Here is a 72,089-nt window from a genome sequence, read left to right as displayed (position 1 = left end):
GTTAGGTCTCAGATTTTCCCTCATCTGGTTCGTACTTTCGCATTTTTCGCATTCTTGTTGGCCCGATCCTGGGATGTTTCTGGTTTGAATCACGTAGTAATGTGTTACCACACTGAAACAGTCATTAAAAGCATGTTCCGATTCGTATTTTAGAGGATAACGCTGGTTATGTCAGGGTTAGTTCTGGTATTTGCAATCATCATGCTCATACTTTCGCATTTTTCTCATCCTTGTTGGCCAGATCCTGGCATTTCTCTGGTTTGGATCACGTAGTAATGCGGTACCACACCGAAACAGTCAATTAAACCTGGTTGCGATTAATATTTTAGAGGATAACGCCGGTTATGTCTGGGTTAGTTCTGGTGTTTGCCCTCATCTGGCTCGTACTTTCGCATGTTTCGCATACTTTTTGGCCAGATCCTGGCCTTTTTCTGGTTTGGATCACGTAGTGATGTGGTACCACACTGAAGCAGTCATTAAAAACATGTTCTGATTCGTGTTTTAGAGGATAACGCTGTTTATGTCAGGCATAGTTCTGGTATTTGCAATCATCTAGCTCATAATTTCGCATTTTTCGGATACTTGCTGGCCAGATCCTGGACTTTCTCTGGTTTGGATCACGTAGTAATGCGGTACCACACCGAAACAGTCAATTAAACCTGGTTGCGATTAATATTTTAGAGGATAACGCCGGTTATGTCTCGGTTAGGTCTGGGATTTGCCCTCATCTGGATCGTACTTTCGCATTTTTCGCATACTTGTTGGCCAGATCCTGCGTTTTCTCTGGTTTGGATCCCGCAGTAATGTGGTTCCACAACGAAACAGTCAATTAAACCTTGTTGCGATTAATATTTTAGAGGATAACGCCGGTTATGTCTCGGTTAGGTCTGGGATTTGCCCTCATCCGGATCGTACTTTCGCATTTTTCGCATACTTGTTAGCCAGATCCTGGCCTCTTTCTGGTTTGGATAACGTAGTAATGAGGTTCCACACCGAAACAGTCAATTAAACTGGTTGCGATCAATATTTTAGAGGATAACGCCGGTTATGACTCGGCTAGGTCTGGGATTTGTCCTCATCTGACTCGTACTTTCACATTTTTCGCATACTTGTTGGCCAGATCCTGGCCTTTCTCTGGTTTGGATCACGAAGTAATGCGGTACCACACCGAAACAGTCAATTAAACCTGGTTGCGATTAATATTTTAGGGGATAACGCCGGTTACGTCTGGGTTAGTTCTGGTATTTGCAATCATCTGGCTCATGCTTTAGCATTTTTCGCATACTTGTTGGCCAGATCCTGGGTTTTGTCTGGTTTCGATCCCGTAGTAATGTGGTTCCACAACGAAACAGTCAATTAAACCTGGTTCAGATTAATATTTTAGAGGATAACGCCGGTTATGTCTCGGTTAGGTCTGGGATTTGCCCACATCTGGCTCGTACTTTCGCTTTTTTCGCATTCTTGTTGGCCTGATCCTGGCCTCTTTCTGGTTTGGATCCCGTAGTAATGCGGTACAACACCGAAACAGTCAATTAAACCTGGTTGCGATTAATATTTTAGAGGATAACGCGGGTTATGTCTCGGTTAGGTCTGGTATTTGCCCTCATCTGGCTGGGACTTTCGCATTTTTCGCATACTTGTTGGCCAGACCCTGGCCCTTTTCTGGTTTGGATCACGTAGTAATGTGGTACCACACTGAAACAGTCAATAGAAGCTGGTTCCGATATGTATTTTAGAGGATAACGCTGGTTATGTTGGGTTAGTTCTGGTATTTGCTATCATCTGGCACATACTTTCGCTTTTTTCGCATACTTGTTGGCCAGATCCTGGGCTTTTTCTGGTTTGGATCACGTAGTAATGCGGTACCACACCGAAACAGTCAATTAAATCTGGTTGCGATTAATATTTTAGAGGATAATGCCGGTAATGTCTGGGCTAGGTCTGGTATTTGCCCTCATCTGGCTCGTACTTTCGCATTTTTCGCATACTTGTTGGCCAGATCTTGGACTTTTTCTGGTTTGGATCACGTAGTAATGCGTCACCACACCGAAACAGTCAATTAAACCTGGTTGCGATTAATATTTTAGAGGATAACGCTGGTTATGCCTGGGATAGTTCTGGTATTTGCAATCATCTGGCTCATACTTTCGCGTTTTTCTCATAGTTGTTGGCCAGATCCTGGGTTTTTTCTGGTTTGGATCCCGTAGTAATGTGGTGCCACACGGAAACAGTCAATTAAACCCGGTTGCGATTAATATTTTAGAGGATAACGCAGGTTATGTCTGTGTTAAGTCTGGTATTTGCCCTCCCCTGGCTCATACTATCGCATTTTTCGAATACTTGTCGGCCAGATCCTGAGTTTTTTCTGGTTTGGATCCCGTAGTAATGTGGTTCCACACCGAAACAGTCAATTAAACCTGGTTGCGATTAATATTTTAGAGGATAACGCCGGTTATGTCTCGGTTAGGTCTGGTATTTGCCCTCAACTGGCTCGTACTTTCGCAGTTTTCGCATACTTGTTGGCCACATACTGGCCTTCTTCTGGATTGGACCGCGTAGTGAAGTGGTACCACACTGAAACTGTCAATAAAAGCTGGTTGCGAATAATACTGTAGAGGATAACGCGGGTTATGCCTGTGTTAGTTCTGGTATTTGCAACCATCTGGCTCATACTTTCGCGTTTTTCTCATAGTTGTTGGCCAGATTCTGGGTTTTTTCTGGTTTGGATCCCGTAGTAATGTGGTTCCACACCGAAACAGTCAATTAAACTGGTTGCGATTAATATTTTAGAGGATAACGCCGGTTATGTCTCGGGTAGGTCTGGGATTTGTCCTTATCTGGCTCGTACTTTCGCGTTTTTCGCATACTTGTTGGCCAGATCCTGGGTTTTGTCTGGTTTGGATCACGTAGTAATGTGGTACCACACTGAAACAGTCAATAGAAGCTGGCTCCGATTTGTATTTTAGAGGATAACGCTGGTTATGTCTCGGGTAGGTCTGGGATTTGTCCTCATCTGGCTCGTACTTTCGCGTTTTTCGCATACTTGTTGGCCAGATCCTGGCCTTTTTCTGGTTTGGATCCCGTAGTAATGCGGTACAACACCGAAACAGTCAATTAAACCTGGTTGCGATTAATATTTTAGAGGATAACGCTGGGTGTGTCTCGGTTAGGTCTAGGATTTGCCCCCATCTGGCTCGTACTTTCGCGTCTTTCTCATAGTTGTTGGCCAGATCCTGGGTTTTTTCTGGTTTGGATCCCGTAGTAATGTGGTTCCACACCGAAACAGTCAATTGAACCTGGTTGCGATTAATATTTTAGAGGATAACGCGGGTTATGTCTCGGTTAGGTCTGGTATTTGCCCTCATCTGGCTGGGACTTTCGCATTTTTCGCATACTTGTTGGCCAGACCCTGGCCCTTTTCTGGTTTGGATCACGTAGTAATGTGGTACCACACTGAAACAGTCAATAGAAGCTGGTTCCGATATGTATTTTAGAGGATAACGCTGGTTATGTCTGGGTTAGTTCTGGTATTTGCTATCATCTGGCACATACTTTCGCTTTTTTCGCATACTTGTTGGCCAGATCCTGGGCTTTTTCTGGTTTGGATCACGTAGTAATGCGGTACCACACCGAAACAGTCAATTAAATCTGGTTGCGATTAATATTTTAGAGGATAATGCCGGTAATGTCTGGGCTAGGTCTGGTATTTGCCCTCATCTGGCTCGTACTTTCGCATTTTTCGCATACTTGTTGGCCAGATCTTGGACTTTTTCTGGTTTGGATCACGTAGTAATGCGTCACCACACCGAAACAGTCAATTAAACCTGGTTGCGATTAATATTTTAGAGGATAACGCCGGTTATGTCTCGGTTAGGTCTGGGATTTGCCCTCATCTGGCTCGTACTTTGGCATTTTTCGCATACTTGTTGGCCAGATCCTGGGCTTTTTCTGGTTTGGATCGCGTAGTAGTGCGTTACCACACCGAAACAGTCAATTAAACCTGGTTGCGATTAATATTTTAGAGGATAACGCTGGTTATGTCAGGGTTAGTTCTGGTATTTGCAACCATCTGGCTCAAACTTTCGCATTTTTCGCATACCTGTTGGCCAGATCCTGGGTTTTCTCTGTTTTGGATCCCGTAGTAATGTGGTACCACAACGAAACAGTCAATTAAACCTGGTTGAGATTAATATTTTAGCGGATAACGCCGGATATGTCTGGGTTAGGTCTGGTATTTGCCCTCATCTGGCTCATACCTTCGCATTTTTCGCATACTTCTTGGCCATATCCTGTTTTTTTTTCTGTTTTGGATCCCGTAGTAATGAGGGTCCACACCGAAACAGTCAATTAAACCTGGTTGCGAATAATATTTTAGAGGATAACGCTGCTTATGCCTGGGATAGTTCTGGTATTTGCAATCATCTGGCTCATACTGTCGCGTTTTTCTCATAGTAGTAGGCCAGATCCTGGCCATTTTCTGGTTTGGATCACGTAGTAATGTGTTACCACACTGAAACAGTCATTAAAAGCATGTTCCGATTCGTATTTTAGAGGATAACGCTGGTTATGTCAGAGTTAGTTCTGGTATTTGCAATCATCATGCTCATACTTTCGCATTTTTCTCATAGTTGTTGGCCAGATCCTCGGTTTTTTCTGGTTTGGATCCCGTAGTGATGCGGTACCACACCGAAACAGTCAATTAAATCTGGTTGCGATTAATATTTTAGAGGATAATGCCGGTAATGTCTCGGTTAGGTCTGGTATTTGCCCTCATCTGGCGCGTACTTTCGCATTTTTCGCATTCTTGTTGGCCAGATCCTGGCCTTTTTCTGGCTTGGATCACGTAGTAATGCGGTACCACACCGAAACAGTCAATTAAACCTGGTTGCGAAAAATATTCTAGAGGATAACGCCGGTTATGTCTCGGTTAGGTCTGGGATTTGCCCTCATCTGGATCGTACTTTCGCATTTTTCGCATACGTGTTGGCCAGATCCTGCGTTTTTTCTGGTTTGGATCCCGCAGTAATGTGGTTCCACAACGAAACAGTCAATTAAACCTGGTTGCGATTAATATTTTAGAGGATAACGCCGGTTATGTCTCGGTTAGGTCTGGGAATTGCCCTCATCTGGATCGTACTTTCGCGTTTTTCGCATACTTGTTAGCCAGATCCTGGCCTCTTTCTGGTTTGGATCATCGTAGCAATGCGGTACCACACCGAAACAGTCAATTATACCTGGTTGCGATTAATATTTTAGGGGATAACGCCGGTTTTGTCTGGGTTAGGTCTGGTACTTGCCCTCATCTGGCTCGAACTTTCGCATTTTTCTCATACTTGTTGGCCAGATCCTGGGCTTTATCTGGTTTGGATCACGTAGAAATGAGGTTCCACACCGAAACAGTCAATTAAACTGGTTGCGATCAATATTTTAGAGGATAACGCCGGTTATGTCTCGGGTAGGTCTGGGATTTGTCCTCATCTGGCTCGTACTTTCACGTTTTCCGCATACTTGTTGGCCAGATCCTGGGCTTTTTCCGGTTTGGATCACGTAGCAATGTGGTACCACACTGGAACAGTCAATTAAACCTGGTTGCGATTAATAATTTAGAGGATAACGCCGGTTATGGCTCGGGTAGGTCTGGGATTTGCCCATATCTGGCTCGTACTTTCGCTTTTTTCGCATTCTTGTTAGCCTGATCCTGGCCTCTTTCTGGTTTGGATCACGCAGTAATGCGGTACAACACCGAAACAGTCAATTAAACCTGGTTGCGATTAATATTTTAGAGGATAACGCTGGTTATGTCTCGGTTAGGTCTGGGATTTGCCCCCATCTGGCTCGTACTTTCGCGTTTTTCTCATAGTTGTTGGCCAGATCCTGGGTTTTTTCTGGTTTGGATCCCGTAGTAATGAGGGTCCACACCGAAACAGTCAATTAAACCTGGTTGCGAATAATATTTTAGAGGATAACGCTGCTTATGCCTGGGATAGTTCTGGTATTTGCAATCATCTGGCTCATACTGTCGCGTTTTTCTCATAGTAGTAGGCCAGATCCTGGCCATTTTCTGGTTTGGATCACGTAGTAATGTGTTACCACACTGAAACAGTCATTAAAAGCATGTTCCGATTCGTATTTTAGAGGATAACGCTGGTTATGTCAGAGTTAGTTCTGGTATTTGCAATCATCATGCTCATACTTTCGCATTTTTCTCATAGTTGTTGGCCAGATCCTCGGTTTTTTCTGGTTTGGATCCCGTAGTGATGCGGTACCACACCGAAACAGTCAATTAAATCTGGTTGCGATTAATATTTTAGAGGATAATGCCGGTAATGTCTCGGTTAGGTCTGGTATTTGCCCTCATCTGGCGCGTACTTTCGCATTTTTCGCATTCTTGTTGGCCAGATCCTGGCCTTTTTCTGGCTTGGATCACGTAGTAATGCGGTACCACACCGAAACAGTCAATTAAACCTGGTTGCGAAAAATATTCTAGAGGATAACGCCGGTTATGTCTCGGTTAGGTCTGGGATTTGCCCTCATCTGGATCGTACTTTCGCATTTTTCGCATACGTGTTGGCCAGATCCTGCGTTTTTTCTGGTTTGGATCCCGCAGTAATGTGGTTCCACAACGAAACAGTCAATTAAACCTGGTTGCGATTAATATTTTAGAGGATAACGCCGGTTATGTCTCGGTTAGGTCTGGGAATTGCCCTCATCTGGATCGTACTTTCGCGTTTTTCGCATACTTGTTAGCCAGATCCTGGCCTCTTTCTGGTTTGGATCATCGTAGCAATGCGGTACCACACCGAAACAGTCAATTATACCTGGTTGCGATTAATATTTTAGGGGATAACGCCGGTTTTGTCTGGGTTAGGTCTGGTACTTGCCCTCATCTGGCTCGAACTTTCGCATTTTTCTCATACTTGTTGGCCAGATCCTGGGCTTTATCTGGTTTGGATCACGTAGAAATGAGGTTCCACACCGAAACAGTCAATTAAACTGGTTGCGATCAATATTTTAGAGGATAACGCCGGTTATGTCTCGGGTAGGTCTGGGATTTGTCCTCATCTGGCTCGTACTTTCACGTTTTCCGCATACTTGTTGGCCAGATCCTGGGCTTTTTCCGGTTTGGATCACGTAGCAATGTGGTACCACACTGGAACAGTCAATTAAACCTGGTTGCGATTAATAATTTAGAGGATAACGCCGGTTATGGCTCGGGTAGGTCTGGGATTTGCCCATATCTGGCTCGTACTTTCGCTTTTTTCGCATTCTTGTTAGCCTGATCCTGGCCTCTTTCTGGTTTGGATCACGCAGTAATGCGGTACAACACCGAAACAGTCAATTAAACCTGGTTGCGATTAATATTTTAGAGGATAACGCTGGTTATGTCTCGGTTAGGTCTGGGATTTGCCCCCATCTGGCTCGTACTTTCGCGTTTTTCTCATAGTTGTTGGCCAGATCCTGGGTTTTTTCTGGTTTGGATCCCGTAGTAATGTGGTTCCACACCGGAACAGTCAATTGAACCTGGTTGCGATTAATATTTTAGAGGATAACGCCGGTTATGTCTCGGTTAGGTGTGGTATTTGCCCTCATCTGGCTGGGACTTTCGCATTTTTCGCATACTTCTTGGCCAGACCCTGGCCCTTTTCTGGTTTGGATCACGTAGTAATGTGGTACCACACTGAAACACTCAATAGAAGCTGGTTCCGATATGTATTTTAGAGGATAACGCTGGTTATGTCTGGGTTAGTTCTGGTATTTGCTATCATCTGGCACATACTTTCGCTTTTTTCGCACACTTGTTGGCCAGATCCTGGGCTTTTTCTGGTTTGGATCACGTAGTAATGCGGTACCACACCGAAACAGTCAATTAAATCTGGTTGCGATTAATATTTTAGAGGATAATGCCGGTGATGTCTGGGCTAGGTCTGGTATTTGCCCTCATCTGGCTCGTACTTTCGCATTTTTCGCATACTTGTTGGCCAGATCTTGGACTTTTTCTGGTTTGGATCACGTAGTAATGCGTCACCACACCGAAACAGTCAATTAAACCTGGTTGCGATTAATATTTTAGGGGATAACGCCGGTTATGTCTCGGTTAGGTCTGGGATTTGCCCTCATCTGGCTCGTACTTTCGCATTTTTCGCATACTTGTTGGCCAGATCCTGGGCTTTTTCTGGTTTGGATCGCGTAGTAGTGCGTTACCACACCGAAACAGTCAATTAAACCTGGTTGCGATTAATATTTTAGATGATAACGCCGGTTATGTCTCGGTTAGGTCTGGGATTTGCTCTTATCTGGCTCGTACTTTCGCATTTTTCTCATCCTTGTTGGCCAGATCCTGGCCTTTCTCTGGTTTGGATCACGTAGTAATGCGGTACCACACCGAAACAGTCAATTAAACCTGGTTGCGATTAATATTTTAGAGGATAACGCTGGTTATGTCTGGGTTAGTTCTGGTATTTGCAACCATCTGGCTCATACTTTCGCATTTTTCGCATACCTGTTGGCCAGATCCTGGGTTTTCTCTGTTTTGGATCCCGTAGCAATGTGGTACCACAACGAAACAGTCAATTAAACCTGGTTGAGATTAATATTTTAGCGGATAACGCCGGTTATGTCTGGGTTAGGTCTGGTATTTGCCCTCATCTGGCTCATACCTTCGCATTTTTCGCATACTTGTTGGCCATATCCTGGGTTTTTTTCTGGTTTGGATCCCGTAGTAATGTGGTTCCACACCGAAACAGTCAATAGAAGCTGGTTCCGATAAGTATTTTAGAGGATAACGCTGGTTATGTTTGGGTTAGTTCTGGTATTTGCTATCATCTGGCACATACTTCCGCGTTTTTCGCATACTTGTTGGCCAGATCCTGTGCTTTTTCTGTTTTGGATCCCGTAGTAGTGAGGTTCCACCCCGGAACAGTCAATTAAACTGGATGCGATTAATATTTTGGAGGATAACGCCGGTTATGTCTCGGGTAGGTCTGGGATTTGTTCTCATCTGACTCGTACTTTCACGTTTCTCGCATTCTTGTTGGCCCGATCCTGGGATTTTTCTGGTTTGGATCTCGTAGTAATGTGTTACCACACTGAAACAGTCATTAAAAGCATGTTCCGATAAGTATTTTAGAGGATAACGCTGGTTATGTCAGGCATAGTTCTGGTACTTTTTTTTTTTTTTTTTTTTTTTTGTCGTGGGGAAAATCTTCGAAAGACTCCCTCCCACCTCCTTGGGGAGAGGTGGGAGGGGTGTGTGGGATTCCCCGCGCCCGTACAACGACAGGCGCGGGACCTACCCACTAAAAACCCCACGGTGACCCTTCGGCACGCTTTGGGAGGATACCGGGAATCGCTCGAAGCATTCTTCCGGTATCCTCCCCGTGCCCGCGCTTTCGCGCCCATCCCCCGGGGGGACAATCGGTCCCCCCAGTAGACACACTGCCTCATAGCGGCGGGACGGGGCCACTCCATCCCGCCGCTATCCGTCCCGGGGCCGCGTTTAGTGGCGGCTGCGAGCCCCAACTCGCAACCGCCCGCGACCCCGTTTCCACCCCTCGGCAGCCGGGCGTTCATGGCCGCACCAGACCACCGAGGGTGCCTCCCCTTGCGTCGGACCGGTAGGGGGAGGCACTCCTACCCCCAACCGGTCCGACCCGGCGCCGCCTGGCGGGAGGAGGGTCCCCTCAGGACCCCCCTCCCAGCCTAGGTCATCCGCCACGCCGAGGCGGCCGCCCGCGACGCCTCGCGACCGGGCGACGACCTCGGGCCACCGCACGAGCGCGAGCATCAGCGCGCCGCTGGAGCTCGCGCTCCCTCCCCGCGGCCTCCTTCTGCAACATTACGTTCTCGCAGAAGGAGGCCACGGCCCTCCACTTCTCCTCGCTGCCGAGCATGGCGCGCACCACGCCCGGCAGCGAGACATCCCGCCCGACGACGCCGACCAGGACACGGCGCTCCCCCTCCCACGCGGGGCATACCTCCAGGGTATGATCCGCCGTGTCCTGCTCAGCGTCGCAGTGGCAGCAACGCGCCGTCGGCTCCTTCCCTATCCGGCTCAGGTATCTTCCGAAGCTGCCATGCCCGGAAAATACCTGTGCCAGCCGGTAGGTGAGGCTGCCATGGCCTCTGTCCAGCCACTCCTTCAGGAGTGGCCGAACAGCCCCGACAGTCCGGTGCCCCGCGGTTGGCAGAGCCAGCCGCTCCTGCCACGCGAGCAACACGGACTGCCGGGCCTGGCGCCTCAAATCGCCCCAAGCAGGTTCCTGCCCGCCCGGGACCGCCCCCACCCCCGCGCGACGGTCCACGCGGTGCCGGTACATCACCGCGTGCGACCGCGCGAGCAGGTCCATGGGCGGCATCCCCGCTAGAACCGTCGCCGCCTCATGTGACATGGTCCGATACCCGCGGACGACCCTGAGCGCCATGCGCCTCTGCACCCGACGCAGCATAGTCATGCTGCGCCGGGAGGCAGCCAGGTCGTCCGCCCAGACGGGGGCCCCGTATAGGGCCACCGACTGGACCATTGCCACATAGAGGCGACGAACTCGGCCCGCCGGGCCCCCCAGGTTGGGCAGGATCCGGCCCAGAGCCGCAACCATCCTTTCCAACCGGGGGACCAGGCAGCGGAAATGCTTCTCGAAACGCCAGTGGCTATCGAGGATCAGCCCTAGATACCTGATCTGGGGCTTTTTTTTTTTTTTTTTTTTTTTTTTTTGTCGTGGGGAAAATCTTCGAAAGACTCCCTCCCACCTCCTTGGGGAGAGGTGGGAGGCGTGTGTGGGATTCCCCGCGCCCGTACAACGACAGGCGCGGGACCTACCCACTAAAAACCCCACGGTGACCCTTCGGCACGCTTTGGGAGGATACCGGGAATCGCTCGAAGCATTCTTCCGGTATCCTCCCCGTGCCCGCGCTTTCGCGCCCATCCCCCGGGGGGACAATCGGTCCCCCCAGTAGACACACTGCCTCATAGCGGCGGGACGGGGCCACTCCATCCCGCCGCTATCCGTCCCGGGGCCGCGTTTAGTGGCGGCTGCGAGCCCCAACTCGCAACCGCCCGCGACCCCGTTTCCATCCCTCGGCGGCCGGGCGTTCATGGCCGCACCAGACCGCCGAGGGTGCCTCCCCTTGCGTCGGACCGGTAGGGGAAGGCACTCCTACCCCCAACCGGTCCGACCCGGCGCCGCCTGGCGGGAGGAGGGTCCCCTCGGGACCCCCCTCCCAGCCTAGGTCATCCGCCACGCCGAGGCGGCCGCCCGCGACGCCTCGCGACCGGGCGACGACCTCGGGCCACCGCACGAGCGCGCGCTTCAGCACGCCGCTGAAGCTCGCGCTCCCTCCCCGCGGCCTCCTTCTGCAACATTACGTTCTCGCAGAAGGAGGCCACGGCCCTCCACTTCTCCTCGCTGCCGAGCATGGCGCGCACCACGCCCGGCAGCGAGACATCCCGCCCGACGACGCCGACCAGGACACGGCGCTCCCCCTCCCACGCGGGGCATACCTCCAGGGTATGATCCGCCGTGTCCTGCTCAGCGTCGCAGTGGCAGCAACGCGCCGTCGGCTCCTTCCCTATTCGGCACAGGTATCTTCCGAAGCTGCCATGCCCGGAAAATACCTGTGCCATCCGGTAGGTGAGGCTGCCATGGCCTCTGTCCAGCCACTCCTTCAGGAGTGGCCGAACCGCCCCGACAGTCCGGTGCCCCGCGGTTGGCAGAGCCATCCGCTCCTGCCACGCGAGCAACACGGACTGCCGGGCCTGGCGCTTCAAATCGCCCCAAGCAGGTTCCTGCCCGCCCGGGACCGCCCCCACCCCCGCGCGACGGTCGACGCGGTGCCGGTACATCACCGCGTGCGACCGCGCGAGCAGGTCCATGGGCGGCATCCCCGCTAGAACCGTCGCCGCCTCATGTGACATGGTCCGATACCCGCGGACGACCCTGAGCGCCATGCGCCTCTGCACCCGACGCAGCATAGTCATGCTGCGCCGGGAGGCAGCCAGGTCGTCCGCCCAGACGGGGGCCCCGTATAGGGCCACCGACTGGACCATTGCCACATAGAGGCGACGAACTCGGCCCGCCGGGCCCCCCAGGTTGGGCAGGATCCGGCCCAGAGCCGCAACCATCCTTTCCAACCGGGGGACCAGGCAGCGGAAATGCTTCTCGAAACGCCAGTGGCTATCGAGGATCAGCCCCAGATACCTGATCTGGGGCTTCACCTCGATGTCAGCCCCACCCACCCGAATCAGAGGGGGTGGCGGATCCTGCCGAGGTGAATGAAACGCAATCACCTCGGTCTTATGGACCGCCACCGTCATCCCCATCCCCCTGATCCGGTCGACGACGCGTTGCGACCCCTCCTCCGCGCGACGCATGGCCCTCCCCCAGTGCGCCCCGACGGCCAGCACCAGTGTGTCATCCGCATAACACACCGCGCTGACGCCGTCGGGGAGGCCGGCCCGCAACACCGAGTCGTACGCGATGTTCCACAGGAGTGGCCCGAGGACCGACCCCTGCGGAACACCGCAGTACACCTCCCTCCGCATATCACCATCCCGGCCCGGATACTCGATCCACCTGCCGCGGAGATAATCCCCGACGACCGCCCTGAGACAAGGGGGGACTCGATGATATTCGAGTCCCCTCCTTATCTCTTCCCAGGGGAGGGTGTTAAAGGCATTGGCAATATCCAAGGATATTGCCAATGCCACCCCTCCCCGGGAGACGGCCGCCTCCGAGAGGGCCCTCACACGACCTATCGCGTCGATAGTCGATCGGCCCCCCCGGAAACCGAACTGGCAGTCGGCCAGACCGGGATCACCCCGCGACAGGTGCTCGACGAGGCGGGCAGCAATCACACGCTCGAAGAGCTTGCCCACCTCGTCGAGGAGACAAATGGGCCGGTATGCGGAGGGAGACTCCGCGGGCCGACCCTCCTTCCGGAGGAGGACCATCCTCGCCACCTTCCAACTGGGGGGGAATCGCCCGTCCCTCAGGCAGCGGTCGAACAACCGCCTGAGGTCGGCCCCAAGGACGCCCTGGGTCAAGACCCAAACCCGGCCGGGCACACCATCCGGACCCGGGGCCGTGTTACGAACCCCGAGCCGTCTGATGGCCGCTGCCAGCTCCTCCTGCGTGACCCCCAGCTCGGCCGTCCACTCCACTGGGACAGCCGCCGCCGCCGGAGGACGCGGTCCCCTCTCCCCAATTGGGAAGAGTGTATTGACCACGTCCTCCAGCAGCCGGGGGTCAAGACCCTCGGTGACGGGGGGCGCCCACGGGCGGAGCTTATTCAGCACCACCTTATATGGGCGCCCCCATGGATCGTCATCAAGGGTCTGGAGGAGCTCCTTCCATGCCTGGGTCTTGGCCCGTTTGATGGCGACCTGCAGAGCAACCCGCGCCACGCGGTATGCTCCATACAGGTCATCAGCTGTCCTCGCTCGCGCCACGCCGTCGCCTGTACGTTGACGACGGCGCGCGCGGGTGTACTGGCGTCGGGCGCGGACAGTCGCGACTCGCAACTCCGCGATCGCGTCCGACCACCAGTACACCGCCCGGCGAGGAGAAGCCCGCCCGACCCGAGGCATCGCCGCGTCGCAAATACCCGCGACCAATGCTCCGAGCCGGGCGACCTCCTCCTCTATGCTCGGCAACTCGGCCGCTCCCTGCGGCCAAGTTGCAGCGAGGGCAGCTGCCATCAGGGCGTCCTTGTCCAGGCGCCGAAGCGCCCAGCGGCGTGGTGGGGTGCCACGCAGGCGGCCGTGTCGGGATGCACTCGCGGCGGCAGAGACCTCCATCCGGATGTACCGGTGATCGGAGAGTGTCTCTGCCCCCGCGACCACGTGCCAACCCGACACCATGCGCACGGCGTTGGGGGTCGCGAATCCAACATCCACGATGGACCCCCCATATCGCCGCACGCATGTGTGCTCCGACCCCCGGTTCAATACCCGGAGGTCGAGCCCCGCCGCCCAATCGCCCAGGATCCCGCCGCGAACGGAGGTCCTGGGGGATCCCCAAGCCACCGACTTGGCATTAAAATCCCCCAGGACCAGCACCGGCCGGGCCGCGTAGCGCTGCACGCATGCCGCGACCTCGGCCAAGTACAGCTCGAACGCAGCGTGACCGCTACGGGGCGAAATGTAGCACCCCACCACAGCGACTCCCCCCCAGTCCACGGCGACGAATCCCCGACCGCGCTCCAACAAGGAGAACGGTGGGGACCCGTCGCCCCCTCCCCATACCGTCGCCACCAAGCCGTCCGCGTCGCCCACCCAATGAGGGTGATCAGGGACGCGGTACGGCTCGGCGGCGACCGCCAGGCCAACCCCCCACTCCGCGAGGACTTGGGACATCAAGTCCTGTGCCGCGCGGCAGTGGTTGAGGTTGGCCTGGAGGAGGAGGCGGGGCGGCATTAATTAATGGCCGCGCCAGCCTCCTCCCGGCCGTCCGTCCCCGTAGCACCGTCCACCTCCATGGAGGACGATGCCACCGCCCTCGGCACCGGAGCCGGTGCAGCCCGCCTCTTCCTCTCCTTCCGGGAGGGGGGGGAGCACTTCTTGCTCCCCACCCTGTGATCGGCTGGCCTCCCCATGTCCGCACACAGCGGGCAGTGGGGGGCCGCCGAGCACTGGCTCGCACGGTGCTCTTTGGCACCGCAGCGGTAACACTGACCGCTGCGGTCCACCGGCGAGGTGCACCACTGCCTCACGTGCCCCAATTCGAGGCAGCGGTGACACTGGAGCGGGCGCGGCGCGAGGATTTCCACTCGCGCCGAAACCCACCCCACCAACACCCTCCCGGATTCCGCCACCTTACGGGCGGCGGAGAGGGGGCACCGGGCCCACACCGACCCGAGGCCGGAGGGCGACCTGCGGATCTCTCCGATCCGCAGGTCCTCCACAGGACAGTCCCCCGCCCTCGCAAGGGCACGGGACACATCCTGTGCGCTGACCGAGTCGTCCAGCCCACAAATGCGCATCTCCGTGCGCTTCGTGGGCCGGGCGACCCGGACACCTCGCTCGCCCAGCTGCTCCCGGAGCCTCTGGGCGAGACGATCCGCCTTCGCGCCGCCTTCTGCACCGGGGATCTCCAGCAAGAGACCCCCGGTCACGGCCCTCTTCGCCCTCACGGAGGCGATGCCCAGCTCTTCCAGGGAGATATTCTCCCTGGCGAGCCGCATCGCCTCCGCGAGGGTCAGGTCGCCCCCCTGCGCAACAGTCAGCGTCACCGCTGCCGTTTTTGGGGGACGACCTGGTCGTGCCTTCCCGACCTTCGCGGCCTTTACCTTGGCCGCCGGCGGCGGAGGCGGAGGCTGCGGTTGCGAGGCCTTCCTCGCCGCCCGCTTCGCCTTCCGCCCCACCACCTCACTCCACGCCACCCCCCCTTGGGAGGGTGCTGTGGAGGACGCGACCACCGCGACCACGGGTACACCACCCCCCTTGGGGGTCGCGACCCGGGGCCCTGGTGCCGCAACGCTGGGCGGAGCCTTCACTCCGCCCTTCTTTGCCTTCCCCGACTGTACCGGAACAGGTCGGGGAGGCACCGCCTTCCTGCTGACCGCTCTTCCGGCGAGGAGCTCCTCCCGGAAGGCAGCCAGCTTGCCATCAATCATGTCCCCAATCCTCCTCAGAAGATCGTCTTCTGAGGAGGACGGGGACTTCTTCACGGGCGGAGTGCGGGTGGAGGGGCCCGCGGTGCCCCGCACCACTGCCGCCGCACCCCGTTTAGTTACCTCCGCCGAGGGACGCGGCGGTGGAGGGGGAGGGAGGATGGGAGGGAGGGCCGCGCTGTTCCACAGCGCCTCTGCCCTCCTCCTCCCCTGTCGCTCCTCCTCCAACAGGAGCTGCAGACGGGCGTTCCGCCCTCTGAGCTCCCGCGCCGCCTCCCTCATTTCCTCCGCCGCGGCCTTCAGGGCCTCCGCGCCACCGCTTTTCTGCCCCTTAAAGGTGCAGGCAGCGGCGACTTTCTCCACCCGCCTCAGGGACGAGGAGATCCTCTCCGATATCTCCTCGGTCACCTCGTCCCTGAGGCAACTCAGCCTCACCGACGGGCTCATCGCCCCGCCCACCTCGACGACGGCCTGCCCCGTCCTCTTCCTCTTAGAGCCTATGTGGCTCGTGCTGGAGGAGAAGGACGAGACCGACGCCGTCTCGTCGTCCTCCTCCACCCTCCACGAAGCCGGACCTGGCGCTGAGTGGGGCGCGAGCGCCGCCACCCTAACCCCAACCCCGTCTCCGTCCTCCCCAACCGACAAAACCCGCCCCATCCCCATTTTATTTTCTGTGTCCATAATAGTCCCACGAGATGGTCGGAAATAAAGGTCCACCCGGGCAGAGCCGCCTTACCCGGGTAAGCCTAATACTCCGGGGGTTCGGCAGGTTCCCCGGAGGTGGTCGCTTGGGATTGGGCCTTCTCCCCCAACCATGCATCCCATCGCCGCGCACCATAGCTTAGGATTGGAGGGCGATTTTATAGAGTCGCCATACTCGTGGCCCAGGCGGTTAAGCCAAGACCCCCGTTCCTCCTGCCGTCACGTACCATTCACAAAACCAATAGGGAATTGTGAATGGGTCGTTGTGACGACCAACAGGAGGCTTACGGTGTGTGTATGACTCGGGTACCCCGGGTTCGTTAAGCCCGTACTGCAGCTGAAAGGCTGGCAGCCCCTGAGGGACTGATCTGGGGCTTCACCTCGATGTCAGCCCCACCCACCCGAATCAGAGGGGGTGGCGGATCCTGCCGAGGTGAATGAAACGCAATCACCTCGGTCTTATGGACCGCCACCGTCATCCCCATCCCCCTGATCCGGTCGACGACGCGTTGCGACCCTTCCTCCGCGCGACGCATGGCGCTCCCCCAGTGCGCCCCGACGGCCAGCACCAGTGTGTCATCCGCATAACACACCGTGCTGACGCCGTCGGGGAGGCCGGCCCGCAACACCGAGTCGTACGCGATGTTCCACAGGAGTGGCCCGAGGACCGACCCCTGCGGAACACCGCAGTACACCTCCCTCCGCATATCACCATCCCGGCCCGGATACTCGATCCACCTGCCGCGGAGATAATCCCCGACGACCGCCCTGAGACAAGGGGGGACTCGATGTTATTCGAGTCCCCTCCTTATCTCTTCCCAGGGGAGGGTGTTAAAGGCATTGGCAATATCCAAGGATATTGCCAATGCCACCCCTCCCCGGGAGACGGCCGCCTCCGAGAGGGCCCTCACACGACCTATCGCGTCGATAGTCGATCGGCCCCCCCGGAAACCGAACTGGCAGTCGGCCAGACCGGGATCACCCCGCGACAGGTGCTCGACGAGGCGGGCAGCAATCACACGCTCGAAGAGCTTGCCCACCTCGTCGAGGAGACAAATGGGCCGGTATGCGGAGGGAGACTCCGCGGGCCGACCCTCCTTCCGGAGGAGGACCATCCTCGCCACCTTCCAACTGGGGGGGAATCGCCCGTCTCTCAGGCAGCGGTCGAACAACCGCCTGAGGTCGGCCCCAAGGACGCCCTGGGTCAAGACCCAAACCCGGCCGGGCACACCATCCGGACCCGGGGCCGTGTTACGAACCCCGAGCCGTCTGATGGCCGCTGCCAGCTCCTCCTGCGTGACCCCCAGCTCGGCCGTCCACTCCACTGGGACAGCCGCCGCCGCCGGAGGACCCGGTCCCCTCTCCCCAATTGGGAAGAGTGTATTGACCACGTCCTCCAGCAGCCGGGGCTCAAGACCCTCGGTGACGGGGGGCGCCCACGGGCGGAGCTTATTCAGCACCACCTTATATGGGCGCCCCCATGGATCGTCATCAAGGGTCTGGAGGAGCTCCTTCCATGCCTGGGTCTTGGCCCGTTTGATGGCGACCTGCAGAGCAACCCGCGCCACGCGGTATGCTCCATACAGGTCATCAGCTGCCCTCGCTCGCGCCACGCCGTCGCCTGTACGTTGACGACGGCGCGCGCGGGTGTACTGGCGTCGGGCGCGGACAGTCGCGACTCGCAACTCCGCGATCGCGTCCGACCACCAGTACACCGCCCGACGAGGAGAAGCCCGCCCGACCCGAGGCATCGCCGCGTCGCAAATACCCGCGACCAATGCTCCGAGCCGGGCGACCTCCTCCTCTATGCTCGGCAACTCGGCCGCTCCCTGCGGCCAAGTTGCAGCGAGGGCAGCTGCCATCAGGGCGTCCTTGTCCAGGCGCCGAAGCGCCCAGCGGCGTGGTGGGGTGCCACGCAGGCGGCCGTGTCGGGATGCACTCGCGGCGGCAGAGACCTCCATCCGGATGTACCGGTGATCGGAGAGTGTCTCTGCCCCCGCGACCACGTGCCAACCCGACACCATGCGCACGGCGTTGGGGGTCGCGAATCCAACATCCACGATGGACCCCCCATATCGCCGCACGCATGTGTGCTCCGACCCCCGGTTCAATACCCGGAGGTCGAGCCCCGCCGCACAATCGCCCAGGATCCCGCCGCGAACGGAGGTCCTGGGGGATCCCCAAGCCACCGACTTGGCATTAAAATCCCCCAGGACCAGCACCGGCCGGGCCGCGTAGTGCTGCACGCATGCCGCGACCTCGGCCAAGTACAGCTCGAACGCAGCGTGACCGCTATGGGGCGAAATGTAGCACCCCACCACAGCGACTCCCCCCAGTCCACGGCGACGAATCCCCGACCGCGCTCCAACAAGGAGAACGGTGGGGACCCGTCGCCCCCTCCCCATACCGTCGCCACCAAGCCGTCCGCGTCGCCCACCCAATGAGGGTGATCAGGGACGCGGTACGGCTCGGCGGCGACCGCCAGGCCAACCCCCCACTCCGCGAGGACTTGGGACATCAAGTCCTGTGCCGCGCGGCAGTGGTTGAGGTTGGCCTGGAGGAGGAGGCGGGGCGGCATTAATTAATGGCCGCGCCAGCCTCCTCCCGGCCGTCCGTCCCCGTAGCACCGTCCACCTCCATGGAGGACGATGCCACCGCCCTCGGCACCGGAGCCGGTGCAGCCCGCCTCTTCCTCTCCTTCCGGGAGGGGGGGGGGAGCACTTCTTGCTCCCCACCCTGTGATCGGCTGGCCTCCCCATGTCCGCACACAGCGGGCAGTGGGGGGCCGCCGAGCACTGGCTCGCACGGTGCTCTTTGGCACCGCAGCGGTAACACTGACCGCTGCGGTCCACCGGCGAGGTGCACCACTGCCTCACGTGCCCCAATTCGAGGCAGCGGTGACACTGGAGCGGGCGCGGCGCGAGGATTTCCACTCGCGCCGAAACCCACCCCACCAACACCCTCCCGGATACCGCCACCTTACGGGCGGCGGAGAGGGGGCACCGGGCCCACACCGACCCGAGGCCGGAGGGCGACCTGCGGATCTCTCCGATCCGCAGGTCCTCCACAGGACAGTCCCCCGCCCTCGCAAGGGCACGGGACACATCCTGTGCGCTGACCGAGTCGTCCAGCCCACAAACGCGCATCTCCGTGCGCTTCGTGGGCCGGGCGACCCGGACACCTCGCTCGCCCAGCTGCTCCCGGAGCCTCTGGGCGAGACGATCCGCCTTCGCGCCGCTGCGATTAATATTTTAGCGGATAACGCCGGTTATGTCTGGGTTAGGTCTGGGATTTTCCCTCATGTGGCTCGTACTTTCGCGTTTCTCGCATTCTTGTTGTCCCGATCCTGGGATTTTTCTGGTTTGGATCTCGTAGTAATGTGTTACCACACTGAAACAATCATTAAAAGCATGTTCCGATTCGTATTTTAGAGGATAACGCTGGTTATGTCGGGCATAGTTCTGGTATTTGCAATCATCTGGCTCATACTTTCGCATTTTTCGCATACTTGTTGGCCAGGTCCTGGCCTTTTTCTGGTCTGGATCACGTAGTAATGCAGTACCACACCGAAACAGTCAATTAAACCTGGTTGCGATTAATATTTTAGAGGATAACGCCGTTTATGTCTCGGTTTGGTCTGGGATTTGCCCTCATCTGGCTCGTACTTTCGCATTTTGCGCATACTTGTTGGCCAGATCCTGGCCTGTTCCTGGTCTGGATCACGTAGTAATGCAGTACCACACCGAAACAGTCAATTAGACCTGGTTGCGATTAATATTTTAGAGGATAACGCTGGTTATGTCTGGGTTAGTTCTGGTATTTGCAATCATCTGGCTCATACTTTCGCATTTTTCGCATACTTGTTGGCCAGATCCTGGCCTCTTTCTGGTTTGGATCATCGTAGCAATGCGGTACCACACCGAAACAGTCAATTATACCTCGTTGCGATTAACATTTTAGGGGATAACGCCGGTTACGTCTCGGTTAGGTCTGGGATTTTCCCTCATCTGGCTCGTACTTTCGCATTTTTCGCATTCTTGTTGGCCCGATCCTGGGCTTTTTCTGGTTTGGATCACGTAGTAATGTGGTGCCACACTGAAACAGTCATTAAAAGCATGTTCCGATGCGTATTTTAGAGGATAACGCTGGTTATGTCAGGGTTAGTTCTGGTATTTGCAATCATCTGGATCATATATTCGCATTTTTCTCATCCTTGTTGGCCAGATCCTGGCCTTTCTCTGGTTTGGATCACGTAGTAATGCGGTACCACACCGAAACAGTCAATTAAACCTGGTTGCGATTAATATTTTAGGGGATAACGCCGGTTATGTCTGGGTTAGTTCTGGTATTTGCAATCATCTGGCTCATACTTTCGCATTTTTCGCATACTTGTTGGCCAGATCCTGGCCTCTTTCTGGTTTGGATCATCGTAGCAATGCGGTACCACACCGAAACAGTCAATTAAACCTGGTTGCGATTAATATTTTAGGGGATAACGCCGGTTATGTCTGGGTTAGTTCTGGTATTTGCAATCATCTGGCTCATACTTTCGCATTTTACGCATACTTGTTGGCCAGATCCTGGCCTCTTTCTGGTTTGGATCATCGTAGTAATGCGGTACCACACCGAAACAGTCAATTAAACGTGGTTGCGATTAATATTTTAGAGGATAACGCTGGTTATGTCTCGGTTAGGTCTGGGATTTGCCCCCATCTGGCTCGTACTTTCGCGTTTTTCTCATAGTTGTTGAACAGATCCTGGGTTTTTTCTGGTTTGGATCCCGTAGTAATGTGGTTCCACACCGAAACAGTCAATTGAACCTGGTTGCGATTAATATTTTAGAGGATAACGCCGGTAATGTCTCGGTTAGGTCTAATATTTGCCCTCATCTGGCGCATACTTTCGCGTTTTTCGTATTCTTGTTGGCCAGATCCTGGCCTTTTTCTCTCTTGGACCACGTAGTAATGTGGTACCACACCGAAACAGTCAATTAAACCTGGATGCGAATAATATTTTAGAGGATAGCGCTGGTTATGCCTGGGATAGTTCTGGTATTTGCAATCATCTGGCTCATACTTTCGCGTTTTTCTCATAGTTGTTGGCCAGAGCCTGGGTTTTTTCTGGTTTGGATCCCGTAGTAATGTGGTTCCACACCGAAACAGTCAATTGAACCTGGTTGCGATTAATATTTTGGAGGATAACGCCGGTTATGTCTCGGTTAGGTCTGGTATTTGCCCTCATCTGGTTCGGACCTTCGCATTTTTCGCATACTTGATGGCCAGATCCCGGCCTTCTTCTGGCTTGGTCCACGTAGTAAAGTGGCTCCAGACTGAAACAGTCAATTAAACCTGGTTGCGAATAATATTTTAGAGGATAACGCTGTTTATGTCTGGGATAGTTCTGGTATTTGCAATCATCTGGCTCATACTTTCGCTTTTTCGCATAGTTGTTGGCCAGATCCTGGCCTTTTTCTGGTTTGGATCACGTAGTAATGCGGTACCACACCGAAACAGTCAATTAAATCTGGTTGCGATTAATATTTTAGAGGATAATGCCGGTAATGTCTCGGTTAGGTCTGGTATTTGCCGTCATCTGGCGCGTACTTTCGCATTTTTCGCATTCTTGTTGGCCAGATCCTGGCCTTTTTCTGGCTTGGACCACGTAGTAATGTGGTACCACACCGAAACAGTCAATTAAACCTGGTTGCGAATAATATTTTAGAGGATAACGCTGTTTATGCCTGGGATAGTTCTGGTATTTGCAATCATCTGGCTCATACTTTCGCGTTTTTCTAATAGTTGTTGGCCAGATCCTGGGTTTTTTCTGGTTTGGATCCCGTAGTAATGTGGTTCCACACGGAAACAGTCAATTAAACCCGGTTGCGATTAATATTTTAGAGGATAACGCAGGTTATGTCTGTGTTAAGTCTGGTATTTGCCCTCCCCTGGCTCATACTATCGCATTTTTCGAATACTTGTCGGCCAGATCCTGAGTTTTTTCTGGTTTGGATCCCGTAGTAATGTGGTTCCACACCGAAACAGTCAATTAAACCTGGTTGCGATTAATATTTTAGGGGATAACGCCGGTTACGTCTCGGTTAGGTCTCAGATTTTCCCTCATCTGGTTCGTACTTTCGCATTTTTCGCATTCTTGTTGGCCCGATCCAGGGATGTTTCTGGTTTGAATCACGTAGTAATGTGTTACCACACTGAAACAGTCATTAAAAGCATGTTCCGATTCGTATTTTAGAGGATAACGCTGGTTATGTCAGGGTTAGTTCTGGTATTTGCAATCATCATGCTCATACTTTCGCATTTTTCTCATCCTTGTTGGCCAGATCCTGGCCTTTCTCTGGTTTGGATCACGTAGTAATGCGGTACCACACCGAAACAGTCAATTAAACCTGGTTGCGATTAATATTTTAGAGGATAACGCCGGTTATGTCTGGGTTAGGTCTGGTGTTTGCCCTCATCTGGCTCGTACTTTCGCATATTTCGCATACTTTTTGGCCAGATCCTGGCCTTTTTCTGGTTTGGATCACGTAGTGATGTGGTACCACACTGAAGCAGTCATTAAAAACATGTTCTGATTCGTGTTTTAGAGGATAACGCTGTTTATGTCAGGCATAGTTCTGGTATTTGCAATCATCTAGCTCATAATTTCGCATTTTTCGGATACTTGCTGGCCAGATCCTGGCCTTTTTCTGGTTTGGATCACGTAGTAATGCGGTACCACACCGAAACAGTCAATTAAACCTGGTTGCGATTAATATTTTAGAGGATAACGCCGGTTATGTCTCGGTTAGGTCTGGGATTTGCCCTCATCTGGATCGTACTTTCGCATTTTTCGCATACTTGTTGGCCAGATCCTGCGTTTTCTCTGGTTTGGATCCCGCAGTAATGTGGTTCCACAACGAAACAGTCAATTAAACCTTGTTGCGATTAATATTTTAGAGGATAACGCCGGTTATGTCTCGGTTAGGTCTGGGATTTGCCCTCATCCGGATCGTACTTTCGCATTTTTCGCATACTTGTTAGCCAGATCCTGGCCTCTTTCTGGTTTGGATCATCGTAGCAATGCGGTACCACACCGAAACAGTCAATTATACCTGGTTGCGATTAATATTTTAGGGGATAACGCCGGTTTTGTCTGGGTTAGGTCTGGTACTTGCCCTCATCTGGCTCGAACTTTCGCATCTTCCTCATACTTGTTGGCCAGATCCTGGGCTTTATCTGGTTTGGATAACGTAATAATGAGGTTCCACACCGAAACAGTCAATTAAACTGGTTGCGATCAATATTTTAGAGGATAACGCCGGTTATGACTCGGCTAGGTCTGGGATTTGTCCTCATCTGACTCGTACTTTCACATTTTTCGCATACTTGTTGGCCAGATCCTGGCCTTTCTCTGGTTTGGATCACGAAGTAATGCGGTACCACACCGAAACAGTCAATTAAACCTGGTTGCGATTAATATTTTAGGGGATAACGCCGGTTACGTCTGGGTTAGTTCTGGTATTTGCAATCATCTGGCTCATGCTTTAGCATTTTTCGCATACTTGTTGGCCAGATCCTGGGTTTTGTCTGGTTTCGATCCCGTAGTAATGTGGTTCCACAACGAAACAGTCAATTAAACCTGGTTCAGATTAATATTTTAGAGGATAACGCCGGTTATGTCTCGGTTAGGTCTGGGATTTGCCCACATCTGGCTCGTACTTTCGCTTTTTTCGCATTCTTGTTGGCCTGATCCTGGCCTCTTTCTGGTTTGGATCCCGTAGTAATGCGGTACAACACCGAAACAGTCAATTAAACCTGGTTGCGATTAATATTTTAGAGGATAACGCGGGTTATGTCTCGGTTAGGTCTGGTATTTGCCCTCATCTGGCTGGGACTTTCGCATTTTTCGCATACTTGTTGGCCAGACCCTGGCCCTTTTCTGGTTTGGATCACGTAGTAATGTGGTACCACACTGAAACAGTCAATAGAAGCTGGTTCCGATATGTATTTTAGAGGATAACGCTGGTTATGTCTGGGTTAGTTCTGGTATTTGCTATCATCTGGCACATACTTTCGCTTTTTTCGCATACTTGTTGGCCAGATCCTGGGCTTTTTCTGGTTTGGATCACGTAGTAATGCGGTACCACACCGAAACAGTCAATTAAATCTGGTTGCGATTAATATTTTAGAGGATAATGCCGGTAATGTCTGGGCTAAGTCTGGTATTTGCCCTCATCTGGCTCGTACTTTCGCATTTTTCGCATACTTGTTGGCCAGATCTTGGACTTTTTCTGGTTTGGATCACGTAGTAATGCGTCACCACACCGAAACAGTCAATTAAACCTGGTTGCGATTAATATTTTAGAGGATAACGCTGGTTATGCCTGGGATAGTTCTGGTATTTGCAATCATCTGGCTCATACTTTCGCGTTTTTCTCATAGTTGTTGGCCAGATCCTGGGTTTTTTCTGGTCTGGATCCCGTAGTAATGTGGTTCCACACGGAAACAGTCAACTAAACCCGGTTGCGATTAATATTTTAGAGGATAACGCAGGTTATGTCTGTGTTAAGTCTGGTATTTGCCCTCCCCTGGCTCATACTATCGCATTTTTCGAATACTTGTCGGCCAGATCCTGAGTTTTTTCTGGTTTGGATCCCGTAGTAATGTGGTTCCACACCGAAACAGTCAATTAAACCTGGTTGCGATTAATATTTTAGGGGATAACGCCGGTTTTGTCTGGGTTAGGTCTGGTACTTGCCCTCATCTGGCTCGAACTTTCGCATTTTCCTCATACTTGTTGGCCAGATCCTGGGCTTTATCTGGTTTGGATAACGTAGTAATGAGGTTCCACACCGAAACAGTCAATTAAACTGGTTGCGATCAATAGTATAGAGGATAACGCCGGTTATGACTCGGCTAGGTCTGGGATTTGTCCTCATCTGACTCGTACTTTCACATTTTTCGCATACTTGTTGGCCAGATCCTGGCCTTTCTCTGGTTTGGATCACGTAGTAATGCGGTACCACACCGAAACAGTCAATTAAACCTGGTTGCGATTAATATTTTAGGGGATAACGCCGGTTACGTCTGGGTTAGTTCTGGTATTTGCAATCATCTGGCTCATGCATTCGCATTTTTCGCATACTTGTTGGCCAGATCCTGGGTTTTGTCTGGTTTCGATCCCGTAGTAATGTGGTTCCACAACGAAACAGTCAATTAAACCTGGTTCAGATTAATATTTTAGAGGATAACGCCGGTTATGTCTCGGGTAGGTCTGGGATTTGCCCACATCTGGCTCGTACTTTCGCTTTTTTTGCATTCTTGTTGGCCTGATCCTGGCCTCTTTCTGGTTTGGATCCCGTAGTAATGCGGTACAACACCGAAACAGTCAATTAAACCTGGTTGCGATTAATATTTTAGAGGATAACGCGGGTTATGTCTCGGTTAGGTCTGGTATTTGCCCTCATCTGGCTGGGACTTTCGCATTTTTCGCATACTTGTTGGCCAGATCCTGGCCTTTCTCTGGTTTGGATCACGAAGTAATGCGGTACCACACCGAAACAGTCAATTAAACCTGGTTGCGATTAATATTTTAGGGGATAACGCCGGTTACGTCTGGGTTAGTTCTGGTATTTGCAATCATCTGGCTCATGCTTTAGCATTTTTCGCATACTTGTTGGCCAGATCCTGGGTTTTGTCTGGTTTCGATCCCGTAGTAATGTGGTTCCACAACGAAACAGTCAATTAAACCTGGTTCAGATTAATATTTCAGAGGATAACGCCGGTTATGTCTCGGTTAGGTCTGGGATTTGCCCACATCTGGCTCGTACTTTCGCTTTTTTCGCATTCTTGTTGGCCTGATCCTGGCCTCTTTCTGGTTTGGATCCCGTAGTAATGCGGTACAACACCGAAACAGTCAATTAAACCTGGTTGCGATTAATATTTTAGAGGATAACGCGGGTTATGTCTCGGTTAGGTCTGGTATTTGCCCTCATCTGGCTGGGACTTTCGCATTTTTCGCATACTTGTTGGCCAGACCCTGGCCCTTTTCTGGTTTGGATCACGTAGTAATGTGGTACCACACTGAAACAGTCAATAGAAGCTGGTTCCGATATGTATTTTAGAGGATAACGCTGGTTATGTCTGGGTTAGTTCTGGTATTTGCTATCATCTGGCACATACTTTCGCTTTTTTCGCATACTTGTTGGCCAGATCCTGGGCTTTTTCTGGTTTGGATCACGTAGTAATGCGGTACCACACCGAAACAGTCAATTAAATCTGGTTGCGATTAATATTTTAGAGGATAATGCCGGTAATGTCTGGGCTAGGTCTGGTATTTGCCCTCATCTGGCTCGTACTTTCGCATTTTTCGCATACTTGTTGGCCAGATCTTGGACTTTTTCTGGTTTGGATCACGTAGTAATGCGTCACCACACCGAAACAGTCAATTAAACCTGGTTGCGATTAATATTTTAGAGGATAACGCTGGTTATGCCTGGGATAGTTCTGGTATTTGCAATCATCTGGCTCATACTTTCGCGTTTTTCTCATAGTTGTTGGCCAGATCCTGGGTTTTTTCTGGTTTGGATCCCGTAGTAATGTGGTTCCACACGGAAACAGTCAATTAAACCCGGTTGCGATTAATATTTTAGAGGATAACGCAGGTTATGTCTGTGTTAAGTCTGGTATTTGCCCTCCCCTGGCTCATACTATCGCATTTTTCGAATACTTGTCGGCCAGATCCTGAGTTTTTTCTGGTTTGGATCCCGTAGTAATGTGGTTCCACACCGAAACAGTCAATTAAACCTGGTTGCGATTAATATTTTAGGGGATAACGCCGGTTTTGTCTGGGTTAGGTCTGGTACTTGCCCTCATCTGGCTCGAACTTTCGCATTTTCCTCATACTTGTTGGCCAGATCCTGGGCTTTATCTGGTTTGGATAACGTAGTAATGAGGTTCCACACCGAAACAGTCAATTAAACTGGTTGCGATCAATAGTTTAGAGGATAACGCCGGTTATGACTCGGCTAGGTCTGGGATTTGTCCTCATCTGACTCGTACTTTCACATTTTTCGCATACTTGTTGGCCAGATCCTGGCCTTTCTCTGGTTTGGATCACGTAGTAATGCGGTACCACACCGAAACAGTCAATTAAACCTGGTTGCGATTAATATTTTAGGGGATAACGCCGGTTACGTCTGGGTTAGTTCTGGTATTTGCAATCATCTGGCTCATGCATTCGCATTTTTCGCATACTTGTTGGCCAGATCCTGGGTTTTGTCTGGTTTCGATCCCGTAGTAATGTGGTTCCACAACGAAACAGTCAATTAAACCTGGTTCAGATTAATATTTTAGAGGATAACGCCGGTTATGTCTCGGGTAGGTCTGGGGTTTGCCCACATCTGGCTCGTACTTTCGCTTTTTTCGCATTCTTGTTGGCCTGATCCTGGCCTCTTTCTGGTTTGGATCCCGTAGTAATGCGGTACAACACCGAAACAGTCAATTAAACCTGGTTGCGATTAATATTTTAGAGGATAACGCTGGGTGTGTCTCGGTTAGGTCTAGGATTTGCCCCCATCTGGCTCGTACTTTCGCGTTTTTCTCATAGTTGTTGGCCAGATCCTGGGTTTTTTCTGGTTTGGATCCCGTAGTAATGTGGTTCCACACCGAAACAGTCAATTGAACCTGGTTGCGATTAATATTTTAGAGGATAACGCGGGTTATGTTTCGGTTAGGTCTGGTATTTGCCCTCATCTGGCTGGGACTTTCGCATTTTTCGCATACTTGTTGGCCAGACCCTGGCCCTTTTCTGGTTTGGATCACGTAGTAATGTGGTACCACACTGAAACAGTCAATAGAAGCTGGTTCCGATATGTATTTTAGAGGATAACGCTGGTTATGTCTGGGTTAGTTCTGGTATTTGCTATCATCTGGCACATACTTTCGCTTTTTTCGCATACTTGTTGGCCAGATCCTGGCCTTTTTCTGGTTTGGATCACGTAGTAATGCGGTACCACACCGAAACAGTCAATTAAACCTGGTTGCGATTAATATTTTAGAGGATAACGCCGGTTATGTCTCGGTTAGGTCTGGGATTTGCCCTCATCTGGATCGTACTTTCGCATTTTTCGCATACTTGTTGGCCAGATCCTGCGTTTTCTCTGGTTTGGATCCCGCAGTAATGTGGTTCCACAACGAAACAGCCAATTAAACCTTGTTGCGATTAATATTTTAGAGGATAACGCCGGTTATGTCTCGGTTAGGTCTGGGATTTGCCCTCATCCGGATCGTACTTTCGCATTTTTCGCATACTTGTTAGCCAGATCCTGGCCTCTTTCTGGTTTGGATCATCGTAGCAATGCGGTACCACACCGAAACAGTCAATTATACCTGGTTGCGATTAATATTTTAGGGGATAACGCCGGTTTTGTCTGGGTTAGGTCTGGTACTTGCCCTCATCTGGCTCGAACTTTCGCATCTTCCTCATACTTGTTGGCCAGATCCTGGGCTTTATCTGGTTTGGATAACGTAGTAATGAGGTTCCACACCGAAACAGTCAATTAAACTGGTTGCGATCAATATTTTAGAGGATAACGCCGGTTATGACTCGGCTAGGTCTGGGATTTGTCCTCATCTGACTCGTACTTTCACATTTTTCGCATACTTGTTGGCCAGATCCTGGCCTTTCTCTGGTTTGGATCACGAAGTAATGCGGTACCACACCGAAACAGTCAATTAAACCTGGTTGCGATTAATATTTTAGGGGATAACGCCGGTTACGTCTGGGTTAGTTCTGGTATTTGCAATCATCTGGCTCATGCTTTAGCATTTTTCGCATACTTGTTGACCAGATCCTGGGTTTTGTCTGGTTTCGATCCCGTAGTAATGTGGTTCCACAACGAAACAGTCAATTAAACCTGGTTCAGATTAATATTTTAGAGGATAACGCCGGTTATGTCTCGGGTAGGTCTGGGATTTGCCCACATCTGGCTCGTACTTTCGCTTTTTTCGCATTCTTGTTGGCCTGATCCTGGCCTCTTTCTGGTTTGGATCCCGTAGTAATGCGGTACAACACCGAAACAGTCAATTAAACCTGGTTGCGATTAATATTTTAGAGGATAACGCGGGTTATGTCTCGGTTAGGTCTGGTATTTGCCCTCATCTGGCTGGGACTTTCGCATTTTTCGCATACTTGTTGGCCAGACCCTGGCCCTTTTCTGGTTTGGATCACGTAGTAATGTGGTACCACACTGAAACAGTCAATAGAAGCTGGTTCCGATATGTATTTTAGAGGATAACGCTGGTTATGTCTGGGTTAGTTCTGGTATTTGCTATCATCTGGCACATACTTTCGCTTTTTTCGCATACTTGTTGGCCAGATCCTGGGCTTTTTCTGGTTTGGATCACGTAGTAATGCGGTACCACACCGAAACAGTCAATTAAATCTGGTTGCGATTAATATTTTAGAGGATAATGCCGGTAATGTCTGGGCTAAGTCTGGTATTTGCCCTCATCTGGCTCGTACTTTCGCATTTTTCGCATACTTGTTGGCCAGATCTTGGACTTTTTCTGGTTTGGATCACGTAGTAATGCGTCACCACACCGAAACAGTCAATTAAACCTGGTTGCGATTAATATTTTAGAGGATAACGCTGGTTATGCCTGGGATAGTTCTGGTATTTGCAATCATCTGGCTCATACTTTCGCGTTTTTCTCATAGTTGTTGGCCAGATCCTGGGTTTTTTCTGGTCTGGATCCCGTAGTAATGTGGTTCCACACGGAAACAGTCAACTAAACCCGGTTGCGATTAATATTTTAGAGGATAACGCAGGTTATGTCTGTGTTAAGTCTGGTATTTGCCCTCCCCTGGCTCATACTATCGCATTTTTCGAATACTTGTCGGCCAGATCCTGAGTTTTTTCTGGTTTGGATCCCGTAGTAATGTGGTTCCACACCGAAACAGTCAATTAAACCTGGTTGCGATTAATATTTTAGGGGATAACGCCGGTTTTGTCTGGGTTAGGTCTGGTACTTGCCCTCATCTGGCTCGAACTTTCGCATTTTCCTCATACTTGTTGGCCAGATCCTGGGCTTTATCTGGTTTGGATAACGTAGTAATGAGGTTCCACACCGAAACAGTCAATTAAACTGGTTGCGATCAATAGTATAGAGGATAACGCCGGTTATGACTCGGCTAGGTCTGGGATTTGTCCTCATCTGACTCGTACTTTCACATTTTTCGCATACTTGTTGGCCAGATCCTGGCCTTTCTCTGGTTTGGATCACGTAGTAATGCGGTACCACACCGAAACAGTCAATTAAACCTGGTTGCGATTAATATTTTAGGGGATAACGCCGGTTACGTCTGGGTTAGTTCTGGTATTTGCAATCATCTGGCTCATGCATTCGCATTTTTCGCATACTTGTTGGCCAGATCCTGGGTTTTGTCTGGTTTCGATCCCGTAGTAATGTGGTTCCACAACGAAACAGTCAATTAAACCTGGTTCAGATTAATATTTTAGAGGATAACGCCGGTTATGTCTCGGGTAGGTCTGGGATTTGCCCACATCTGGCTCGTACTTTCGCTTTTTTTGCATTCTTGTTGGCCTGATCCTGGCCTCTTTCTGGTTTGGATCCCGTAGTAATGCGGTACAACACCGAAACAGTCAATTAAACCTGGTTGCGATTAATATTTTAGAGGATAACGCGGGTTATGTCTCGGTTAGGTCTGGGATTTGCCCACATCTGGCTCGTACTTTCGCTTTTTTCGCATTCTTGTTGGCCTGATCCTGGCCTCTTTCTGGTTTGGATCCCGTAGTAATGCGGTACAACACCGAAACAGTCAATTAAACCTGGTTGCGATTAATATTTTAGAGGATAACGCGGGTTATGTCTCGGTTAGGTCTGGTATTTGCCCTCATCTGGCTGGGACTTTCGCATTTTTCGCATACTTGTTGGCCAGACCCTGGCCCTTTTCTGGTTTGGATCACGTAGTAATGTGGTACCACACTGAAACAGTCAATAGAAGCTGGTTCCGATATGTATTTTAGAGGATAACGCTGGTTATGTCTGGGTTAGTTCTGGTATTTGCTATCATCTGGCACATACTTTCGCTTTTTTCGCATACTTGTTGGCCAGATCCTGGGCTTTTTCTGGTTTGGATCACGTAGTAATGCGGTACCACACCGAAACAGTCAATTAAATCTGGTTGCGATTAATATTTTAGAGGATAATGCCGGTAATGTCTGGGCTAGGTCTGGTATTTGCCCTCATCTGGCTCGTACTTTCGCATTTTTCGCATACTTGTTGGCCAGATCTTGGACTTTTTCTGGTTTGGATCACGTAGTAATGCGTCACCACACCGAAACAGTCAATTAAACCTGGTTGCGATTAATATTTTAGAGGATAACGCTGGTTATGCCTGGGATAGTTCTGGTATTTGCAATCATCTGGCTCATACTTTCGCGTTTTTCTCATAGTTGTTGGCCAGATCCTGGGTTTTTTCTGGTTTGGATCCCGTAGTAATGTGGTTCCACACGGAAACAGTCAATTAAACCCGGTTGCGATTAATATTTTAGAGGATAACGCAGGTTATGTCTGTGTTAAGTCTGGTATTTGCCCTCCCCTGGCTCATACTATCGCATTTTTCGAATACTCGTCGGCCAGATCCTGAGTTTTTTCTGGTTTGGATCCCGTAGTAATGTGGTTCCACACCGAAACAGTCAATTAAACCTGGTTGCGATTAATATTTTAGGGGATAACGCCGGTTTTGTCTGGGTTAGGTCTGGTACTTGCCCTCATCTGGCTCGAACTTTCGCATTTTCCTCATACTTGTTGGCCAGATCCTGGGCTTTATCTGGTTTGGATAACGTAGTAATGAGGTTCCACACCGAAACAGTCAATTAAACTGGTTGCGATCAATAGTTTAGAGGATAACGCCGGTTATGACTCGGCTAGGTCTGGGATTTGTCCTCATCTGACTCGTACTTTCACATTTTTCGCATACTTGTTGGCCAGATCCTGGCCTTTCTCTGGTTTGGATCACGTAGTAATGCGGTACCACACCGAAACAGTCAATTAAACCTGGTTGCGATTAATATTTTAGGGGATAACGCCGGTTACGTCTGGGTTAGTTCTGGTATTTGCAATCATCTGGCTCATGCATTCGCATTTTTCGCATACTTGTTGGCCAGATCCTGGGTTTTGTCTGGTTTCGATCCCGTAGTAATGTGGTTCCACAACGAAACAGTCAATTAAACCTGGTTCAGATTAATATTTTAGAGGATAACGCCGGTTATGTCTCGGGTAGGTCTGGGGTTTGCCCACATCTGGCTCGTACTTTCGCTTTTTTCGCATTCTTGTTGGCCTGATCCTGGCCTCTTTCTGGTTTGGATCCCGTAGTAATGCGGTACAACACCGAAACAGTCAATTAAACCTGGTTGCGATTAATATTTTAGAGGATAACGCTGGGTGTGTCTCGGTTAGGTCTAGGATTTGCCCCCATCTGGCTCGTACTTTCGCGTTTTTCTCATAGTTGTTGGCCAGATCCTGGGTTTTTTCTGGTTTGGATCCCGTAGTAATGTGGTTCCACACCGAAACAGTCAATTGAACCTGGTTGCGATTAATATTTTAGAGGATAACGCGGGTTATGTTTCGGTTAGGTCTGGTATTTGCCCTCATCTGGCTGGGACTTTCGCATTTTTCGCATACTTGTTGGCCAGACCCTGGCCCTTTTCTGGTTTGGATCACGTAGTAATGTGGTACCACACTGAAACAGTCAATAGAAGCTGGTTCCGATATGTATTTTAGAGGATAACGCTGGTTATGTCTGGGTTAGTTCTGGTATTTGCTATCATCTGGCACATACTTTCGCTTTTTTCGCATACTTGTTGGCCAGATCCTGGCCTTTTTCTGGTTTGGATCACGTAGTAATGCGGTACCACACCGAAACAGTCAATTAAACCTGGTTGCGATTAATATTTTAGAGGATAACGCCGGTTATGTCTCGGTTAGGTCTGGGATTTGCCCTCATCTGGATCGTACTTTCGCATTTTTCGCATACTTGTTGGCCAGATCCTGCGTTTTCTCTGGTTTGGATCCCGCAGTAATGTGGTTCCACAACGAAACAGCCAATTAAACCTTGTTGCGATTAATATTTTAGAGGATAACGCCGGTTATGTCTCGGTTAGGTCTGGGATTTGCCCTCATCCGGATCGTACTTTCGCATTTTTCGCATACTTGTTAGCCAGATCCTGGCCTCTTTCTGGTTTGGATCATCGTAGCAATGCGGTACCACACCGAAACAGTCAATTATACCTGGTTGCGATTAATATTTTAGGGGATAACGCCGGTTTTGTCTGGGTTAGGTCTGGTACTTGCCCTCATCTGGCTCGAACTTTCGCATCTTCCTCATACTTGTTGGCCAGATCCTGGGCTTTATCTGGTTTGGATAACGTAGTAATGAGGTTCCACACCGAAACAGTCAATTAAACTGGTTGCGATCAATATTTTAGAGGATAACGCCGGTTATGACTCGGCTAGGTCTGGGATTTGTCCTCATCTGACTCGTACTTTCACATTTTTCGCATACTTGTTGGCCAGATCCTGGCCTTTCTCTGGTTTGGATCACGAAGTAATGCGGTACCACACCGAAACAGTCAATTAAACCTGGTTGCGATTAATATTTTAGGGGATAACGCCGGTTACGTCTGGGTTAGTTCTGGTATTTGCAATCATCTGGCTCATGCTTTAGCATTTTTCGCATACTTGTTGACCAGATCCTGGGTTTTGTCTGGTTTCGATCCCGTAGTAATGTGGTTCCACAACGAAACAGTCAATTAAACCTGGTTCAGATTAATATTTTAGAGGATAACGCCGGTTATGTCTCGGGTAGGTCTGGGATTTGCCCACATCTGGCTCGTACTTTCGCTTTTTTCGCATTCTTGTTGGCCTGATCCTGGCCTCTTTCTGGTTTGGATCCCGTAGTAATGCGGTACAACACCGAAACAGTCAATTAAACCTGGTTGCGATTAATATTTTAGAGGATAACGCGGGTTATGTCTCGGTTAGGTCTGGTATTTGCCCTCATCTGGCTGGGACTTTCGCATTTTTCGCATACTTGTTGGCCAGACCCTGGCCCTTTTCTGGTTTGGATCACGTAGTAATGTGGTACCACACTGAAACAGTCAATAGAAGCTGGTTCCGATATGTATTTTAGAGGATAACGCTGGTTATGTCTGGGTTAGTTCTAGTATTTGCTATCATCTGGCACATACTTTCGCTTTTTTCGCATACTTGTTGGCCAGATCCTGGGCTTTTTCTGGTTTGGATCACGTAGTAATGCGGTACCACACCGAAACAGTCAATTAAATCTGGTTGCGATTAATATTTTAGAGGATAATGCCGGTAATGTCTGGGCTAGGTCTGGTATTTGCCCTCATCTGGCTCGTACTTTCGCATTTTTGCATACTTGTTGGCCAGATCTTGGACTTTTTCTGGTTTGGATCACGTAGTAATGCGTCACCACACCGAAACAGTCAATTAAACCTGGTTGCGATTAATATTTTAGAGGATAACGCCGGTTATGTCTCGGTTAGGTCTGGGATTTGCCCTCATCTGGCTCGTACTTTCGCTTTTTTCGCATTCTTGTTGGCCTGATCCTGGCCTCTTTCTGGTTTGGATCCCGTAGTAATGCGGTACAACACCGAAACAGTCAATTAAACCTGGTTGCGATTAATATTTTAGAGGATAACGCGGGTTATGTCTCGGTTAGGTCTGGTATTTGCCCTCATCTGGCTGGGACTTTCGCATTTTTCGCATACTTGTTGGCCAGATCCTGCGTTGTCTCTGGTTTGGATCCCGCAGTAATGTGGTTCCACAACGAAACAGTCAATTAAACCTTGTTGCGATTAATATTTTAGAGGATAACGCCGGTTATGTGTCGGTTAGGTCTGGGATTTGCCCTCATCCGGATCGTACTTTCGCATTTTTCGCATACTTGTTAGCCAGATCCTGGCCTCTTTCTGGTTTGGATCATCGTAGCAATGCGGTACCACACCGAAACAGTCAATTATACCTGGTTGCGATTAATATTTTAGGGGATAACGCCGGTTTTGTCTGGGTTAGGTCTGGTACTTGCCCTCATCTGGCTCGAACTTTCGCATTTTCCTCATACTTGTTGGCCAGATCCTGGGCTTTATCTGGTTTGGATAACGTAGTAATGAGGTTCCACACCGAAACAGTCAATTAAACTGGTTGCGATCAATATTTCAGAGGATAACGCCGGTTATGACTCGGCTAGGTCTGGGATTTGTCCTCATCTGACTCGTACTTTCACATTTTTCGCATACTTGTTGGCCAGATCCTGGCCTTTCTCTGGTTTGGATCACGAAGTAATGCGGTACCACACCGAAACAGTCAATTAAACCTGGTTGCGATTAATATTTTAGGGGATAACGCCGGTTACGTCTGGGTTAGTTCTGGTATTTGCAATCATCTGGCTCATGCTTTAGCATTTTTCGCATACTTGTTGGCCAGATCCTGGGTTTTGTCTGGTTTCGATCCCGTAGTAATGTGGCTCCACAACGAAACAGTCAATTAAACCTGGTTCAGATTAATATTTTAGAGGATAACGCCGGTTATGTCTCGGTTAGGTCTGGGATTTGCCCACATCTGGCTCGTACTTTCGCTTTTTTCGCATTCTTGTTGGCCTGATCCTGGCCTCTTTCTGGTTTGGTTCCCGTAGTTATGCGGTACAACACCGAAACAGTCAATTAAACCTGGTTGCGATTAATATTTTAGAGGATAACGCGGGTTATGTCTCGGTTAGGTCTGGTATTTGCCCTCATCTGGCTGGGACTTTCGCATTTTTCGCATACTTGTTGGCCAGATCCTGGCCTTTCTCTGGTTTGGATCACGAAGTAATGCGGTACCACACCGAAACAGTCAATTAAACCTGGTTGCGATTAATATTTTAGGGGATAACGCCGGTTACGTCTGGGTTAGTTCTGGTATTTGCAATCATCTGGCTCATGCTTTAGCATTTTTCGCATACTTGTTGGCCAGATCCTGGGTTTTGTCTGGTTTCGATCCCGTAGTAATGTGGTTTCACAACGAAACAGTCAATTAAACCTGGTTCAGATTAATATTTTAGAGGATAACGCCGGTTATGTCTCGGTTAGGTCTGGGATTTGCCCACATCTGGCTCGTACTTTCGCTTTTTTCGCATTCTTGTTGGCCTGATCCTGGCCTCTTTCTGGTTTGGATCCCGTAGTAATGCGGTACAACACCGAAACAGTCAATTAAACCTGGTTGCGATTAATATTTTAGAGGATAACGCGGGTTATGTCTCGGTTAGGTCTGGTATTTGCCCTCATCTGGCTGGGACTTTCGCATTTTTCGCATACTTGTTGGCCAGACCCTGGCCCTTTTCTGGTTTGGATCACGTAGTAATGTGGTACCACACTGAAACAGTCAATAGAAGCTGGTTCCGATATGTATTTTAGAGGATAACGCTGGTTATGTCTGGGTTAGTTCTGGTATTTGCTATCATCTGGCACATACTTTCGCTTTTTTCGCATACTTGTTGGCCAGATCCTGGGCTTTTTCTGGTTTGGATCACGTAGTAATGCGGTACCACACCGAAACAGTCAATTAAATCTGGTTGCGATTAATATTTTAGAGGATAATGCCGGTAATGTCTGGGCTAGGTCTGGTATTTGCCCTCATCTGGCTCGTACTTTCGCATTTTTCGCATACTTGTTGGCCAGATCTTGGACTTTTTCTGGTTTGGATCACGTAGTAATGCGTCACCACACCGAAACAGTCAATTAAACCTGGTTGCGATTAATATTTTAGAGGATAACGCTGGTTATGCCTGGGATAGTTCTGGTATTTGCAATCATCTGGCTCATACTTTCGCGTTTTTCTCATAGTTGTTGGCCAGATCCTGGGTTTTTTCTGGTTTGGATCCCGTAGTAATGTGGTTCCACACGGAAACAGTCAATTAAACCCGGTTGCGATTAATATTTTAGAGGATAACGCAGGTTATGTCTGTGTTAAGTCTGGTATTTGCCCTCCCCTGGCTCATACTATCGCATTTTTCGAATACTTGTCGGCCAGATCCTGAGTTTTTTCTGGTTTGGATCCCGTAGTAATGTGGTTCCACACCGAAACAGTCAATTAAACCTGGTTGCGATTAATATTTTAGGGGATAACGCCGGTTTTGTCTGGGTTAGGTCTGGTACTTGCCCTCATCTGGCTCGAACTTTCGCATTTTCCTCATACTTGTTGGCCAGATCCTGGGCTTTATCTGGTTTGGATAACGTAGTAATGAGGTTCCACACCGAAACAGTCAATTAAACTGGTTGCGATCAATATTTTAGAGGATAACGCCGGTTATGACTCGGCTAGGTCTGGGATTTGTCCTCATCTGACTCGTACTTTCACATTTTTCGCATACTTGTTGGCCAGATCCTGGCCTTTCTCTGGTTTGGATCACGTAGTAATGCGGTACCACACCGAAACAGTCAATTAAACCTGGTTGCGATTAATATTTTAGGGGATAACGCCGGTTACGTCTGGGTTAGTTCTGGTATTTGCAATCATCTGGATCGTACTTTCGCATTTTTCGCATACTTGTTGGCCAGATCCTGCGTTTTCTCTGGTTTGGATCCCGCAGTAATGTGGTTCCACAACGAAACAGTCAATCAAACCTTGTTGCGATTAATATTTTAGAGGATAACGCCGGTTATGTCTCGGTTAGGTCTGGGATTTGCCCTCATCCGGATCGTACTTTCGCATTTTTCGCATACTTGTTAGCCAGATCCTGGCCTCTTTCTGGTTTGGATCATCGTAGCAATGCGGTACCACACCGAAACAGTCAATTATACCTGGTTGCGATTAATATTTTAGGGGATAACGCCGGTTTTGTCTGGGTTAGGTCTGGTACTTGCCCTCATCTGGCTCGAACTTTCGCATCTTCCTCATACTTGTTGGCCAGATCCTGGGCTTTATCTGGTTTGGATAACGTAGTAATGAGGTTCCACACCGAAACAGTCAATTAAACTGGTTGCGATCAATATTTTAGAGGATAACGCCGGTTATGACTCGGCTAGGTCTGGGATTTGTCCTCATCTGACTCGTACTTTCACATTTTTCGCATACTTGTTGGCCAGATCCTGGCCTTTCTCTGGTTTGGATCACGAAGTAATGCGGTACCACACCGAAACAGTCAATTAAACCTGGTTGCGATTAATATTTTAGGGGATAACGCCGGTTACGTCTGGGTTAGTTCTGGTATTTGCAATCATCTGTCTCATGCTTTAGCATTTTTCGCATACTTGTTGACCAGATCCTGGGTTTTGTCTGGTTTCGATCCCGTAGTAATGTGGTTCCACAACGAAACAGTCAATTAAACCTGGTTCAGATTAATATTTTAGAGGATAACGCCGGTTATGTCTCGGGTAGGTCTGGGATTTGCCCACATCTGGCTCGTACTTTCGCTTTTTTCGCATTCTTGTTGGCCTGATCCTGGCCTCTTTCTGGTTTGGATCCCGTAGTAATGCGGTACAACACCGAAACAGTCAATTAAACCTGGTTGCGATTAATATTTTAGAGGATAACGCGGGTTATGTCTCGGTTAGGTCTGGTATTTGCCCTCATCTGGCTGGGACTTTCGCATTTTTCGCATACTTGTTGGCCAGACCCTGGCCCTTTTCTGGTTTGGATCAGGTAGTAATGTGGTACCACACTGAAACAGTCAATAGAAGCTGGTTCCGATATGTATTTTAGAGGATAACGCTGGTTATGTCTGGGTTAGTTCTAGTATTTGCTATCATCTGGCACATACTTTCGCTTTTTTCGCATACTTGTTGGCCAGATCCTGGGCTTTTTCTGGTTTGGATCACGTAGTAATGCGGTACCACACCGAAACAGTCAATTAAATCTGGTTGCGATTAATATTTTAGAGGATAATGCCGGTAATGTCTGGGCTAGGTCTGGTATTTGCCCTCATCTGGCTCGTACTTTCGCATTTTTGCATACTTGTTGGCCAGATCTTGGACTTTTTCTGGTTTGGATCACGTAGTAATGCGTCACCACACCGAAACAGTCAATTAAACCTGGTTGCGATTAATATTTTAGAGGATAACGCCGGTTATGTCTCGGTTAGGTCTGGGATTTGCCCTCATCTGGCTCGTACTTTCGCTTTTTTCGCATTCTTGTTGGCCTGATCCTGGCCTCTTTCTGGTTTGGATCCCGTAGTAATGCGGTACAACACCGAAACAGTCAATTAAACCTGGTTGCGATTAATATTTTAGAGGATAACGCGGGTTATGTCTCGGTTAGGTCTGGTATTTGCCCTCATCTGGCTGGGACTTTCGCATTTTTCGCATACTTGTTGGCCAGATCCTGCGTTGTCTCTGGTTTGGATCCCGCAGTAATGTGGTTCCACAACGAAACAGTCAATTAAACCTTGTTGCGATTAATATTTTAGAGGATAACGCCGGTTATGTCTCGGTTAGGTCTGGGATTTGCCCTCATCCGGATCGTACTTTCGCATTTTTCGCATACTTGTTAGCCAGATCCTGGCCTCTTTCTGGTTTGGATCATCGTAGCAATGCGGTACCACACCGAAACAGTCAATTATACCTGGTTGCGATTAATATTTTAGGGGATAACGCCGGTTTTGTCTGGGTTAGGTCTGGTACTTGCCCTCATCTGGCTCGAACTTTCGCATCTTCCTCATACTTGTTGGCCAGATCCTGGGCTTTATCTGGTTTGGATAACGTAATAATGAGGTTCCACACCGAAACAGTCAATTAAACTGGTTGCGATCAATATTTTAGAGGATAACGCCGGTTATGACTCGGCTAGGTCTGGGATTTGTCCTCATCTGACTCGTACTTTCACATTTTTCGCATACTTGTTGGCCAGATCCTGGCCTTTCTCTGGTTTGGATCACGAAGTAATGCGGTACCACACCGAAACAGTCAATTAAACCTGGTTGCGATTAATATTTTAGGGGATAACGCCGGTTACGTCTGGGTTAGTTCTGGTATTTGCAATCATCTGGCTCATGCTTTAGCATTTTTCGCATACTTGTTGGCCAGATCCTGGGTTTTGTCTGGTTTCGATCCCGTAGTAATGTGGTTCCACAACGAAACAGTCAATTAAACCTGGTTCAGATTAATATTTTAGAGGATAACGCCGGTTATGTCTCGGTTAGGTCTGGGATTTGCCCACATCTGGCTCGTACTTTCGCTTTTTTCGCATTCTTGTTGGCCTGATCCTGGCCTCTTTCTGGTTTGGATCCCGTAGTAATGCGGTACAACACCGAAACAGTCAATTAAACCTGGTTGCGATTAATATTTTAGAGGATAACGCGGGTTATGTCTCGGTTAGGTCTGGTATTTGCCCTCATCTGGCTGGGACTTTCGCATTTTTCGCATACTTGTTGGCCAGACCCTGGCCCTTTTCTGGTTTGGATCACGTAGTAATGTGGTACCACACTGAAACAGTCAATAGAAGCTGGTTCCGATATGTATTTTAGAGGATAACGCTGGTTATGTCTGGGTTAGTTCTGGTATTTGCTATCATCTGGCACATACTTTCGCTTTTTTCGCATACTTGTTGGCCAGATCCTGGGCTTTTTCTGGTTTGGATCACGTAGTAATGCGGTACCACACCGAAACAGTCAATTAAATCTGGTTGCGATTAATATTTTAGAGGATAATGCCGGTAATGTCTGGGCTAAGTCTGGTATTTGCCCTCATCTGGCTCGTACTTTCGCATTTTTCGCATACTTGTTGGCCAGATCTTGGACTTTTTCTGGTTTGGATCACGTAGTAATGCGTCACCACACCGAAACAGTCAATTAAACCTGGTTGCGATTAATATTTTAGAGGATAACGCTGGTTATGCCTGGGATAGTTCTGGTATTTGCAATCATCTGGCTCATACTTTCGCGTTTTTCTCATAGTTGTTGGCCAGATCCTGGGTTTTTTCTGGTCTGGATCCCGTAGTAATGTGGTTCCACACGGAAACAGTCAACTAAACCCGGTTGCGATTAATATTTTAGAGGATAACGCAGGTTATGTCTGTGTTAAGTCTGGTATTTGCCCTCCCCTGGCTCATACTATCGCATTTTTCGAATACTTGTCGGCCAGATCCTGAGTTTTTTCTGGTTTGGATCCCGTAGTAATGTGGTTCCACACCGAAACAGTCAATTAAACCTGGTTGCGATTAATATTTTAGGGGATAACGCCGGTTTTGTCTGGGTTAGGTCTGGTACTTGCCCTCATCTGGCTCGAACTTTCGCATTTTCCTCATACTTGTTGGCCAGATCCTGGGCTTTATCTGGTTTGGATAACGTAGTAATGAGGTTCCACACCGAAACAGTCAATTAAACTGGTTGCGATCAATAGTATAGAGGATAACGCCGGTTATGACTCGGCTAGGTCTGGGATTTGTCCTCATCTGACTCGTACTTTCACATTTTTCGCATACTTGTTGGCCAGATCCTGGCCTTTCTCTGGTTTGGATCACGTAGTAATGCGGTACCACACCGAAACAGTCAATTAAACCTGGTTGCGATTAATATTTTAGGGGATAACGCCGGTTACGTCTGGGTTAGTTCTGGTATTTGCAATCATCTGGCTCATGCATTCGCATTTTTCGCATACTTGTTGGCCAGATCCTGGGTTTTGTCTGGTTTCGATCCCGTAGTAATGTGGTTCCACAACGAAACAGTCAATTAAACCTGGTTCAGATTAATATTTTAGAGGATAACGCCGGTTATGTCTCGGGTAGGTCTGGGATTTGCCCACATCTGGCTCGTACTTTCGCTTTTTTTGCATTCTTGTTGGCCTGATCCTGGCCTCTTTCTGGTTTGGATCCCGTAGTAATGCGGTACAACACCGAAACAGTCAATTAAACCTGGTTGCGATTAATATTTTAGAGGATAACGCGGGTTATGTCTCGGTTAGGTCTGGTATTTGCCCTCATCTGGCTGGGACTTTCGCATTTTTCGCATACTTGTTGGCCAGATCCTGGCCTTTCTCTGGTTTGGATCACGAAGTAATGCGGTACCACACCGAAACAGTCAATTAAACCTGGTTGCGATTAATATTTTAGGGGATAACGCCGGTTACGTCTGGGTTAGTTCTGGTATTTGCAATCATCTGGCTCATGCTTTAGCATTTTTCGCATACTTGTTGGCCAGATCCTGGGTTTTGTCTGGTTTCGATCCCGTAGTAATGTGGTTCCACAACGAAACAGTCAATTAAACCTGGTTCAGATTAATATTTTAGAGGATAACGCCGGTTATGTCTCGGTTAGGTCTGGGATTTGCCCACATCTGGCTCGTACTTTCGCTTTTTTCGCATTCTTGTTGGCCTGATCCTGGCCTCTTTCTGGTTTGGATCCCGTAGTAATGCGGTACAACACCGAAACAGTCAATTAAACCTGGTTGCGATTAATATTTTAGAGGATAACGCGGGTTATGTCTCGGTTAGGTCTGGTATTTGCCCTCATCTGGCTGGGACTTTCGCATTTTTCGCATACTTGTTGGCCAGACCCTGGCCCTTTTCTGGTTTGGATCACGTAGTAATGTGGTACCACACTGAAACAGTCAATAGAAGCTGGTTCCGATATGTATTTTAGAGGATAACGCTGGTTATGTCTGGGTTAGTTCTGGTATTTGCTATCATCTGGCACATACTTTCGCTTTTTTCGCATACTTGTTGGCCAGATCCTGGGCTTTTTCTGGTTTGGATCACGTAGTAATGCGGTACCACACCGAAACAGTCAATTAAATCTGGTTGCGATTAATATTTTAGAGGATAATGCCGGTAATGTCTGGGCTAGGTCTGGTATTTGCCCTCATCTGGCTCGTACTTTCGCATTTTTCGCATACTTGTTGGCCAGATCTTGGACTTTTTCTGGTTTGGATCACGTAGTAATGCGTCACCACACCGAAACAGTCAATTAAACCTGGTTGCGATTAATATTTTAGAGGATAACGCTGGTTATGCCTGGGATAGTTCTGGTATTTGCAATCATCTGGCTCATACTTTCGCGTTTTTCTCATAGTTGTTGGCCAGATCCTGGGTTTTTTCTGGTTTGGATCCCGTAGTAATGTGGTTCCACACGGAAACAGTCAATTAAACCTGGTTGCGATTAATACTTTAGGGGATAACGCCGGTTTTGTCTGGGTTAGGTCTGGTACTTGCCCTCATCTGGCTCGAACTTTCGCATTTTCCTCATACTTGTTGGCCAGATCCTGGGCTTTATCTGGTTTGGATAACGTAGTAATGAGGTTCCACACCGAAACAGTCAATTAAACTGGTTGCGATCAATATTTTAGAGGATAACGCCGGTTATGACTCGGCTAGGTCTGGGATTTGTCCTCATCTGACTCGTACTTTCACATTTTTCGCATACTTGTTGGCCAGATCCTGGCCTTTCTCTGGTTTGGATCACGTAGTAATGCGGTACCACACCGAAACAGTCAATTAAACCTGGTTGCGATTAATATTTTAGGGGATAACGCCGGTTACGTCTGGGTTAGTTCTGGTATTTGCAATCATCTGGCTCATGCATTCGCATTTTTCGCATACTTGTTGGCCAGATCCTGCGTTTTGTCTGGTTTCGATCCCGTAGTAATGTGGTTCCACAACGAAACAGTCAATTAAACCTGGTTGCGATTAATATTTTAGAGGATAACGCCGGTTATGTCTCGGTTAGGTCTGGGATTTGTCCTCATCTGGCTCGTACTTTCGCGTTTTTCGCATACTTGTTGGCCTGATCCTGGCCTTTTTCTGGCTTGGACCACGTAGTAATGTGGTACCACACCGAAACAGTCAATTAAACCTGGTTGCGAATAATATTTTAGAGGATAACGCCGGTTATGTCTCGGTTAGGTCTGGGATTTGCCCTCATCTGGATCGTACTTTCGCATTTTTCTCATACTTCTTGGCCAGATCCTGGGTTTTTTCTGGTTTGGGTCCCGCAGTAATGTGGTTCCACAACGAAACAGTCAATTAAACCTGGTTGCGATTAATATTTTAGAGGATAACGCCGGTTATGTCTCGGTTAGGTCTGGTATTTGCCCTCATCTGGCTCGTACTTTCGCATTTTTCGCATACTTGTTGGTCTCATCCTGGCCTTCTTCTGGCTTGGACCACGTAGTAAAGAGGTACCACACTGAAACAGTCAATTAAACCTGGTTCCGATTAATACCTTAGAGGATAACGCCGGTTATGTCTCGGGTAGGTCTGGGATTTGTCCTCATCTGGCTCGTACTTTCGCGTTTTTCGCATACTTGTAGGCCAGATCCTGACCTTTTTCTGGTTTGGATCACGTAGTAATGTGGTACCACACTGAAACAGTCAATAAAAGCTGGTTCCGATTAGTATTTTAGAGGATAACGCTGGTTATGTCTGTGTTAGTTCTGGTATTTGAAACCATCTGGCGCATACTTTCGCGTTTTTCGCACACTTGTTGCCCAGACCCTGGGTTTTTTCTGTTTTGGATCCCGTAGTAATGAGGTTCCACACCGAAGCAGGCAATCAGATTGGTTGCGATTAATATTTTAGAGGATAACGCCGGTTATGTCTCGGGTAGGTCTGGGATTTGTCCTCATCTGGCTCGACTTTCGCGTTTTTCGCATACTTGTTGGCCAGATCCTGGCCTTTTTCTGGTTTGGATCACGTAGTAATGTGGGACCACACTGTAACAGTCAATAAAAGCTGGTTCCGATTAGTATTTTAGAGGATAACGCAGGTTATGTCTGTGTTAGTTCTGGTATTTGCAATCATCTGGCTCATACTTTCGCGTTTTTCGCATACTTGTTGGCCAGATCCTTTGCCTTTTTCTGGGTTGGATCACGTAGTAATGTTGTACCACACTGAAACAGGCAATAGAAGCTGGTTCCGATTAGTATTTTAGAGGATAACGCCGGTTATGTCTCTGTTAGGTCTGGTACTTGCCCTCATCTGGCTCATACTTTCGCATTTTTCGCATACTTGTTGGCCAGATCATGGCCTTTTTCTGGTTTGGATCACGTAGTAATGCGGTACCACACCGAAGCAGTCAATTAAACCTGGTTGCGTTAATATTTTAGAGGATAACGCCGGTTATGTCTTGGTTTGGTCTGGGATTTGCCCTCATCTGGCTCGTACTTTCGCATTTTGCGCATACTTGTTGGCCAGACCCTGGGTTTTTTCTGGTTTGGATCCCGCAGTAATGTGGTTCCACAACGAAACAGACAATTAAACCTGGTTGCGATTAATATTTTAGCGGATAACGCCGGTTATGTCTGGGTTAGGTCAGGGATTTTCCCTCATGTGGCTCGTACTTTCGCGTTTTTCGCTTACTTGATGGCCTGATCCTAGCCTTTTTCTGGTTCGGATCACGCAGTAATGTCGTTCCACACTGAAACGGTCAATGGAAGCAGGTTCCGATTAGTATTTTAGAGGATAACGCTGGTTATGTCTGGGTTAGTTCTGGAATTTGCCCTCATCTGGATCGTACTTTCGCATTTTTCGCATACTTGTTGGCCACATCCTGGCCTTCTTCTGGCTTGGACCACGTAGTAAAGAGGTACCACACTGAAACAGTCAATTAAACCTGGTTCCGATTAATACTTTAGAGGATAACGCCGGTTATGTCTCGGGTAGGTCTGGGATTTGTCCTCATCTGGCTCGTACTTTCGCGTTTTTCGCATACTTGTAGGCCAGATTCCGGCCTTTTTCTGGTTTGGATCACGTAGTAATGTGGTACCACACTGAAACAGTCAATAAAAGCTGGTTCCGATTAGTATTTTAGAGGATAACGCTAGTTATGTCTGTGTTAGTTCTGGTATTTGAAACCATCTGGCTCATACTTTCGCGTTTTTCGCACACTTGTTGGCCAGACCCTAGCCCTTTTCTCGTTTGGAACACGTAGTAATGTGGTACCACACTGAAATAGTCAATAGAGGCTGGTTCCGATAAGTATTTTAGAGGATAACGCTGGTTATATCTGGGTTAGTTCTGGTATTTGCAATCATCTGGCTCATACTTTGGCGTTTTTCGCATACTTGTTGACCAGATCCTGGGTTTTTTCTGTTTTGGATCCCGTAGTATTGAGGTTCCACACCGAAACAGTCAATTAAACTGGTTGCGATTAATATTTTAGAGGATAACGCCGGTTATGTCTCGGGTAGGTCTGGGATTTGTCCTCATCTGGCTCGTACTTTCGCGTTTTTCGCATACTTGTTGGCCAGATCCTGGCCTTTTTCTGGTTTGGATCACGTAGTAATGTGGTACCACACTGTAACAGTCAATAAAAGCTGGTTCCGATTAGTATTTTAGAGGATAACGCAGGTTATGTCTGTGTTAGTTCTGGTATTTGCAATCATCTGGCTCATACTTTCGCGTTTTTCGCATACTTGTTGGCCAGATCCTTTGCCTTTTTCTGGTTTGGATCAAGTAGTAATGTTGTACCACACTGAAATAGTCAATAGAGGCTGGTTCCGATTAGTATTTTAGAGGATAGCGCTGGTTATGTCTGGGTTAGTTCTGGGATTTGCCCTCATCTGGATCGTACTTTCGCATTTTTCGCATACTTGTTGGCCACATCCTGGCCTTCTTCTGGCTTGGATCACGTAGTAAAGAGGTACCACACTGAAACAGTCAATTAAACCTGGTTCCGATTAATACTTTAGAGGATAACGCCGGTTATGTCTCGGGTAGATCTGGGATTTGTCCTCATCTGGCTCGTACTTTCGCGTTTTTCGCATACTTGTAGGCCAGATTCCGGCCTTTTTCTGGTTTGGATCACGTAGTAATGGGGTACCACACTGTAACAGTCAATAAAAGCTGGTTCCGATGAGTATTTTAGAGGATAACGCAGGTTATGTCTGTGTTAGTTCTGGTATTTGCAATCATCTGGCTCATACTTTCGCGTTTTTCGCATACTTGTTGGCCAGATCCTTTGCCTTTTTCAGGTTTGGATCACGTAGTAATGTTGTACCACACTGAAAACGGCAATAGAAGCTGGTTCCGATTAGTATTTTAGAGGATAACACCGGTTATGTCTCTGTTAGGTCTGGCACTTGCCCTCATCTGGCTCATACTTTCGCATTTTTCGCATACTTGTTGGCCAGATCATGGCCTTTTTCTGGTTTGGATCACGTAGTAATGCGGTACCACACCGAAGCAGTCAATTAAACCTGGTTGCGATTAATATTTTAGAGGATAACGCCGGTTATGTCTTGGTTTGGTCTGGGATTTGCCCTCATCTGGCTCGTACTTTCGCATTTTGCGCATACTTGTTGGCCAGATCCTGGGTTTTTTCTGGTTTGGATCCCGCAGTAATGTGGTTCCACAACGAACCAGACAATTAAACCTGGTTGCGATTAATATTTTAGCGGATAACGCCGGTTATGTCTGGGTTAGGTCTGGGATTTTCCCTCATGTGGCTCGTACTTTCGCGTTTTTCGCTTACTTGATGGCCTGATCCTAGCCTTTTTCTGGTTCGGATCACGCAGTAATGTGGTACCACACTGAAACGGTCAATGGAAGCAGGTTCCGATTAGTATTTTAGAGGATAACGCTGGTTATGTCTGGGTTAGTTCTGGGATTTGCCCTCATCTGGATCGTACTTTTGCATTTTTCGCATACTTGTTGGCCACATCCTGGCCTTCTTCTGGCTTGGACCACGTAGTAAAGAGGTACCACACTGAGACAGTCAATTAAACCTGGTTCCGATTAATACTTTAGAGGATAACGCCGGTTATGTCTCGGGTAGGTCTGGGATTTGTCCTCATCTGGCTCGTACTTTCGCGTTTTTCGCATACTTGTAGGCCAGATTCCGGCCTTTTTCTGGTTTGGATCACGTAGTAATGTGGTACCACACTGAAACAGTCAATAAAAGCTGGTTCCGATTAGTATTTTAGAGGATAACGCTGGTTATGTCTGTGTTAGTTCTGGTATTTGAAACCATCTGGCTCATACTTTCGCGTTTTTCGCACACTTGTTGGCCAGACCCTGGCCCTTTTCTCGTTTGGAACACGTAGTAATGTGGTACCACACTGAAATAGTCAATAGAGGCTGGTTCCGATAAGTATTTTAGAGGATAACGCTGGTTATGTCTGGGTTAGTTCTGGTATTTGCAATCATCTGGCTCATACTTTGGCGTTTTTCGCATACTTGTTGACCAGATCCTGGGTTTTTTCTGTTTTGGATCCCGTAGTAATGAGGTTCCACACCGAAACAGTCAATTAAACTGGTTGCGATTAATATTTTAGAGGATAACGCCGGTTATGTCTCGGGTAGGTCTGGGATTTGTCCTCATCTGGCTCGTACTTTCGCGTTTTTCGCATACTTGTTGGCCAGATCCTGGCCTTTTTCTGGTTTGGATCACGTAGTAATGTGGTACCACACTGTAACAGTCAATAAAAGCTGGTTCCGATTAGTATTTTAGAGGATAACGCAGGTTATGTCTGTGTTAGTTCTGGTATTTGCAATCATCTGGCTCATACTTTCGCGTTTTTCGCATACTTGTTGGCCAGATCCTTTGCCTTTTTCTGGTTTGGATCACGTAGTAATGTTGTACCACACTGAAACAGTCAATAGAAGCTGGTTCCGATTAGTATTTTAGAGGATAACGCCGGTTATGTCTCGGTTAGGTCTGGTATTTGCCCTCATCTGGCTCATACTTTCGCATTTTTCGCATACTTGTTGGCCAGATCATGGCCTTTTTCTGGGTTGGATCACGTAGTAATGCGGTACCACATCGAAGCAGTCAATTAAACCTGGTTGCGATTAATATTTTAGAGGATAACGCCGGTTATGTCTCGGTTTGGTCTGGGATTTGCCCTCATCTGGCTCGTACTTTCGCATTTTGCGCATACTTGTTGGCCAGATCCTGGGTTTTTTCTGGTTTGGATCCCGTAGTAATGTGGTTCCACAACGAAACAGTCAATTAAACCTGGTTGAGATTAATATTTTGGAGGATAACGCCGGTTATGTCTCGGGTAGGTCTGGGATTTGTCCTCATCTGGCTCGTACTTTCGCGTTTTTCGCATACTTGTTGGCCAGATCCTGGCCTTTTTCTGGCTTGGACCACGTAGTAATGTGGTACCACACCGAAACAGTCAATTAAACCTGGTTGCGAATAATATTTTAGAGGATAACGCCGGTTATGTCTCGGTTAGGTCTGGGATTTGCCCTCGTCTGGACCGTACTTTCGCATTTTTCGCATACTTGTTGGCCAGATCCTGGGCTTTTTCTGGTTTGGATCCCGCAGTAATGTGGTTCCACAACGAAACAGTCAATTAAACCTGGTTGCGATTAATATTTTAGAGGATAACGCCGGTTATGTCTCGGTTAGGTCTGGTATTTGCCCTCATCTGGCTCGTACTTTCGCATTTTTCGCATACTTGTTGGCCACATCCTGGCCTTCTTCTGGCTTGGGCCACGTAGTAAAGAGGTGCCACACTGAAACAGTCAACTAAACCTGGTTCCGATTAATACTTTAGAGGATAACGCCGTTTATGTCTCGGGTAGGTCTGGGATTTGTCCTCATCTGGCTCGTACTTTCGCGTTTTTCGCATACTTGTAGGCCAGATTCTGGCCTTTTTCTGGTTTGGATCACGTAGTAATGTGGTACCACACTGAAACAGTCAATAAAAGCTGGTTCCGATTAGTATTTTAGAGGATAACGCTGGTTATGTCTGTGTTAGTTCTGGTATTTGAAACCATCTGGCTCATACTTTCGCGTTTTTCGCACACTTGTTGGCCAGACCCTGGCCCTTTTCTCGTTTGGAACACGTAGTAATGTGGTACCACACTGAACTAGTCATTAGAGGCTGGTTCCGATAAGTATTTTAGACGATAACGCTGGTTATGTCTGTGTTAGTTCTGGTATTTGCAATCATCTGGCTCATACTTTCGCGTTTTTCGCATACTTGTTGGCCAGATCCTTTGCCTTTTTCTGGTTTGGATCACGTAGTAATGTTGTACCACACTGAAACAGTCAATAGAAGCTGGTTCCGATTAGTATTTTAGAGGATAACGCCGGTTATGTCTCGGGTAGGTCTGGGATTTGCCCTCATCTGGCTCGTACTTTCGCATTTTGCGCATACTTGTTGGCCCGATCCTGGGATTTTTCTGGTTTGGATCTCGTAGTAATGTGTTGCCACACTGAAACAGTCATTAAAAGCATGTTCCGATTCGTATTTTAGAGGTTAACGCTGGTTATGTCAGGCATAGTTCTGGTATTTGCAATCATCTGGCTCATACTTTCGCATTTTTCGCATACTTGTTGGCCAGATCATGGCCTTTTTCTAGTTTGGATCACGTAGTAATGCGGTACCACACCGAAGCAGCCAATTAATCCTGGTTGCGATTAATATTTTAGAGGATAACGCCGGTTATGTCTCGGTTTGGTCTGGTATTTGCCCACATCTGGCTCATACTTTCGCATTTTTCGCATACTTGTTGGCCAGATCATGGCCTTTTTCTGGTTTGAATCACGTAGTAATGCGGTACCACACCGAAGCAGTCAATTAAACCTGGTTGCGATTAATATTTTAGAGGATAACGCCGGTTATGTCTCGGTTTGGTCTGGGATTTGCGCTCATCTGGCTGGTACTTTCGCATTTTGCGCATACTTGTTCGCCAGATCCTGGGTTTTTTCTGGTTTGGATCCCGTAGTAATGTGGTTCCACAACGAAACAGTCAATTAAACCTGGTTGAGATTAATATTTTAGAGGATAACGCCGGTTATGTCTCGGGTAGGTCTGGGATTTGCCCTCATCTGGCTCGTACTTTCGCATTTTGCGCATACTTGTTGGCCCGATCCTGGGATTTTTCTGGTTTGGATCTCGTAGTAATGTGTTGCCACACTGAAACAGTCATTAAAAGCATGTTCCGATTCGTATTTTAGAGGTTAACGCTGGTTATGTCAGGCATAGTTCTGGTATTTGCAATCATCTGGCTCATACTTTCGCATTTTTCGCATACTTGTTGGCCAGATCATGGCCTTTTTCTAGTTTGGATCACGTAGTAATGCGGTACCACACCGAAGCAGCGAATTAATCCTGGTTGCGATTAATATTTTAGAGGATAACGCCGGTTATGTCTCGGTTTGGTCTGGGATTTGCCCTCATCTGGCTCGTACTTTCGCATTTTGCGCATACTTGTTGGCCAGATCCTGGGTTTTTTCTGGTTTGGATCCCGTAGTAATGTGGTTCCACAACGAAACAGTCAATTAAACCTGGTTGCGAATAATATTTTAGAGGATAACGCCGGTTATGTCTCGGTTAGGTCTGGGATTTGCCCTCATCTGGACCGTACTTTCGCATTTTTCGCATACTTCTTGGCCAAATCCTGGGTTTTTTCTGGTTTGGATCCCGCAGTAATGTGGTTCCACAACGAAACAGTCAATTAAACCTGGTTGCGATTAATATTTTAGAGGACAACGCCGGTTATGTCTCGGTTAGGTCTGGTATTTGCCCTCATCTGGCTCGTACTTTCGCATTTTTCGCATACTTGTTGGCCACATCCTGGCCTTCTTCTGGCTTGGACCACGTAGTAAAGAGGTACCACACTGAAACAGTCAATTAAACCTGGTTCCGATTAATACTTTAGAGGATAACGCCGGTTATGTCTCGGGTAGGTCTGGGATTTGTCCTCATCTGGCTCGTACTTTCGCGTTTTTCGCATACTTCTTGGCCAGATCCTGGGTTTTTTCTGGTTTGGATCACGTAGTAATGTGGTACCACACTGTAACAGTCAATAAAAGCTGGTTCCGATTAGTACTTTAGAGGATAACGCTGGTTATGTCTGTGTTAGTTCTGGTACTTGCCCTCATCTGGCTCATACTTTCGCATTTTTCGCATACTTGTTGGCCAGATCATGGCCTTTTTCTGGTTTGGATCACGTAGTAATGCGGTACCACACCGAAGCAGTCAATTAAACGTGGTTGCGATTAATATTTTAGAGGATAACGCCGGTTATGTCTTGGTTTGGTCTGGGATTTGCCCTCATCTGGCTCGTACTTTCGCATTTTGCGCATACTTGTTGGCCAGATCCTGGGTTTTTTCTGGTTTGGATCACGTAGTAATGTGGTACCACACTGAAACAGTCAATAAAAGCTGGTTCCGATTAGTATTTTAGAGGATAACGCTGGTTATGTCTGGGTTAGTTCTGGTATTTGAAACCATCTGGCTCATACTTTCGCGTTTTTCGCACACTTGTTGGCCAGACCCTGGCCCTTTTCTCGTTTGGAACACGTAGTAATGTGGTACCACACTGAAATAGTCGATAGAGGCTGGTTCCGATTAGTATTTTAGAGGATAACGCCGGTTATGTCTCTGTTAGGTCTGGTACTTGCCCTCATCTGGCTCATACTTTCGCATTTTTCGCATACTTGTTGGCCAGATCATGGCCTTTTTCTGGTTTGGATCACGTAGTAATGCGGTACCACACCGAAGCAGTCAATTAAACCTGGTTGCGATTAATATTTTAGAGGATAACGCCGGTTATGTCTTGGTTTGGTCTGGGATTTGCCCTCATCTGGCTCGTACTTTCGCATTTTGCGCACACTTGTTGGCCAGACCCTGGCCCTTTTCTCCTTTGGAACACGTAGTAATGTGGTACCACACTGAAATAGTCGATAGAGGCTGGTTCCGATTAGTATTTTAGAGGATAACGCAGGTTATGTCTGTGATAGTTCTGGTATTTGCAATCATCTGGCTCATACTTTCGCGTTTTTCGCATACTTGTTGGCCGGATCCTTTGCCTTTTTCTGGTTTGGATCACGTAGTAATGTTGTACCACACAGAAACAGTCAATTAAACCTGGTTGAGATTAATATTTTAGAGGATAACGCCGGTTATGTCTCGGGTAGGTCTGGGATTTGTCCTCATCTGGCTCGTACTTTCGCGTTTTTCGCATACTTGTTGGCCAGATCCTGGCCTTTTTCTGGCTTGGACCACGTAGTAATGTGGTACCACACCGAAACAGTCAATTAAACCTGGTTGCGAATAATATTTTAGAGGATAACGCCGGTTATGTCTCGGTTAGGTCTGGGATTTGCCCTCGTCTGGATCGTACTTTCGCATTTTTCGCATACTTGTTGGCCAGATCCTGGGTTTTTTCTGGTTTGGATCCCGCAGTAATGTGGTTCCACAACGAAACAGTCAATTAAACCTGGTTGCGATTAATATTTTAGAGGATAACGCCGGTTATGTCTCTGTTAGGTCTGGTATTTGCCCTCATCTGGCTCGTACTTTCGCATTTTTCGCATACTTGTTGGCCACATCCTGGCCTTCTTCTGGCTTGGACCACGTAGTAAAGAGGTACCACACTGAAACAGTCAATTAAACCTGGTTCCGATTAATACTTTAGAGGATAACGCCGGTTATGTCTCGGGTAGGTCTGGGATTTGTCCTCATCTGGCTCGTACTTTCGCGTTTTTCGCATACTTGTAGGCCAGATTCTGGCCTTTTTCTGGTTTGGATCACGTAGTAATGTGGTACCACACTGAAACAGTCAATAAAAGCTGGTTCCGATTAGTATTTTAGAGGATAACGCTGGTTATGTCTGTGTTAGTTCTGGTTTTTGAAACCATCTGGCTCATACTTTCGCGTTTTTCGCACACTTGTTGGCCAGACCCTGGCCCTTTTCTCGTTTGGAACACGTAGTAATGTGGTACCACACTGAACTAGTCATTAGAGGCTGGTTCCGATAAGTATTTTAGACGATAACGCTGGTTATGTCTGTGTTAGTTCTGGTATTTGCAATCATCTGGGTCATACTTTGGCGTTTTTCGCATACTTGTTGACCAGATTCTGGGTTTTTTCTGTTTTGGATCCCGTAGTAATGAGGTTCCACACCGAAACAGTCAATTAAACTGGTTGCGATTAATATTTTAGAGGATAACGCCGGTTATGTCTCTGTTAGGTCTGGTACTTGCCCTCATCTGGCTCATACTTTCGCATTTTTCGCATACTTGTTGGCCAGATCATGGCCTTATTCTGGTTTGGATCACGTAGTAATGCGGTACCACACCGAAGCAGTCAATTAAACCTGGTTGCGATTAATATTTTAGAGGATAACGCCGGTTATGTCTTGGTTTGGTCTGGGATTTGCCCTCATCTGGCTCGTACTTTCGCATTTTGCGCATACTTGTTGGCCAGATCCTGGGTTTTTTCTGGTTTGGATCACGTAGTAATGTGGTACCACACTGAAACAGTCATAAAAGCTGGTTCCGATTAGTATTTTAGAGGATAACGCTGGTTATGTCTGTGTTAGTTCTGGTATTTGAAACCATCTGGCTCATACTTTCGCGTTTTTCGCACACTTGTTGGCCAGACCCTGGCCCTTTTCTCGTTTGGAACACGTAGTAATGTGGTACCACACTGAAATAGTCGATAGAGGCTGGTTCCGATAAGTATTTTGGAGGATATCGCTGGTTATGTCTGGGTTAGTTCTGGTATTTGCAATCATCTGGGTCATACTTTGGCGTTTTTCGCATACTTGTTGACCAGATTCTGGGTTTTTTCTGTTTTGGATCCCGTAGTAATGAGGTTCCACACCGAAACAGTCAATTAAACTGGTTGCGATTAATATTTTAGAGGATAACGCCGGTTATGTCTCGGGTAGGTCTGGGATTTGTCCTCATCTGGCTCGTACTTTCGCGTTTTTCGCATACTTGCTGGCCAGATCCTGGGCTTTTTCTGGTTTGGATCACGTAGTAATGTGGTACCACACTGTAACAGTCAATAAAAGCTGGTTCCGATTAGTATTTTAGAGGATAACGCAGGTTATGTCTGTGTTAGTTCTGGTATTTGCAATCATCTGGCTCATACTTTCGCGTTTTCCGCATACTTGTTGGCCGGATCCTTTGCCTTTTTCTGGTTTGGATCACGTAGTAATGTTGTACCACACTGAAACAGTCAATAGAAGCTGGTTCCGATTAGTATTTTAGAGGATAACGCCGGTTATGTCTCGGTTAGGTCTGGTATTTGCCCTCATCTGGCTCATACTTTCGCATTTTTCGCATACTTGTTGGCCAGATCATGGCCTTTTTCTGGTTTGGATCACGTAGTAATGCGGTACCACATCGAAGCAGTCAATTAAACCTGGTTGCGATTAATATTTTAGAGGATAACGCCGGTTATGTCTCGGTTTGGTCTGGGATTTGCCCTCATCTGGCTCGTACTTTCGCATTTTGCGCATACTTGTTAGCCAGATCCTGGGTTTTTTCTGGTTTGGATCCCGTAGTAATGTGGTTCCACAACGAAACAGTCAATTAAACCTGGTTGAGATTAATATTTTAGAGGATTACGCCGGTTATGTCTCGGGTAGGTCTGGGATTTGTCCTCATCTGGCTCGCACTTTCGCGTTTTTCGCATACTTGTTGGCCAGATCCTGGCCTTTTTCTGGCTTGGACCACGTAGTAATGTGGTACCACACCGAAACAGTCAATTAAACCTGGTTGCGAATAATATTTTAGAGGATAACGCCGGTTATGTCTCGGTTAGGTCTGGGATTTGCCCTCGTCTGGATCGTACTTTCGCATTTTTCGCATACTTGTTGGCCAGATCCTGGGTTTTTTCTGGTTTGGATCCCGCAGTAATGTGGTTCCACAACGAAACAGTCAATTAAACCTGGTTGCGATTAATATTTTAGAGGATAACGACGGTTATGTCTCGGGTAGGTCTGGGATTTGTCCTCATCTGGCTCGTACTTTCGCGTTTTTCGCATACTTGTTGGCCAGATCCTGGCCTTTTTCTGGTTTGGATCACGTAGTAATGTGGTACCACACTGTAACAGTCAATAAGTGCTGGTTCCGATTAGTATTTTAGAGGATAACGCCGGTTATGTCTGGTATTTGCCCTCATCTGGCTCATACTTTCGCATTTTTCGCATACTTGTTGGCCAGATCATGGCCTTTTTCTGGTTTGAATCACGTAGTAATGCGGTACCACACCGAAACAGTCAATTAAACCTGGTTGCGAATAATATTTTAGAGGATAACGCCGGTTATGTCTCGGTTAGGTCTGGTATTTGCCCTCATCTGGCTCATACTTTCGCATTTTTCGCATACTTGTTGGCCAGATCATGGCCTTTTTCTGGTTTGAATCACGTAGTAATGCGGTACCACACCGAAGCAGTCAATTAAACCTGGTTGCGATTAATATTTTAGAGGATAACGCCGGTTATGTCTGGGTTTGGTCTGGGATTTGCCCTCATCTGGCTCGTACTTTCGCATTTTGCGCATACTTGTTGGCCAGATCCTGGGTTTTTTCTGGTTTGGATCACGTAGTAATGTGGTACCACACTGAAACAGTCAATAAAAGCTGGTTCCGATTAGTATTTTAGAGGATAACGCTGGTTATGTCTGTGTTAGTTCTGGTATTTGAAACCATCAGGCTCATACTTTCGCGTTTTTCGCACACTTGTTGGCCACATCCTGGCCTTCTTCTGGCTTGGACCACGTAGTAAAGAGGTACCACACTGAAACAGTCAATTAAACCTGGTTCCGATTAATACTTTAGAGGATAACGCCGGTTATGTCAAGGTTTGGTCTGGGATTTGCCCTCGTCTGGATCGTACTTTCGCGTTATTCGCATACTTGTTGGCCAGATCCTGGCCTTTTTCTGGATTGGATCACGTACTAATGTGGTACCACACTGAAACAGTCAATAAAAGCTGGTTCCGATTAGTATTTTAGAGGATAACGCTGGTTATGTCTGTGTTAGTTCTGGTATTTGAAACCATCTGGCTCATACTTTCGCGTTTTTCGCACACTTGTTGGCCAGACCCTGGCCCTTTTCTCGTTTGGAACACGTAGTAATGTGGTACCACACTGAACTAGTCATTAGAGGCTGGTTCCGATAAGTATTTTAGACGATAACGCTGGTTATGTCTGGGTTAGTTCTGGTATTTGCAATCATCTGGCTCATACTTTGGCCTTTTCGCATACTTGTTGACCAGATCCTGGGTTTTTTCTGTTTTGGATCCCGTAGTAATGTGGTACCACACCGAAGCAGTCAATTAAACCTGGTTGTGAATAATATTTTAGTGGATAACGCCGGTTATGTCTCGGTTAGGTCTGGTATTTGCCCTCAACTGGCTCGTACTTTCGCAGTTTTCGCATACTTGTTGGCCACATACTGGCCTTCTGCTGGCGTGGACCACATAGTGAAGTGGTACCACACTGAAACTGTCAATTAAACCTGGTTCCGATTAATACTTTAGAGGATAACGCCGGTTTTGTCTCGGTTGGGTCTGGGATTTGTCCTCATCTGGAACGTACTTTCGCATGATTCGAATACTTTTTGGCCACATACTGGCCTTCTGCTGGCGGGGACCACATAGTGAAGTGGTACCACACTGAAACTGTCAATTAAACCTGGTTCCGAGTAATACTTTAGTGGATAACGCCGGTTATGTCTCGGTTAGGTCTGGTATTTGCCCTCATCTCGCTCGTACTTTCGCATATTTCGCTTACATGTTGGCCTGATCCTAGCCTTTTTATGGTTTGGATAACGTAGTAATGCGGTACCACACCGAAACAGTCAATTAAACCTGGTTCCTATAAATATTTTAGAGGTTAAGGCCGGTTATGTCACGGTTAGGTCTGGGATTTGCCCTCAACTGCCTCGTACTTTCGCACTTTTCGCATATTTGTTGGCCAGATCCTGGGCTTTTTCTTGTTTGGATCACGTCGTAATGTGGTACCACACTGTCAATAAAAGCTGGTTCCGCTTAGTATTTTAGAGGATAACGCTGGTTATGCCTGGGTTACCTTCTGGTATTTGCAATCATCTGGCTCATACTTTCGCGTTTCTCGCATACTTGTTGGCCAGATCCTGGGTTGTTTCTGTTTTGGATCCGGTAGTAATGAGTTTCCACACCAAAACAGTCAATTATACCGGTTGCGATTAATATTTTAGAGGTTAACGCCGGTTATGTCTCGGGTAGGTCTGGGATTTGTCCTCATCTGGCTCGTACTTTCGCGTTTTTCGTATACATGTTGGCCAGATCCTGGCCATTTTCTGGCTTGGACCACGTAGTAATGTGGTACCACACCGAAGCAGTCAATTAAACCTGGGTGTGGATAATATTTTAGTGGATAACGCCGGTTATGTCTCGGTTAGGTCTGGGATTTGTCCTCATCTGGCTCGTACTTTCGCGTTTTTCGCATACTTGTTGGCCACATCCTGGCCTTCTTCTGGCTTGGACCACGTAGTAAAGAGGTACCACACTGAAACAGTCAATTAAACCTGGTTCCGATTAATACTTTAGAGGATAACGCCGGTTATGTCAAGGTTTGGTCTGGGATTTGCCCTCGTCTGGATCGTACTTTCGCGTTATTCGCATACTTGTTGGCCAGATCCTGGCCTTTTTCTGGATTGGATCACGTACTAATGTGGTACCACACTGAAACAGTCAATAAAAGCTGGTTCCGATTAGTATTTTAGAGGATAACGCTGGTTATGTCTGTGTTAGTTCTGGTATTTGAAACCATCTGGCTCATACTTTCGCGTTTTTCGCACACTTGTTGGCCAGACCCTGGCCCTTTTCTCGTTTGGAACACGTAGTAATGTGGTACCACACTGAACTAGTCATTAGAGGCTGGTTCCGATAAGTATTTTAGACGATAACGCTGGTTATGTCTGGGTTAGTTCTGGTATTTGCAATCATCTGGCTCATACTTTGGCCTTTTCGCATACTTGTTGACCAGATCCTGGGTTTTTTCTGTTTTGGATCCCGTAGTAATGTGGTACCACACCGAAGCAGTCAATTAAACCTGGTTGTGAATAATATTTTAGTGGATAACGCCGGTTATGTCTCGGTTAGGTCTGGTATTTGCCCTCAACTGGCTCGTACTTTCGCAGTTTTCGCATACTTGTTGGCCACATACTGGCCTTCTGCTGGCGTGGACCACATAGTGAAGTGGTACCACACTGAAACTGTCAATTAAACCTGGTTCCGATTAATACTTTAGAGGATAACGCCGGTTTTGTCTCGGTTGGGTCTGGGATTTGTCCTCATCTGGAACGTACTTTCGCATGATTCGAATACTTTTTGGCCACATACTGGCCTTCTGCTGGCGGGGACCACATAGTGAAGTGGTACCACACTGAAACTGTCAATTAAACCTGGTTCCGAGTAATACTTTAGTGGATAACGCCGGTTATGTCTCGGTTAGGTCTGGTATTTGCCCTCATCTCGCTCGTACTTTCGCATATTTCGCTTACATGTTGGCCTGATCCTAGCCTTTTTATGGTTTGGATAACGTAGTAATGCGGTACCACACCGAAACAGTCAATTAAACCTGGTTCCTATAAATATTTTAGAGGTTAAGGCCGGTTATGTCACGGTTAGGTCTGGGATTTGCCCTCAACTGCCTCGTACTTTCGCACTTTTCGCATATTTGTTGGCCAGATCCTGGGCTTTTTCTTGTTTGGATCACGTCGTAATGTGGTACCACACTGTCAATAAAAGCTGGTTCCGCTTAGTATTTTAGAGGATAACGCTGGTTATGCCTGGGTTACCTTCTGGTATTTGCAATCATCTGGCTCATACTTTCGCGTTTCTCGCATACTTGTTGGCCAGATCCTGGGTTGTTTCTGTTTTGGATCCGGTAGTAATGAGTTTCCACACGAAAACAGTCAATTATACCGGTTGCGATTAATATTTTAGAGGTTAACGCCGGTTATGTCTCGGGTAGGTCTGGGATTTGTCCTCATCTGGCTCGTACTTTCGCGTTTTTCGTATACATGTTGGCCAGATCCTGGCCATTTTCTGGCTTGGACCACGTAGTAATGTGGTACCACACCGAAGCAGTCAATTAAACCTGGGTGTGGATAATATTTTAGTGGATAACGCCGGTTATGTCTCGGTTAGGTCTGGTATTTGCCCACAACTGGCTCGTACTTTCGCAGTTTTCGCATACTTGTTGGCCACATACTGGCCCTCTGCTGGCATGGACCACGTAGGGAATGGTACCACACTGAAACAGTCAATAGAAACTGGTTCCGATCAGTATTTTAGAGGATAACGCTGGTTATGTCTGGGTTAGTTCTGGTATTTGCAACCATCTGGCTCATACATTCGCGTTTTTCGCATACTTGCTGGCCAGATCCTGGGCTTTTTCTGGATTGGATCACGTAGTAATGTGGTACCACACTGAAACAGTCAATTAAACCTGCTTGCGATTAATATTTTAGAGGATAACGCCGGTTATGTCTCGGGTAGGTCTGGGATTTGCCCACATCTGGCTCGTACTTTCGCATATTTCGCTTACTTGTTGGCCTGATCCTAGCCTTTTTATGGTTTGGATCACGTAGTAATGCGGTACCACACCGAAACAGTCAATTAAACCAGGTTGCTATAAATATTTTAGAGGTTAAGGCCGGTTATGTCACGGTTAGGTCTGGGATCTTCCCTCATCAGGCTCGTACTTTCGCAATTTTTCGCATTCTTGTTGGCCCGATCCTGGGCTTTTTCTGGTTTGGATCACGTAGTAATGTGGTACCACACTGAAACAGTCATTAAAAGCATGTTCCGATGAGTATTTTAGAGGATAACGCTGGTTATGTCTGTGTTAGTTCTGGTATTTGCAACCATCTGGCTCATACATTCGCGTTTTTCGCATACTTGTTGGCCAGATCCTGGCCTTTATCTGGTTTGGATCACGTAGTGATGTGGTACCACACTGAAACAGTCATTAAAAGCATGTTCTGATTCGTATTTTAGAGGATAACGCTGTTTATGTCAGGCGTAGTTCTGGTATTTGCAAACATCTGGCTCATACTTTCGCATATTTCGCATACTTGTTGGCCAGATCATGGCCTTGTTCTGGTTTGGATCACGTAGCTATGCGGTACCACACCGAAACAGTCAATTAAACCTGGTTGCGATTAATATTTTAGAGGATAACACCGGTTATGTCCCGGTTTGGTCTGGGATTTGCCCTCATCGGGTTCGTACTTTCGCATTTTTCGCATTCTTGTTAGCCAGATCCTGGCCTCTTTCTGGTTTGGATCACGTAGTAATGCGGTACCACACCGAAACAGTCAATTAAACCTGGTTGCGATTAATATTTTAGAGGATAACACCGGTTATGTCCCGGTTTGGTCTGGGATTTGCCCTCATCGGGTTCGTACTTTCGCATTTTTCGCATTCTTGTTGGCCAGATCCTGGCCTCTTTCTGGTTTGGATCACGTAGTAATGCGGTACCACACCGAAACAGTCAATTAAACCTGGTTGCGATTAATATTTTAGAGGATAACACCGGTTATGTCCCGGTTTGGTCTGGGATTTGCCCTCATCGGGTTCGTACTTTCGCGTTTTTCGCATACTTGTTGGCCAGATCCTGGGTTTTTTCTGGCTTGGATCATCGTAGCAATGCGGTACCACACCGAAACAGTCAATTATACCTGGTTGCGGTTAATATTTTAGGGGATAACGTCGGTTTTGTTTGGGTTAGGTCTGGTATTTGCCCTCATCTGGCTCGAACTTTCACATTTTTCACATACTTGTTGGCCAGATCCTGGGCTTAATCTGGTTTGGATCACGTAGTAATGCGTTACCACACCGAAACAGTCAAATAAACCTGGTTCCGATTAATATTTTAGAGGATAACGCCGGTTATGTCTCGGTTAGGTCTGGGATTTTCCCTCATCTGGCTCGTTCTTTCGCATTTTTCGCATACTTGTTGGCCAGATCCTGGGTTCTTTCTGGTTTGGATCCCGTAGTAATGTGGGTCCACAACGAAACAGTCAACTAAACCTGGTTGCGATTAATATTTTAGCGGATAACGCCGGTTATGACTGGGTTAGGTCTGGAATTTTCACTCATGTGGCTCGTACTTTCGCGTTTCTCGCATTCTTGTTGGCCCGATCCTGGGATTTTTCTGGTTTGGATCTCGTAGTAATGTGTTACCACACTGAAACAGTCATTAAAAGCATGTTCCGATTCGTATTTTAGAGGATAACGCTGGTAATGTCAGGCATAGTTCTGGTATTTGCAATCATCTGGCTCATACTTTCGCATTTTTCGCATACCTGTTGGCCAGATCATGCCCTTTTTCTGGCTTGGATCACGTAGTAATGCGGTACCACACCGAAACAGTCAATTAAACCTGGTTGCGATTAATATTTTAGAGGATAACGCCGGTTATGTCTCGGGTAGGTCTGGGATTTGTCCTCATCTGGCTCGTACTTTCGCATTTTTCGCATACCTGTTGGCCAGATCATGCCCTTTTTCTGGCTTGGATCACGTAGTAATGCGGTACCACACCGAAACAGTCAATTAAACCTGGTTGCGATTAATATTTTAGAGGATAATGCCGGTAATGTCTCGGTTAGGTCTGGTATTTGCCCTCATCTGGCGCGTACTTTCGCATTTTTCGCATTCTTGTTGGCCAGATCCTGGCCTTTTTCTGGCTTGGACCACGTAGTAATGTGGTACCACACCGAAACAGTCAAGTAAACCTTGTTGCGATTAATATTTTAGAGGATAACGCTGGTTATGCCTGGGATAGTTCTGGTATTTGCAATCATCTGGCTCATACTTTCGCGTTTTTCTCATAGCTGTTGGCCAGATCCTGGGTTTTTTCTGGTTTGGATCCCGTAGTAATGTGGTTCCACACCGAAACAGTCAATTGAACCTGGTTGCGATTAATATTTCAGAGGCTAACGCCGGTTATGTCTCGGTTAGGTCTGGGATTTGCCCTCATCTGGATCGTTCTTTCGCATTTTTCGCATACTTGTTGGCCCGATCCTGGGTTCTTTCTGGATTGGAGCCCCTAGTAATGTGGGCCCACAACGAAACAGTCAATTAAACCTGGTTGCGATTAATATTTTAGCGGATAACGCCGGTTATGTCTGGGTTAGGTCTGGGATTTTCCCTCATGTGGCTCGTACATTCGCGTTTCTCGCATTCTTGTTGGCCCGATCCTGGGCTTTTTCTGGTTTGGATCACGTAGTAATGTGGTACCACACTGAAACAGTCATTAAAAGCATGTTCCGATGAGTATTTTAGAGGATAACGCTGGTTATGTCAGGGTTAGTTCTGGTATCTGCAATCATCTGGCTCATATATTCGCGTTTTTCGCATACTTGTTGGCCAGATCCTGGGCTTTTTCTGGTTTGGATCACATAGTAATGCGGTACCACACTGAAACAGTCAATTAAACCTGGTTGCGAATAATATTTTAGAGGATAACGCCAGTTATGTCTCGGTTAGTTCTGGTATTTGCAACCATCTGGCTCATACATTCGCGTTTTTCGCATACTTGTTGGCCAGATCCTGGCCTTTATCTGGTTTGGATCACGTAGTGATGAGGTTCCACACCGAAGCAGTCAATTAAACCTGGTTGCGATTAATATTTTAGAGGATAACGCCGGTTATGTCTCGGGTAGGTCTGGGATTTGTCCTCATCTGGCTCGTACTTTCGCGTTATTCGCATACTTGTTGGCCAGATCCTGGCCTTTTTCTGGCTTGGACCACGTAGTAATGTGGTACCACACCGAAACAGTCAAATAAACCTGGTTGCGATTAATATTTTAGAGGATAACGCCGGTTATGTATCCGTTAGGTCTGGGATTTGCCCTCATCTGGCTCGTCCTTTCGCAATTTTCGCATACTTGTTGGCCGGATCCTGGCCTCTTTCTGGTTTGGATCATCGTAGCAATGCGGTACCACACCGAAACAGTCAATTACACCTGGTTGCGATTAATATTTTAGGGGATGACGCCGTTTCCGTCTCGGTTAGGTCTGGGATTTTCCCTCATCTGGCTCGTACTTTCGCGTTTTTCTCATAGTTGTTGAACAGATCCTGGGTTTTTTCTCGTTTGAATCCCGTAGTAATGTGGTTCCACACCGAAACAGTCAATTGAACCTGGATGCGATTAATATTTTAGAGGATAACGCCGATTATGTCTCGGTTAGGTCTGGCATTTCCCCACATCTGGCTCGGACTTTCGTATTTTTCGCATACTTGTTGGCCAGACCCTGTCCCTTTTCTGGTTTGGATCACGTAGTAATGTGGTACCACACTGAAACAGTCAATTATACCTGGTTGCGATTAATATTTTAGAGGATAACGCCGGTTATGTCTCGGTTAGGTCTGGGATTAGCCCTCATCTGGCACATACTTTCGCGTTTTTCGCCTACTTGTTGACCAGATCCTGGGCTTTTTCTGGTTTGGATCACGTAGTAATGCGGTACCACACCGAAACAGTCAATTAAATCTGGTTGCGATTAATATTTTAGAGAATAATGCCGGTAATGTCTCGGTTAGGTCTGGTATTTGCCCTCATCTGGCGCGTACTTTCGCATTTTTCGCATTCTTGTTGGCCAGATCCCGGCCTTTTTCTGGGTTGGACCACGTAGTAATGTGGTACCACACCGAAACAGTCAAGTAAACCTTGTTGCGATTAATATTTTAGAGGATAACGCTGGTTATGCCTGGGATAGTTCTGGTATTTGCAATCATCTGGCTTATACTTTCGCGTTTTTCTCATAGTTGTTGGCCAGATCCTGGGTTTTTTCTGGTTTCGATCCCGTAGTAATGTGGTTCCACACCGAAACAGTCAATTGAACCTGGTTGCGATTAATATTTCAGAGGCTAACGCCGGTTATGTCTCGGTTAGGTCTGGGATTTGCCCTCATCTGGATCGGTCTTTCGCATTTTTCGCATACTTGTTGGCCAGATCCTGGGTTCTTTCTGGATTGGAGCCCCTAGTAATGTGGGCCCACAACGAAACAGTCAATTAAACCTGGTTGCGATTAATATTTTAGCGGATAACGCCGGTTATGTCTGGGCTAGGTCTGGGATTTTCCCTCATGTGGCTCGTACATTCGCGTTTCTCGCATTCTTGTTGGCCCGATCCTGGGATTTTTCTGGTTTGGATCTCGTAGTAATGTGTTACCACACTGAAACAGTCATTAAAAGCATGTTCCGATTCGTATTTTAGAGGATAACGCTGGTAATGTCAGGCATAGTTCTGGTATTTGCAATCATCTGGCTCATACTTTCGCATTTTTCGCATACTTGTTGGCCAGATCATGGCCTTTTTCTGGTTTGGATCACGTAGTAATGCGGTACCACACCGAAACAGTCAATTAAACCTGGTTGCGATTAATATTTTAGAGGATAACGCCGGTTATGTCTCGGTTTGGTCTGGGATTTGCCCCCATCTGGCTCGAACTTTCGCATTTTTCTTATACTTGTTGGCCAGATCCTGGGCTTTATCTGGTTTGGATCACGTAGTAATGAGGTTCCACACCGAAACAGTCAATTGAACCTGGTTGCGATTAATATTTTAGAGGATAACGCCGATTATGTCTCGGTTAGTTCTGGTATTTCCCCACATCTGGCTCGGACTTTCGTATTTTTCGCATACTTGTTGGCCAGACCCTGGCCCTTTTCTGGTTTGGATCACGTAGTAATGTGATACCACACTGAAACAGTCAATTATACCTGGTTGCGATTAATATTTTAGGGGATAACGCCGGTTATGTCTGGGTTAGTTCTGGTATTTGCAATCACCTGGCATATACTTTCGCGTTTGTCGCATACTTGTTGGCCAGATCCTGGGCTTTTTCTGGTTTGGATCACGTAGTAATGCGGTACCACACCGAGACAGTCAATTAAATCTGGTTGCGATTAATATTTTAGAGGATAATGCCGGTAATGTCTCGGTTAGGTCTGGTATTTGCCCTCATCTGGCGCGTACTTTCGCATTTTTCGCATTCTTGTTGGCCAGATCCTGGCCTTTTTCTGGCTTGGACCACGTAGTAATGTGGTACCACACCGAAACAGTCAAGTAAACCTTGTTGCGATTAATATTTTAGAGGATAACGCTGGTTATGCCTGGGATAGTTCTGGTATTTGCAATCATCTGGCTCATACTTTCGCGTTTTTCTCATAGTTGTTGGCCAGATCCTGGGTTTTTTCTGGTTTGGATCCCGTAGTAATGTGGTTCCACACCGAAACAGTCAATTGAACCTGGTTGCGATTAATATTTTAGATGCTAACGCCGGTTATGTCTCGGTTAGGTCTGGGATTTGCCCTCATCTGGATCGTTCTTTCGCATTTTTCGCATACTTGTTGGCCAGATCCTGGGTTCTTTCTGGTTTGGATCCCGTAGTAATGTGGGTCCACAACGAAACAGTCAATTAAACCTGGTTGCGATTAATATTTTGGCGGATAACGCCGGTTATGTCTGGGTTAGGTCTGGGACTTTCCCTCATGTGGCTCGTACTTTCGCGTTTCTCGCATTCTGGTTGGCCCGATCCTGGGATTTTTCTGGTTTGGATCACGTAGTAATGCGGTACCACACCGAAACAGTCAATTAAACCTGGTTGCGATTAATATTTTAGAGGATAACGCCGGTTATGTCTCGGTTTGGTCTGGGATTTGCCCTCATCTGGCTCGTACTTTCGCATTTTGCGCATACTTGTTGGCCAGATCCTGGCCTTTTTCTGGTCTGGATCACGTAGTAATGCAGTACCACACCGAAACAGTCAATTGAACCTGGTTGCGATTAATATTTTATTGGATAACGCTGGTTATGTCTGGGTTAGTTCTGGTATTTGCAATCATCTGGCTCATACTTTCGCAATTTTCGCATACTAGTTGGCCAGATCCTGGCCTCTTTTTGGTTTGGATCGTCGTAGCAATGCGGTACCACACCGAAACAGTGAATTATACCTGGTTGCGATTAATATTTTAGGGGTTAACGCCGGTTTTGTCTGGGTTAGGTCTGGTACTTGCCCTCATCTGGCTCGAACTTTCGCATTTTTCTCATACTTGTTGGCCAGATCCTGGGCTTTATCTGGTTTGGATCACGTAGTAATGAGGATCCACACCGAAACAGTCAATTAAACTGCTTGCGATTAATATTTTAGACGATAACGCCGGTTATGTCTCGGGTAGGTCTGGGATTTGTGCTCATCTGACTCGTACTTTCACGTTTTTCGCATACTTGTTGGCCAGATCCTGGCCTTTTTCTGGTTTGAATCACGTAGTAATGTGGTTCCACACCGAAACAGTCAATTGAACCTGGTTGCGGTTAATATTTTAGAGGCTAACGCCGGTGACGTCTCGGTTAGGTCTGGGATTTGCCCTCATCTGGATCGTTCTTTCGCATTTTTCGCATACTTGTTGGCCAGATCCTGGGTTTTTTCTGGTTTGGATCCCGCAGTAATGTGGTTCCACAACGAAACAGTCAATTAAACCTGGTTGCGATTAATATTTTAGAGGATAACGCCGGTTATGTCTCGGTTAGGTCTGGTATTTGCCCTCATCTGGCGCGTACTTTCGCATTTTTCGCATTCTTGTTGGCCAGATCCTGGGCTTTTTCTGGTTTGGATCACGTAGTAATGCAGTACCACACCGAAACAGTCAATTAAACCTGGTTGCGATTAATATTTTAGAGGATAACTCTGGTTATGTCTGGGTTAGTTCTGGTATTTGCAATCATCTGGCTCATACTTTCGCATTTTTCGCATACTTGTTGGCCAGATCCTGGCCTCTTTCTGGTTTGGATCATCGTAGCAATGCGGTACCACACCGAAACAGTCAATTATACCTGGTTGCGATTAATATTTTAGGGGATAACGCCGGTTACGTCTCGGTTAGGTCTGGGATTTTCCCTCATCTGGCTCGTACTTTCGCATTTTTCGCATTCTTGTTGGCCAGATCCTGGGTTTTGTCTGGTTTGGATCCCGTAGTAATGTGGTTCCACAACGAAACAGTCAATTAAACCTGGTTCAGATTAATATTTTAGAGGATAACGCCGGTTATGTCTCGGGTAGGTCTGGGATTTGCCCACATCTGGCTCGTACTTTCGCTTTTTTCGCATTCCTGTTGGCCAGATCCTGTCCTCTTTCTGGTTTGGATCACGTATTAATGCGGTACAACACCGAAACAGTCAATTAAACCTGGTTGCGATTAATATTTTAGAGGATAACGCCGGTTATGCCTGGGTTAGTTCTGGTATTTGCTATCATCTGGCACGTACTTCCGAGTTTTTCGCATACTTATTGGCCAGATCCTGGCCTTTTTCTGGTTTGGATCACGTAGTAATGGGGTACCACACTGAAGCAGTCAATGGAAGCTGGTTGCGATTAATATTTTAGAGGATAACGCCGGTTATGTCTCGGGTAGGTCTGGGATTTGCCCACATCTGGCTCGAACTTTCGCATTTTTCGCATATTTGTTGGCCAGATCCTGGCCTCTTTCTGGTTTGGATCACGTCGTAATGCGGTACAACATGGAAACAGTCAATTAAACCTGGTTGCTATTAATATTTTAGGGGATAACGCCGGTTATGTCTGGGTTGGTTCTGGTATTTGCAATCATCTGGCATATACTTTCGCGTTTGTCGCATACTTGTTGGCCAGATCCTGGGCTTTTTCTGGTTTGGATCACGTAGTAATGCGGTACCACACCGAAACAGTCAATTAAATCTGGTTGCGATTAATATTTTAGAGGATAATGCCGGTAATGTCTCGGTTAGGTCTGGTATTTGCCCTCATCTGGCGCGTACTTTCGCATTTTTCGCATTCTTGTTGGCCAGATCCTGGGCTTTATCTGGTTTGGATCACGTAGTAATGAGGATCCACACCGAAACAGTCAATTAAACTGCTTGCGATTAATATTTTAGAGGATAACGCCGGTTATGCCTGGGATAGTTCTGGTATTTGCAATCATCTGGCTCATACATTCGCGTTTTTCGCATACTTGTTGGCCAGATCCTGGGCTTTTTCTGGTTTGGATCACGTAGTAATGTGGAACCACACTGAAACAGTCAATTAAACCTGGTTGCGATTAATATTTTAGAGGATAACGCCGGTTATGTCTGGGTTGGTTCTGGTATTTGCAATCATCTGGCATATACTTTCGCGTTTGTCGCATACTTGTTGGCCAGATCCTGGGCTTTTTCTGGTTTGGATCACGTAGTAATGCGGTACCACACCGAAACAGTCAATTAAATCTGGTTGCGATTAATATTTTAGAGGATAATGCCGGTAATGTCTCGGTTAGGTCTGGTATTTGCCCTCATCTGGCGCGCACTTTCGCATTTTTCGCATTCTTGTTGGCCAGATCCTGGCCTTTTTCTGGCTTGGACCACGTAGTAATGTGGTACCACACCGATACAGTCAAATAAACCTGGTTGCGATTAATATTTTAGAGGATAACGCTGGTTATGCCTGGGATAGTTCTGGTATTTGCAATCATCTGGCTCATACTTTCGCGTTTTTCTCATAGTTGTTGGCCAGATCCTGGGTTTTTTCTGGTTTGGATCCCGTAGTAATGTGGTTCCACACCGAAACAGTCAATTGAACCTGGTTGCGATTAATATTTCAGAGGCTAACGCCGGTTATGTCTCGGTTAGGTCTGGGAATTGCCCTCATCTGGATCGTTCTTTCGCATTTTTCGCATACTTGTTGGCCAGATCCTGGGTTCTTTCTGGTTTGGAGCCCGTAGTAATGTGGGTCCACAACGAAACAGTCAATTAAACCTGGTTGCGATTAATATTTTAGCGGATAACGCCGGTTATGTCTGGGTTAGGTCTGGGATTTTCCCTCATGTGGCTCGTACTTTCGCGATTCTCGCATTCTTGTTGGCCCGATCCTGGGATTTTTCTGGTTTGGATCTCGTAGTAATGTGTCACCACACTGAAACAGTCATTAAAAGCATGTTCCGATTCGTATTTTAGAGGATAACGCTGGTAATGTCAGGCATAGTTCTGGTATTTGCAATCATCTGGCTCATACTTTCGCATTTTTCGCATACTTGATGGCCAGATCATGGCCTTTTTCTGGTTTGGATCACGTAGTAATGCGGTACCGCACCGAAACAGTCAATTAAACCTGGTTGCGATTAATATTTTAGAGGATAACGCCGGTTATGTCTCGGTTTGGTCTGGGATTTGCCCCCATCTGGCTCGAACTTTCGCATTTTTCTTATACTTGTTGGCCAGATCCTGGGCTTTATCTGGTTTGGATCACGTAGTAATGAGGTTCCACACCGAAGCAGTTTATTATACCTGGTTGCGATTAATATTTTAGGGGATAACGCCGGTTTTGTCTGGGTTAGGTCTGGTACTTGCCCTCATCTGGCTCGAACTTTCGCATTTTTCTCATACTTGTTGGCCAGATCCTGGGCTTTATCTGGTTTGGATCACGTAGTAATGAGGTTCCACACCGAAACAGTCAATTGAACCTGGTTGCGATTAATATTTTAGAGGATAACGCCGATTATGTCTCGGTTAGGTCTGGTATTTGCCCTCATCTGGCGCGTACATTCGCATTTTTCGCATTCATGTTGGCCAGATCCTGGGCTTTTTCTGGCTTGGACCACGTAGTAATGTGGTACCACACCGAAACAGTCAATTACACCTGGTTGCGAATAATATTTTAGAGGATAACGCCGGTTATGTCTCGGTTAGGTCTGGGATTTGCCCTCATCTGGATCGTACTTTCGCATTTTTCGCATACTTGTTGGCCAGATCCTGGGTTTTTTCTGGCTTGGATCATCGTAGCAATGCGGTACCACACCGAAACAGTCAATTATACCTGGTTGCGGTTAATATTTTAGGGGATAACGCCGGTTTTGTCTCGGTTAGGTCTGGGATTTGCCCTCATCTGGCTCGTTCTTTCGCATTTTTCGCATCCTTGTTGGCCAGATCCTGGGTTCTTTCTGGTTTGGATCACGTAGTAATGAGGTTCCACACCGAAACAGTCAATTGAACCTGGTTGCGATTAATATTTTAGAGGATAACGCCGATTATGTCTCGGTTAGGTCTGGTATTTGCCCTCATCTGGCGCGTACTTTCGCATTTTTCGCATTCTTGTTGGCCAGATCCTGGCCTTTTTCTGGCTTGGACCACGTAGTAATGTGGTACCACACCGAAACAGTCAAATAAACCTGGTTGCGATTAATATTTTAGACGATAACGCTGATTATGCCTGGGATAGTTCTGGTATTTGCAATCATCTGGCTCATACTTTCGCGTTTTTCTCATAGTTGTTGGCCAGATCCTGGGTTTTTTCTGGTTTGGATCCCGTAGTAATGTGGTTCCACACCGAAACAGTCAATTGAACCTGGTTGCGATTAATATTTTAGATGCTAACGCCGGTTATGTCTCGTTTAGGTCTGGGATTTGCCCTCATCTGGATCGTTCTTTCGCATTTTTCGCATACTTGTTGGCCAGATCCTGGGTTTTTTCTGGTTTGGATCCCGTAGTAATGTGGGTCCACAACGAAACAGTCAATTAAACCTGGTTGCGATTAATATTTTAGCGGATAACGCCGGTTATATCTGGGTTAGGTCTGGGATTTTCCCTCATGTGGCTCGTACTTTCGCGTTTCTCGCATTCTTGTTGGCCCGATCCTGGGATTTTTCTGGTTTGGATCACGTAGTAATGCGGTACCACACCGAAACAGTCAATTAAACCTGGTTGCGATTAATATTTTAGAGGATAACGCCGGTTATGTCTCGGTTTGGTCTGGGATTTGCCCTCATCTGGCTCGTACTTTCGCATTTTGCGCATACTTGTTGGCCAGATCCTGGCCTTTTTCTGGTCTGGATCACGTAGTAATGCAGTACCACACCGAAACAGTCAATTAAACCTGGTTGCGATTAATATTTTATAGGATAACGCTGGTTATGTCTGGGTTAGTTCTGGTATTTGCAATCATCTGGCTCATACTTTCGCAATTTTCGCATACTTATTGGCCAGATCCTGGCCTTTTTCTGGTT

The sequence above is a fragment of the Colletes latitarsis genome, unplaced genomic scaffold (genome assembly GCF_051014445.1).
Source record: "Colletes latitarsis isolate SP2378_abdomen unplaced genomic scaffold, iyColLati1 scaffold0018, whole genome shotgun sequence".
Lineage (NCBI taxonomy): Eukaryota > Metazoa > Arthropoda > Insecta > Hymenoptera > Colletidae > Colletes > Colletes latitarsis.
Note: the sequence above shows the minus strand (reverse complement) of the source record.